We start from the raw sequence: 62,925 nt of genomic DNA on the forward strand, positions 1-62,925 counted from the left end.
GCTTCGGAGGGTTGACAATGGAGTGTGTGTGGACAAACTGGGTAACTCTGTGATTGTAGAGCTTTTACTGATCTTTCCACTCAGTTCAAAATATGGGAGGATATTTTGATAAATGTATATAGGGGTTCACATTTTTCCTTTTGCCTCAGGACTTCCCATGGCCTTGGTCTCTGCCGTGGATTCCTCTCATAGCTTGGAAAACGTGCATCTGTAAGGCATCCTCAAGGGGAAACAAAATTTCGGACCCTCCCTGCCAGCTCTGCAATCTCGTTGAACATTTCTGCCATACATGAATGCCCATTACATGAGCAGTCAGCAGTCTCGGGAAATTCTGAAACCAGATTATGGTAGGCTCGTGCTCTTTACCATAAATGAGTCGTTTATCTTGTTATTTGATTCTTAAGTCATTCGCTACATCTCTCAAGAAGTCGGCTTGTGAAAGATCACCAAAGAAATTAGAAGAGAGAGAACACACACACACACACCCAGAAAAACTAAAAGGTGTTTTCCCTCCTTTTTTTTTTTTTTAAATTAAAATCCAGTTGGCCTGCACAGTAAAAATGAGTCAGTGAGTTTCACGGTCTACAACTTTCACTAATACAATAGAAGTTCCTCTTTACCTTCTCTCCAAAAAAGAGGATATGGAAGGGAGTGGTGGTAACTGAAGAGGGGTCCCAAGCCTCAGCTCAGGGGCACATACCAAGCCTCTAGGCCAGGACCTCTGATTGCACATTAGTCTCAAGAAAGGAGGGTTGACCCTACTTCACTCTAAATGGCCTCCTCTGCTCTTCTCCCTGTCTCTCTCCCGGGTTTCTGCCTCTTCGGGACCAGCCCCTTGGTTGACACCACTCCCAGGCGGCAGCCCCAAGCCTGAAGAGCGGAGCCTCCTTTTCATTCCCCAGGGCCTGACGGCCTGATTAGGTGGGCTCAGGGGTTCCCGGAAGGGGTGAATTTCCAGAGGCCTAACATGTTCCCCAGTGTATCTTCACAAGCCTTGCTCTGCACAGAAGGATGCTTTCCAGGGAGATGCCAGGGCCAGCTGGGCTGTGGCAAACGAGGGGCAGGTCGCAGGGGCGGGACCCGGGACACCTCACGGAGCAGACAAGCCTGAGCCCTGAGCCACCTCGCGCCGTTCTGCCCTCAGGTCCCCTAAGCAGCCACCTTCTACCAGTCCTCCGTCCCCTCCACTCCCTTCGCCTCTCCGGCACAGCGGCGCCCCGCGCTCCGGGAGGGACCCGTTCGTGGGCCCGGGGTCAGACCGGGCTGGAGCTGACGGGGCCCTGGCTCCGGAGCGGGGGGCGCCGACGGGCCGGGGCGGCAGCGCGGAGCTGTCCAGCACCGAGGCGGGGCGCGCGCCCCCGGCCCGCCCCGCCGCCTCCCCCGCCCAGCCAGCGCCACTGCGGCTCGGCGGGCGCGTCACGTGGCTGGCGCGGCGCGGCCTCCGGGCTCCGGGCGGGCGCGGGGATCCACAGACCCACGGACGCACCAGCGACGGCACCCGGCCGCGCGGGCCAGGGGCGCCGGGGCCGGGCGGGCTGCGCGCCGCGGGGCATGGGCGCGCCGGGGGCCCCGGGGCACAGGCCGGCGGCGGCGAGGCGCCCGGGGCGCGGGGGCAGCGGCGGGCGGGGGTCCTCCCTGGCGGCCGCCGCTGAGCCCCCGCGGGGCCCGTGACGCCGCGGCCGATGTGGCCCCGCGCGCGCTGCGGGCCTGCACCGCCGCCTCACAAAGCCGCCGCCGGAGCCCGAGCGGGAGCCGGAGCCGGACCCCGAGCCGCAGCCGCTGCCGCAGCCGGGGGGACAGGAGGCGGCGCCCGCGGGCGGCCGGCCCCGGCATGGAGAAGCGGGCGGCCGCGGGGCCGGAGGGGGCGCCGGGCGCCCGGGCGCAGCTCGCCGTCGTCTGCCTCGGTAAGTGGGCCGCGCAGGCCGGGCGGGTCCGGGCCACCGCCTCGCAGCTCTGCGCCGCGCCCGGGGCGACCCCGGTCCGCCCCGCTCCCCCGGGTTCCGGCCGGGGCTTTCCAGAGCGGGCCCTGCGCGAGAGGGCGGCCCCCAGCACCTCTCCCCCTTCCCGCCCCGGCCTGCTGCGCTCTCGGGCCTGGGAGGCGACTCTGGCCGCCGAGCCCCGGCTCCCGTCCGGCTCGCGTCCGGCTCGGAACAGCGCGTGGAGCCCGGGGCAGCGGGGCGGCCGGGCGGCGCGGGCGGCTGGGGTGGGCAGGCAGTGGCTTTCCTCCGGGCCTGGCGGGTTGGGGCCTCCGGAGCTGCGGACAAAGCCGAGGCGGGCGGGTGTGCGGACGGCTGTCCCCTGAGGGAACTGTTTCCTGCCGGGACCTGGGGTGGGGGCGGGTGCCAGGGAGAGCCGCGGTCAGGACGCCGGGGCCGGAGGCAGCTGCGAGTGTGACTCCTGTCTTCCCTTTGTGTCTCTTAGACCCAGAGGGGCAGGCCCGTTCAGCCCAGAGCGGTGTGTCTGGTGGGGGGGGGGGGGCGGCTGGGACCTGTCTGGGCCTGGCACCTGGGTGGGAAGGACTCCCGCCCTACCCAGGAGTTTTTCTGCCCACCCTTCCACGGCTGTGAGGGAGAGGGGAAGAAAGGAGTTAAATCCTCAACCCACATGGCTCCTTTATTTACCATAATGAAGGAGGGAGGCCATTATCCGAGCTTGGGGTCATTAGGGGACACCCTACCATGCCACTAGCGAAGATTCTGTAAGCCCCATAGGTTTGCTTGAAGCTACTGAAATAACACAGTGAAAAAGAAACCTGTCCGTTTTAAGCCGCACCCTCTTCTTGGAGGCCAGGATCAGGGAACTCTTGAGTCTTGTGGAAGGCCCCTTGGTTCAGGTGTGGGAAAGTCTAGAAAGGGCTGGGACCCCTCGCGGAGTGCCCACTGCCCAGTCTGTTAGCGTCATGTGCTCTGGACTCTGAGCTGCCCAGTGCTGGGCTTCCCAGGTGAGCAGGGGAGGAGGGCAGGCCCTTTGGCTTCCCCAAGGCCCTCCCTGCCCTGATGCGGCCCTGGCTCTGGTAGCAGAGCCCGGGGTTTTCAGAGAGGCCATGTGCCCCTGCATCCTCACCAGGTGGAGGCTGACCCTGCAGAGATGCTCTCTGCCTCCCTTGGCATCCTTGATGTTGGGGGAAGGGGGCACCCTGAACCCCGGGAAGGTGAGTTTGCCCATATCCTCCTCCTGGTCCTGGAAACCGCTGGAGGAAAGCAGTAGGTGAAAGCAAGGACAAACCCCATGGCGGTGGATACTTGAGGGGTGGGTGGCAGGGAGTTCTTTGCCTCTCTTCTCAAGGTCAGCATGGCATAGTGAGGTGGACCTTGAATCCCGCTGTCGGTGCGTCCCTGTAAAATGGGGTAGTCAGAATTGCTTCCTCCCTCCCTGGCTGGCGGTAGACCAGGTGGCTGGCGGGGTCCCTCAGAGGGATTCCTCCAAGGGGTCGGGGCCCCTTGAAGGCAGAGCCCGTATCCAGGCTGAACCAGCGTGGTCCACACACGAGTTTCCAAGCTGGAGAGGGAAGACAGAAACACACCGCTTCCCACGTGAGTTAGAATCCGCAGGCATGGGGAGCAGCAGGAGTGGTCTGCTCAGCCAGACTTGTGCCCAGAGGATGGGGGTTCCTGAGACCCACGAGGGCCCACCCCTCCGCGCATCCCAGCAGGACCAGGTGGGAGGGGAAGTCTCTGGCAGCACTCTGGGCCTTGCCCTGTGAGACGAAGAGATGCAGCCTGGAGTTTGGCTGTGTTGTCCTGTGCCCATCCAGGGCTGCTGTTGGCCGAGGGCAGATGTCTGGACCCCAAGAGCCACTGCCCCCCACTGACTCCTCTTTGTGTTTCCCACAGTAAACATCGTTCTCACCGGGCGGCTCAGCAGTGCAGTTCCTGCCTTAGGTGAGTAAGATGCTTCTCTCTGCTCCCTTCCTGCCTGCCCTTCTGGTTTACTGACCTCTGAGTACAGGCCTTTGGGGCCCATCCACCCCTGAGGTCAGCCGGCCTCTTCCAGCTAAAGCCCTTGTGCATTTTTTCTGCATCACAAAGGAGTCATCTGGTCTTGGGCAAGCTTACACCTCCCTGAGTCTCAGTTTCCTCTTCTGTCAAATGGGTGCAGTAACAGGACCTACCTCAAAGCCTGGTTATTAGGGTCAAATGGGCAAATGAGGCAAGGTGCTCAGCGTGGCCATGACACATGGTGGCTTAAGGCCACTAGCAAACTGTCACGGGTCCAGCGTACTTGACAGGTTGTGCTTCCTGTAGGCTGTGGGGTTCCCCGAGGCCACGAGGCACCATGAGATAGAGGCGTGCGTGTTTTCAAGTTCTGCCTGGGATTTAGCTTATCAAGGTATGACTGAGTGATGACACAGAGAGGCCAATGCCACTGACAGAAGAATTTGCTACTTATGCGTCTTGAGAGGAAGGGACGTGCCACACCCCACGGGGCCACAGGGGGAATGCCAGCCTTGGTCTGGCAGATGCTGGAGTTGGGGGAGGGCCCAGGCCAGAGCCTTTGTTGGAGTTTCTGTGGGAAAGGCAAGGCAGGGCCGGGGAAACAGCTCAGGCTTGGTGAGTTTGAAGAATTCTGGCTGGCCTGGGGCTCCAGGGGTGGTCTCTCGTTGCCTGGTACCTGGCCCTGGGATGACCCAGGGCATGGGAAATACCGGCTTGGTATGCAAGTTAGAAAAGCAGGTGGCTCCGCCTGGGTTCAGCTGGTCTGTCTGAGCAAGACCAGCCCTAGGCAAGCTGGTGTGCAGGAGAGAGATTCACACTTTGGCCGATGTTTTGGCCCTGGGATTAGTGGTGGCCTATGGGATCTAAGAAACACGGGCTAGAACTCCGCCCCTTCCCGCTGCCTGTCACAGTGGGGCCAACCATCCACAGGCCATCTTTGTGCTTGGGCCCCGTGCCAGGCACCTCGAAGACTGTCAGGAGTGGGAGGGGCGACCGAGGCCATCAAGGGTATTTGCTCTTTCCTGAGGGGACTGCCACGGGAAAGCCCCAGCCCTCATGGCCCTTGGGGCCACCAGGAGACATCTGAGAAGGGCCTTAGGGAGCTGGGGGGAATGTGCGATCTCTGCTGTGGGGGGCTTGTGACTTGTTTGCTGTCTGCTGTGCTGCCTTGTGGGCCGGAGGCACCTGGGGTTTCTAATTCTGCTCAGGACCTTGTAGCCGAAAGCCACTGAGGCTGGCTCCGGGACAGGGATCTCTGCGGGCCGCGGTCACTGGGATGGAAAGGCCCAGCGCCCACTGAAGCTGCTTTTGCACGCCCATCTCTCAGTTGTGGCCCCTTGGGCTCCCTCCTGATTTCCCCTGCACGTCGGCTCCTGCTCCCTGCAGTCTGGCCTCCTCTGCTGACGCAGCTGGCCTGGGGCCCTGACTTCTTCAGCACCAAGCCGCCCCAGCGCCGCCTGCCGTCCTGGCCCCCGCAGCGAACTGCCCAGTCTCCCCATCCCAATTTCCTGGAGGACATTGACTGGTTCCACTGAGTCAGGGGTCTGTGGCCATGGTGGGGGGAAGTCAGGTCTTGCAGATGTGAGCCCAGGCGAGCCCTCCTGCCGGTGTGGGGGGTGGCCGTGTGGCCTTGAACACATCTGCCACGTGCCTGTGTCCCCGGTTTAGAAAGTGATGTTCCTGGGTCAAGGTTCGCTCATAGAGCCAGGGAGAGAAAGACAGCCATGCACGTCTGCACGTTCGGTAGGTTTCAGCCAGCATCCGCTTTGTTCTTGGCAGGGCCCATGTCACCCAACTTCGGGAGCTGCTGTTCACGTCATGGTGCCTGTGCATGGCGTCCTGGAGGCCTGAGCTGCATGCATGGCCTGCGAGGCCACAGGCGGTGGGGGCCCTAGCTCTCCCGGAGTCTAGCTCTGTCCCTCCAGCATTGCCCAGAGGGGTGGACACCAGCTTCTGGCTGCCTGAGGTGACCGCTCAGACACTCCCGAGGGTCTGGCTGGACTGCCTGGAGACCTGCCAGGTGTCTGCCCCAGGTTGGCGGGCACCGACTGGGTCCGATGACCCACCTCCCGCGCCTGGACTCAGGGTTGGGGGGGGCTGTGACGCCAGGGCCGTGAGCCCAGACAGTCTTCAGGCTGTTTTCCACTCACCTGGCAGCCCCCCCAGAGTGCTGGTTCGGGGGCTCCCAGCTCCCTGTCGTGTGGTTCTAGCAGCCAGGTTGTCTAGAGCACCGATTGCCTCTGGAAACCAGACCTGCAAATTGTGCTCCATCAGGCCTTGCTCACGCTTCCTCGGGAGTATTTCGTGAGTTTTTGGACCATGAAAGAAGGGCACTCGCTGGTCTGAAAGTGCTCGGTCATCCCTCGCCCCCTTGAGCAGGCCACCTTGGCCCGAGGGCTGAGCAGTCTTCTGCTGGAGTGAACGCAGGTCACCTGCAGTCAAAGCCCCCACACCCCCCCGAACCCTATCCTGCAAACACACAGTCCTCCCAGCACCCTTCACTGCCCACCCATCATCACACATCCTGTCAGATCCTCACCTCCACAGGGTGTCCCCCCACTCACCCCATCACATGAATGTCTGCCTAGAGACCGCCACTTTCCTTGAGTTTCCCAACCACCCTCTGAGATGCGCCGCACCCACGGCCTCCATTTCACTGATGGACAAGTTGAGGCCTAGGGCAAAATGGCGTGCCCAGCACTGTGGACCCTGGGAGTGGGCTCGTGAGGCCTCTCCCCCACCTGTGCCTGGATCCTGGGGTGGGAGGGAGGCTGCCATCACGGAGACGCCTCGGGCCTGTTGTCTGAGCTGGTCCCTGCCTCCAGGCTCAAGGCCAAGCAGCGTCCAGTCAGGAGGCCCTGACCAGGGCTCCCAGCGCCCTGCATGGACTCTGGCCTCTCTCCTGCTCCACGTGCACTCCGCGTGGGCCAGGCTGACAGCTGCAGAGAACATGATCTCTTGCCGCCCCCTATGTGGGAATTTCTGGGCAGGGGGCAAGGCTGTTTGGGCGGACATGCTGTCAGGGGCTTTGCTGAGAGGCAGAGCTGGGCTGGTAGCTGCTAGTTGTCTGCTCCTGACTTGGCCGCTGGTCCGAGACACCTGGAAAGTAGGGTCAGACGTAGGTCTAGGAAGTGTATTCTGGCTGAGGCAGGTGATGCCCATAGGATTCGGGGGTGAGGAACCTGGCCTTTCTGAGTGTTTTGTCCCTGAGGAAGGTGGGCCTCCCTTCCAGGGTAAGTGTGACCTGTTTTGTGGGGACGGGGCAACAAAGGGTGCCTCCTGCCCTGGCTGACGGCGTCTCCTGACTTCGGGTTTACCATGTGAATTTGACGTGGGGGGGAGATGCACCCCAGCCATGCTAGGCTCTCCCTGCCTGTGAACCTCTTGCCCGGCGCCGTCCAGGAGGAGAAGCCTCTTCTGGCTTTCCTAACCTCACACCTCCCAGGTTCCCGGGGCAGCACCCACGGTCTCTGTGAGGTCCACAAAGCTGGTGCCTTACCTGTCAGAGGGAACGGGCCCTTGTCCTTCCCCTGCTGTGTGCTCTCATCGCTCCTGTTTGACAGGTGAGAAAGCTGCGGGTCGGGGAGGCTGGCCCTCCAGGCATCGGGGGAGTGCCAAGCAGAGAAGCCGGGCTGGTGCCTTGCTGACCAGGGACTACTGGGGCTCCGATGGCAACCTATGGGTGGCCAGCCTTGTTTTAGGGTCAAGTGTGGGTGTTTCTCTTCTAGTCCTTTGATGCTTTTGTGAGCTGTTGGCAGGGGTTTCCACTTCCCTGTTAGTCACGGTATTGGAACACCTGGACCACCATGGTCACGGTCCTAAGAGCACGGGAGGCACCTGGAGTCTTGTTGAGAGCCGACAGAGAGACCCTGGCCTGCAGGGCAACAGTGGAAGGGGCCAGGCAGTGCAAGAGCGAGGAGGGGGTGTCACTGGCCTCAGTCTCTCCATCTGTATAATGGAACATGCCTTTGCCGCAGGCTTTGTGAGGCTCAGACGAGGTGGTGTGGTGAAGGGCTGCAGGGGCTGGAAGGGGTAGGTGCGGTCAAGTGCAGAGGCCTTGTCTGGTCCTGGGAGGGCCAGGGCACACCAGTGTGGGCTCTGGAGTCTTCAGACTGGGCCGCCTGAGCTGGAAGCAAAGGCATGAGTAATGAAGTGGGTAAGGCGAGGCCTGCAGGGCTGGGCTTGGTGGCATTCCTTGATCGCTGGGATGATAGCCTGCCCTGGTGCCTGAGGCAGCAGATGGTCAACACTTCATAAATGCATTGGTTCAAGGCCGGCAGTGAGATGCTGATCCCACCAGGGGACCAGGGGCGATCCTGACTCTGTCACTTACTGCTGTGTGGCCATGGGCAGGTCACTTACCCTCTCTGAGCCTGTTTCCTTGTCTGGTTATGACATCTACCTCCAGTGGCTTCCCACTGATGCTCAGGATGAAACCCCAGGGCCACACAAGGTGTGATCAGACCCAGCCTGCGTTTCCAGCCCCATCTGGATGTCTGCCTCCCTGCAGGCCTGTGTTATGATCTCCACGGAGTGGGGCTTTTGACTGTGTAACTCAGCATGCCTAGTGCTTGTGCCTGCTACTAGTAGGTACTCAGTAAATCCGTGCTGGGTGAGCAGAGCCCCTCCCCTGCCGGGGCTAAGGACTGTATTTGTCCCTGGTAGGGCAGGCAGGGAACCACGGCGGGTTGCCCATGCAGGCCCGAGAGGCCTAGGGGTGCAGACTTCTCCACTGAGCTGAGGCCAAGAGGCTGCACCTTGGAGGTGCCAAGGGGGCTGTGGGTGGGCTCATTACCAGCCCTGCCGGCAATGGGCGATAGCATCTACGCTCCAGTGCACAGGGTGGGGTTGGGGGCCAAGGCTGCCCTGAGCCCTTGTGGGTCCTTGGCCCCCCATATGCACTTCCATGAAGTCTTGAGTTTGGCCTTGCCCTGGCCGTGGCCACCCTTGTCTGGCCTTGATCCCACCCTGGGGAAGGCCTGTGCTCAAGCCAGGGGGGGCTCGCGTGCACCCGCACCTCACTTCCCACCCAGAGGGGAGACCGGCACTTCTCAGCCTCTTCTCCCAACAGCCGCCTGTAGTGGGAAGCTGGAGCAGCACACGGAAAGGCGCGGCGTCATCTACAGCCCGGCCTGGCCCCTCAACTACCCGCCGGGCACCAACTGCAGCTGGTACATCCAGGGTGACCGCGGGGACATGATCACCATCAGGTAGGGGGACCCGGGGCGTAAGAAGGGAACTCCGTGGGCCTGCACCTGCTGAGTAAGCATGTGTGTGTGTGCATAATGGTGCATGTGCGTGAGCAGATGTGAATGCATACATGTGTGTGTGCACATGTGTGTGCACGAGCACATGTATGAGCAGGTACAGAGGGCAGGTGTGTGTGTAAGTACAGGTGTGTGTGAGTGTGTGCGTGTGCACAAGCACATGTATGAGCAGGTACAGAGGGCAGGTGTGTGTGTAAATACAGGTGTGTGTGAGTGTGCGTGCACAAGCACAGTGTATGGACAGGTGCAGAGGGCAGGTGTGTGTGTAAGTACAGGTGTGTGCGAGTGTGTGCGTGTGCACAAGCACATGTATAAACAGGTGCAGAGGGCAGGTGTGTGTGTAAGTACGAGTGTGTGCGAGTGTCTGCGTGTGCATGAGCACAGTGTATGGACAGGTGCAGAGGGCAGGTGTGTGTGTAAGTACAGGTGTGTGTGAGTGTCTGCGTGTGCATGAGCACATGTATGAGCAGGTGCAGAGGACAGGTGTGTGTGTAAGTACAGGGGTGTGCGAGTGCGTGTGCACGAGCACAGTGTATGGACAGGTACAGAGGGCAGGTGTGTGTGTAAGTACAGGTGTGTGCGAGTGTCTGCGTGTGCACGAGCACATGTATGAGCAGGTACAGAGGGCAGGCGTGTGTGGCAGGTGTGTGTGTAAGTACAGGTGTGTGTGAGTGTCTGTGTGTGCACGAGCACATGTATGAGCAGGTGCAGAGGGCAGGTGTGTGTGTAAGTACAGGTGTGTGCGAGTGTCTGCATGCGCACGAGCACATGTATGGACTGGTACAGAGGGCAGGTGTGTGCATAAGTACAGGTGTGTGTGAGTGTCTGCGTGTGCATGAGCACATGTATGAGCAGGTGCAGAGGGCAGGTGTGTGCGTAAGTACAGCGGTGTGTCAGTGTCTGAGTGTGCACGAGCACATGTATGAGCAGGTGCAGAGGGCAGGTGTGTGTGTAAATACAGGTGTGTGTGAGTGCGTGTGCATGAGCACATGTATGAGCAGGTGCAGAGGGCAGGTGTGTGCGTAAGTACAGGTGTGTGTGAGTGTCTGCGTGTGCATGAGCACATGTATGAGCAGGTGCAGAGGGCAGGTGTGTGCGTAAGTACAGGTGTGTGTGAGTGTCTGCGTGTGCACGAGCACATGTATGAGCAGGTGCAGAGGGCAGGTGTGTGTAAGTACAGGTGCGTGTGAGCATCTGCGTGTGCACATGTGTGACCATGTGAGTGTGCCCAGCTCCCCGGGTGTCTGTGGGCCCCTGCAGCGGGCCGCCTCTCCTGCAGGACCTCTGCCACGTGAGCCTCTCTCATGGGCCGCGGGGCTGTGGATCCCCTCAGCGTGGCCAGTGAGAGGAGCCCGGGGCACTGGGGCCGTGGCCCAGCTGGCTCTGAGGTGGCGGAAGTGTTTTCTCCGTCCTGCAGGGGGCTTGAGGCCAGGCTGGCATGGAGCCCGGAGCAGGGTTTCTCCAGGGGCCTCGGGGCAGTCTGGGCAGGAGAGGGAGCCAGGCAGGAGCCCAGGCGCTCCAGCTGCAGGGTCGTGCAGAGGGGGCTGGGATGAGGTGGCGAGATAGTGGAACTGAGTCTGGAACCCTGGCCTGGGTGGCCGTGGGGAATCTGGTCAGGGTGCCACTTTCCTGCGTGCCAAAGCCCAGAAGGCCCAGGTACTCCCTGGCTCCAAAGCACAGGGGCGTGATGGGCACCAGCAGGGGCTGTCCTGGGGTCTGTGCCTGTTTGCCCGTGCCACAGGGCCATGGCTCTCAGGCGCTCTCCTCCAAGCCTCCACCCTTACCGGCCACTTGTAGAGTCTTCCCTTCTCCTGTGGCCTGCTTGCCCCACAGCCTGGGCCGGGGGGGCCGGCACTAGTGTTCTGCCCAGGTGACACGCTATCACCCAGGGGCAGGCTAGGCCAGCCCCATGTGCATCTACTCCCTCTATCCCCGCAGACCCGGCATGGGAGGGATCTGGACCCTTCAAGGCAGCGTGTCGGCGGAAGGAATTGCCCCTGATGGGGCATGGTGTATGTGACGGAGGGCAGAAAGGGACGAGGGGAGGCCTTCACAGAGTGGGGCTGTCCACATCGTGCTGCTGCTTCTTGGAGCCACCCTCAGGCCCCCGGGTGGTGGCAGGGGTCCCACCGAGAGGCCTGGAGTGGAGGAGTGCAGGGACCCGTGGGGCTGGCTACCCTTGCCCTGAGCTCAGGTCTGCAGGCTCCCTGCCTGCCCGCCCACGCCTTCGGTCCTCATTCCCCTCTGCGTCTGCAGCTTCCGCAATTTCGATGTGGAGGAGTCCCACCAGTGCTCCCTGGACTGGCTCATGCTGGGCCCAGCAGCCCCGCCCCGCCAGGAGGCCTTCCGGCTCTGCGGCTCTGCCATCCCACCTGCCTTCATCTCGGCCAGGGACCACGTCTGGATCTTCTTCCACTCCGATGCCTCCAGCTCCGGCCAGGCCCAGGGCTTCCGTCTGTCATACATCCGAGGTGAGGCTGGCAGCAGGGTGGGGCTGGGCACCAGGGGCACGCGGGCTCCCACGGCCCTTGCAGCACCCTCTCCTGGCCCACTCCCTGCTGGGTCTCCCCCAGCAGCCCCATCCATCCGGGGACTGGGCCTCAGGGTGCCTTGAAGCCCCTCGAGCTTACTGACCCCACTTCACAGACTTGGCTAGAATGGGTGGCTCACCCCTCACCCTTGGCTCAAGTCAGGGCTGAGCCCACCCGGGCATTTGAAGAGTCTCCACCCCTCGGCTGGGCACGGAGAGGCCCTGCAGAGGCCCGGCTGGGACAGGGGAGCCACCCTGCCTGCTCCTGGCCCTGGTCACCCGCCGGAGGGAGGCTCTGCTCTCCCCTGACCGTCCCCCACGCTCTCCGCTCCACAGGGAAGCTGGGCCAGGCGTCCTGCCAGGCCGACGAGTTCCGCTGCGACAACGGCAAGTGCCTGCCGGGCCCATGGCAGTGCAACACGGTGGATGAGTGCGGCGACGGCTCGGATGAGGGCAACTGCTCGGCGCCTGCCTCTGAGCCACCGGGCAGCCTGTGCCCCGGAGGCACCTTCCCCTGCAGCGGGGCGCGCTCCACGCGCTGCCTGCCCGCGGAGCGGCGCTGCGACGGCACACAGGACTGCGGGGACGGCTCCGACGAGGCCGGCTGTCCCGACCTAGCGTGCGGCCGGCGGCTGGGCAGCTTCTACGGCTCCTTCGCCTCCCCGGACCTGTTCGGCGCGGCGCGCGGGCCCTCGGACCTGCACTGCACGTGGCTGGTGGACACGCAGGACCCGCGGCGTGTGCTGCTGCAGCTGGAGCTGCGTCTGGGCTACGACGACTACGTGCAGGTGTATGAGGGCCTGGGGGAGCGCGGCGACCGCCTGCTGCAGACGCTGTCCTACCGCAGCAACCACCGGCCCGTGAGCCTCGAGGCCGCCCAGGGCCGCCTCACCGTGGCCTACCACGCTCGCGCCCGCAGCGCCGGCCACGGCTTCAACGCCACCTATCAGGTGAAGGGCTACTGCCTCCCGTGGGAGCAGCCGTGTGGGAGCGGCGGCGAGGGGGCTGCGGGCGACGCGGGCGAGCAGGGCTGCTTCTCCGAGCCCCAGCGCTGCGACGGCTGGTGGCACTGCGCCAGCGGCCGCGACGAACAGGGCTGCCCTGCCTGCCCACCGGACCAGTACCCCTGCGAGGGTGGCAGCGGCCTGTGCTACTCGCCCGCCGACCGCTGCAACAACCAGAAGAGCTGCCCGGACGGTGCCGACGAGAAGAACTGCTTCTCCTGCCAGCCCGGCACCTTCCACTGCGGCACCAACCTGTGCATTTTCGAGACGTGGCGCTGCGACGGCCAGGAGGACTGCCAGGACGGCAGCGACGAGCACGGCTGCCTGGCGGCCGTGCCCCGCAAGGTCATCACGGCGGCGCTCATCGGCAGCCTGGTGTGCGGCCTGCTGCTGGTCATCGCGCTGGGCTGCGCCTTCAAGCTCTACTCGCTGCGCACACAGGAGTACAGGTGGGTGGGCGGGCGGCTCGCGGGCATCCCGGGGGGTCGCGGTGGAGGGCCAGTGGGGTGCGGTCCCGGCCAGCCCCGCCATGCCGCCCTCCTGCCCGCTGCCTTCAGGGCCTTCGAGACCCAGATGACGCGCCTGGAGGCCGAGTTTGTGCGGCGGGAGGCACCCCCGTCCTACGGGCAGCTCATCGCACAGGGCCTCATTCCGCCCGTGGAGGACTTCCCCGTCTACAGTGCGTCCCAGGTGAGTGCCAGAGCATGAGACTCCTGGGACGCAGGCGCCCGCTTGGACCTCAGAGAATGGCCAGCTGGGAGACCGAGGGGCCAGGCGGACAGCACATGGCCCAAGGGTCGAGGGAGGCGGGAGGTGAGGCCCCGGCAGGGAGTGCTGTGGGGGGCCCACGGTCAGGTGGAGGGAACACGTTGGTCTCCTGGGGTCGTGCTGACCTCTGCCCCTCGGCCACCACCCCGTCCTCCAGGCCTCGGTGCTACAGAACCTTCGTACAGCCATGCGGCGACAGATGCGCCGCCATGCCTCCCGCCGAGGGCCGTCCCGCCGCCGCCTTGGCCGACTCTGGAACCGGCTCTTTCACCGGCCGCGGGCGCCGCGGGGACAGATCCCACTGCTGACGGCCGCACGCACCTCACAGACGGTGCTAGGCGACGGGCTCCTCCAGCCTGCATCAGGGAGCACCCCGGACCCCCCGGCACCCCTCACGGACACAGGCAGCCCCGTGGCAGCTGGGGACGGGCCCCCCAGTGCCCCAGGCCACGCGCCAGAAGTGGGATCTGCCGTGCCGCCCCCCTCTGGCCTGCGGGACCCGGAGTGCAGGCTGGTGGACAAGGACAGAAAAGCCGGCAGGGACCCTCTGGTGGACAGCCCGGCGTCCGTGGACATGCCTCGGGAGCCCTGCTCGGCCCAGGACCCTCACCCCCCGGCTCCCACTGCCAGCAGCACCCTAGGCCCCCACCCACCAGAGCCACTGGGTGTCTGCAGGAGTCCCCCACCGCCCTGCTCCCCAATGTTGGAGGCCAGTGACGATGAGGCCCTGCTGGTCTGCTGACCCGTCGGACATGCTGGTGACCGCCACAGCCCCGCTTTGTAACCAGGGAATACACAGTCATTTCTACCCTGCCTCCGCGTCCTTCTTTCTTACAGAGAGGCTGCCCGGAAGCCCAGCCACCAGCTTGCTGCCTCTGCACCCCCAGCCCTGGTGGGCACGGCGGGCGGGGGGCTGTGGGGGCCAGAATGAGGAGGCAGGTGGAGTCAGGAGCCCCGCTGCACACACCCTGGGGTCTCCCTCTCCCTCCGCCATTCTGGGACTCCATCTCTGGGCAGCAGGAGGGCTAGGGCAGGGCTTTCTGGAGTCTTCCATGGCTTCTCGCTTCGTTCACCCTCTGGGGCGCCAGAGCTGTGCTGGGCCGAACAGGATCGTGGGTATGAGGGACCCCATCCACAGAGGGCCCTGTGTTGGTGCTCAGCCCTCCCCCCCGTCCTCCCAGCCAGCCCAGAGGAGGGGCAAGGAGGCTTCTGCCCCCATCCTCATGCCTGTGGTGTCAGCATGGGCCTGGCCAGGCAGGTGCCCTTTGCCCTGTGGCTGAGGGGTTAATCTCCTGGGCACGAAGGCAGGGCTGGGAAGGTGGGCACAGGGTAGAGGAAGCCCATGGTCTCATGCAGGCCCTGAGACCTCTGGGAGATGCTGCTGGATGCTTTCTCGGGGGACAGTGGTCGAGCACCAAATGACATTGGCCAAATCCATCCCATCCTGTCTCAGGCTTTCAGTTTCCCCTGTAAACTAGGGTGAGGCCACGGGCTCCCAAGTCCTGACACTCACTCCACAGAGATTTATAGGAAAAAAAAAAAAAAAGGCAGTTCCCGCAGAAACGCCTGGGCCCTCCTGGGCGGCTGAGCCTTGGGCTGGCATTGTGGGTCCTAGGGAGGTGTCTCCCGATCCCGGTGTCCCTTTGGGGCAGGGCTGGCTCTGGACCCCACAAGGGAGAGAAGGAGTTCCCGGCTCGAGTGGCAGAGCCCCCAAACGCCAAAGGCCTCCTCCAGTGCCTGCGGGGGCACCTTCCGCAGCCAGCACCACGCGAGCCCCGCCGAGTGATGCCCACCAGGGACTCACCTGAGACAAGCACACCACCCACCAGCCCTGTTTTATTCATAGACCTTTTCAGGAAAAGCCAGGGGGCAGTGCTGACGGGGAGCCCAGTCCACATCTGCAGGGCTCCCTCAGCCTCGGCCTCAAAGAGTCAGATCTCTCTTTTTTTTTTTTTTTTTCCAGGACAAAATGAAACAAAACAAAACAAACAAAAAAACCTTATTTTGCAAAAACACCTCCTCAATAAACAACATGTAAACAGAAACAGCTGCTTCCACGAATGTCTCACTGTGTCTTCAAGGCCTTGTCCGTGGCGGGCAGCAGGGAGGGCTGGCAGGGGCCATTTTCCTCCTCCTCGGGGGCACCCTGGGGGTAGACCACGAAACACAGCTCCTGGCCCCAGCGTGTCACGGACTCTGAGGACAGACGGACAAACAGATAGACCTTGGGTCTGACCCTGTGGGGCAGGGGCTCCCTTCGGGTGGATCCTGGACACTGGGCCACCTCTTGGAGAGACTTGTGGTGGTGGCAGGACCCTGTGGGACCCCGCTCCAGGGTGAGCCCCTAAGAGGGTGGCATTCCCAGGCCCACCGCCATGGGGAGGCTGCCCGGCTCACCTGTGAGTCTGTGCACACACTTTGGTTTGCTTCTCCAGAACACCCCCAGGAAGAAAACAGGCACCCCTGTGAGGACGATGGTCACGCCAACCCCACACACCACGGGCTCCGAGATGAAGCTGAAGACCAGCAGGAAGGCCCAGAAAACCAAGTATGCGACAGGGACCAGGAGGTTCACCTGGGGAGAGCCGGAGGGAGTGCCGATGGTACCCCACCCTGGGGGGTCCGAGCTGCTTCCCACCCACTCCTGGGAGTTGAGGCGTGAGGGCTCCCTCCTCTAGCCCAACATGCTAGAAGCCAGCTCATGGGACGGCTTGAGGATTTGTAAAGTTTCAGGGGCTCTGAGCTGCACACAGCAACGATGGCTCACTGGCTGTTTGCCTTTGGCTGGGGTCTCTCTTTCTCTCTCTTTTTTGGTGTTTTGCATTTTTTCAGGCACTGAGCCCTTCTCCGGCTCCAGGATTTATACGCACACCGAGTATTTGCATTTAGCCCCGGTTAGGCTCTTCTGTCCTTGTGCACACTCCTCCAGGAGTGACCAGGAGCAAAGCATCTGAGCCTCACTTTCCCGTTTGTAAACTGGGAGTATTCACAGCACCCACCTCGTGGGGCTGGATTCGTCAGTGCACATACAGCCCCGAGCAGCGCCCAGCACGCGGCCAAAGCTGGAATCCCGGTCGCTGTCATCACCTGCCTCCGGTGCCCACACGACAGAAGGGGTGGCTCAGACAGCGTGGGCCAGCCCGTGCGCCCCCGGGCCTCACCTTGATGGGCCTGTGAAGCGCCGGCCGCCTCCAGCGCAGCACGAGCAGGCCCAGGACGGTGACGCCGTAGCAAAGATAGTTGATGAAGGACACGTAGTTGATGAGCGTGTACGTGTCTCCCACAAGCATGATGACCGCTGTGGCCCCGCACTGGGAGAGGACCGGGCTGAGGGTGGTCTCCCACCTGCCTCCATCAGCCCAGGCCAGGAGGTCGGTAGCCCCAGCCCTCCCCGCTCCCTCTGTGGGCTGCCCGCCAGGGCCAGGACAAATCCCTGCCGTTCCCCACGTTGCTGGGTGGCCCCGGCTCCCCTCCCGGCCAGCCTTGGCCCCACAACTTACACAGACGAGGAGGGCAGGGATGGGGGTGCAGCGTCTGACATGGATCATGGCCAGCAGGCTGGGCAGGTGCCCCTCTCGGGCCCCAGAGAAGCACAGTCTGGGACAGAGATGGGTGGGGGCCATGAGCCTGGCCGCGGGCCTCCTACCCACCAGGTCCCAGACCTCAGCTCCAGACCCGACGTCCCTCTTGAGCTGTCACCTCTGACCCCTGCTCTGGGCCCCAGCAGCCCCCTGGGGCAGTTCTTCCCTGTCTCACCCTGCCTCCCTTTAGCTTTCTGGACCTTAGAGTTGGGGTCTGACTCCTGTTACTGGGGAGTTCACTATCTCAGCTTCAAGTGGGTCCCACCGGGCAGGATTCGGCTTCCTCCGGCCCCTGGCGCTGATCGCACGCACGGGCCTTGCCTCACCTTGACCAACCCCTTCCCCAATCCAGTCACCTGGAGGAGGTGAACAGGTAGCCGTTGATCCCTCCAAAAGTGGAAAGTGCCACGGAGACGGGCATGACCCAAGAAAAGTAGCCCAGCAGCTTCTCCCCGAAGGTCTGAGTGGGCACAGAAGAGAGGTGACGCGTGAGGCAGGGTGGGGTGGTCAGGAGCCAGGCACAGGTGGGACCCCACTCACCACGGCCACTGCGTTAGAGGCCAGCAGCTCCTGGGGGGACATGGCAGTGAAGTAGGCGATGTTGGTGAAGGTGTACACAGAGGTCACCAGCGGGATGGAGATGACGATGGCACGAGGTAGGTTCCTGGGGGCAGGGGTGGAGTGTGTCAGCGTCAGCCCCCCGGGGGGGTGGGGGAAGGTGCTGGGAGGTGGGGTCCAGGGGACCCAGCCAGGGAGTACTTTGAGTCTCCATCTCCCGGGTCCGGGTCCGTTGGGGGTCTTGGGACAGGGAAGGGGCAGCACTGCTGTCCCCCTGCCACCCCCCAGCCCCAGTCTGGGCGCAGGCTGGTGGGAGGAGGGGCGATGGGGAAAGGGCCACAACAGATCCCGAGGGATGTCGGTACACAAAGAGAAAAGTGCATATAGCTAAAATCAGCCTTGAAAATCCTCTAAAATCTTTGAAAAGTGCCTCCGAAGCCCAGTGCATAGACCTAGGGTCCCCCAGAACGCCCTATCGGCCCCAGCCCCAGCCGCCAACTGTTCGCTGTTGGGACCCTTGGCTGAGCATCAGACGGAGACATCGGCTTCATCCATAGGGCGTGTCATGCGCACACGGATCAATTTTGGCCAAATGCAAATAGCTGGATCCGTGGACAGCTGGACAACGCTACTCGGTGTTTCTGTGGCCCGGCGGGGTGCCACGATCCGCCCACAGCCACGCAGTGCTGGGCCAGGCAGGAGCGCTGGCGTCCCAGCAGCAGCACGCACGGTCAGGCAGATGACCAGACCGAGCCCCAGGAGGCAGCGGGGGTGTACAGGGAGGCGGCCTCTCCCTCCGCTGCACCCCTCCCCTTCCCAAGGCCTGGCTGGGCATCCCACTCACTTTCGAGGGTCGACCAGCTCCTCAGTGACGTAGTTGAGGAAGTTCCAGCCGCTGAAGGCAAAGGAGCCCTGCAGGAAGGCCAGGGCCAGGTGACCCACAGAGGGTGTCATCCAGAAGTCAAAGGCATTGCTGGGCCTCAGCTCCTCGAAGTGTCCTGGGGGTCCAGAGGTCAAGGGTCAGTGTTGCCGTCGCAGCCCTGTGCACGGCCCCACCCCGGCCCTACCTTGGAAGATCTGGACAAAGCCCACGCCAATGATGAGGGACAGGGCCAGCAGCTTCCCGCCGGTGAAGATGTCCTGGATGCGCGTGGCCCAGCGCACGCTGGAGCTGTTCACCCACGTCAGGAGCACTGGGGAGGAAAGGAGAATGGGCGGGGGGCCGCAGCCAAACCCACCCCAGGCTGCCGGAGGGCGACATCCCCCTCCCCCCTCCCCGCAGCCAGAGTGCAAGCAGCCCACCCCCTGAGACTGAGCTCACATGGGGCCGGCAGCTGGAGGGACCCCCCCCCCACCCACTCAGTCCTCCCGCACAGGGGCTTCTTGCAGGGTGCAGGCCTAAGGTGGGCGCTCACTCAGGCAGGCCATGGAGAGTGCGCGGGAGGCGGTGGCTGGGGGGATGCAGTTGGGGAACACGGGCTGCAGCACGTAGTTCGAGAAGGTCATGGAGATGACTGCCAGACTGGTTGGGTACATGATGAGGACCGCACTCCAGAGCAGGAGGAAGCTGGAACAAGGGAGAACCCAACTGGCACGGCACCCCGCGCCCTCCAGGCCAAGCCGGCCCAGGTGTGGGAACGGGGTTGCTCCCTGGGCTGCGGCACCCGGGGCGCCAGGAAGGCAGGGCTGGTGCTGTTGGGGTCTCTGTTCTAATAATGGACTTTTGCAACAGAGACAGCATTCGGCATGGTTAAACAGCTCCAGGCTGCTCCTGGGCAGGTGTCGAAAAGGACTGGGGACCCAGCCACCTTCCTAACAGCCATCTAGCTCTGCCACGGGCTGTTCCCGAGCGGGGGCCGGCTGTCCCCAGACCTTCGGTTCTGGCTCCAGCTGGAGCTCTCAGCAGAGCGTGGCTGCAGGTAGCTGGCTCTGAACTGTGACCCCTGAGGGACAGGACCTTTCGAGGAGCTCTGGCCGGGGTTAGGGAGGGATTTACGTCCGTTCTGCCTGAGTATCGTCACTGCGCGGTGCCCCCATGGGAGCAGGGGCTCTGCTCAAGGTTGTGAGGCCCAACCTCTTCCCAGGGACTCTGCCTGCACCCTGGGGAGGGCTTGTCTGTGGTGATGCTCCTAGACCTTGAAGATGGGGACAGCCGCATCCAGTGACACCAGTGACCTCGGGACCACCATGTTTGGTAGATTCCTCTTGGTCCTCTCCCTTACTCGGTGGCCTACCCCTTGCTCCCTTCTGCCAACCTTAGAAGTTAGGCGCCCTTGGGGTCGAGCCTTGGGTCCACCCCTCCCTCTCACTTTCTTCTCGAGTCTTCTCTTAACCACACAGCACAATTTTTCTGCTTTCTCTGGTCCCAGGCCCCTTTGAGGACCTTCTCCCCAGAGCAGAGCATCTGTGGACACACCCGCAGGAATGTGTCTGCCCTGGCGGGGCCCCACCCACTACTACTCCATTAAAGTCCTTACAACACATCCTTCAGAACCAAATTTTGGACACTTTAGCCTAGACTTTTCCTCTGAGCTCCAGACACCCTCCCACCTAGACCGGACTAGACCATCTCCTCAGATATGCCACAGACCCCACCAACATGGCAACCCTCCCCCCAAACCTCCCCACGGAGCCTACCTGACGGGAAGGGGGGTGTCACCTCTTTCGCTCCCACCTCTCCTTCATGCCACATTGGCTATCACATCCCCTGGATGATTCTGGGATCTTCCTACACCTTTATTCAGGCCCTCAGCATGGCTCCGCTGTATAATTGCAATAGCTCCGATCCCCCATCGTGCCCCCAGGCAGCCCTGGTGTCTCCAAGCCCTGGCACCCACCATGGATGTGACCTGCCCCTAGCCACACCAGAGAGATCGGGTTTGCCCTTCAAGCCTTGGTGCAAACGTGGTTTTTCCTGGAAGCCTTCCCTAGGTGGTGGCACCCCATTCTCTTGGCTGCTGGGCCATTGCCTCCACACGCACCCTCAAAGCAAGGGTCGTCTAGGTCTTCGTCAAGGGCAGAGGGGCTCGCTCCCTTCTGCACTGTGAACAATTTGAGGACAGGGATGGATCTTTTTATCTGGTCCTCAGCACACAGTAGGTGCTCAGCTAATGTTTATTGGTGAATAAAACAATGTGGGGGGGCTATTTAAAAGGGCTCTCTTGCAGCACCCTGGTAGGAATTTTATGCACTCCCCACACACATGTGGGTTTGCTAAAATCAAGGCTGCCCTTGCCTTGTTGCTAGCATCACCCGGGTGGGGAGCAGGCTTAAAGAACATTCAGAAGGAAGCACAGGGAGGTCAAGGGGCCAGCTGGAGTGTCCTGTCCACCCTGGCCTTGGAAGATTGCCCAACTCCCCCACCCCCTTTCCTCCATCCACCCCATGACCTCCCTGAGATGTGAGAAACAGAGGAAATTGAAGTCCAGGGCCCAAGTGACCCTCCATTCCGGATTGACGTCCCCTCCCCCACCGACCCCACTGGTGCCCCACACTCACCCAGCCAGGCCCCCGAAGATCTCGGTGACATAGGCATAGTCCCCGCCAGACTTGGGGATGGCGACTCCCAGCTCCGCGTAGCAGAGGGAGCCCAGGGCAGTGACGCCTCCACCCAGGACCCAGACGAAGAGGGCCAGACCCACAGAGCCTGAGTGCTCCAGGACCCCCTTGGGGGAAATGAAGATGCCCGAGCCGATGATGTTTCCTGGGGTCGGGAGAGATGGGGAGGCATCAGGTCTGGGGTCCCCTTAGCAGCCCAGCATTCTCCTCAGGCTCCCAGATGCTACAGTGGGGAAAGGAACCCGGGCTGTTCCCTGGAGGAGGAAGAGGACAGGGGAGGTGGGCCTGCAGGCCTGTGGGTGCCACTAGGGGCCTTGGACCCTGCAAAGCCCACTCGTGGCCCATTCTCTGGGCTCTCCCAGGCTCTGGCATGGGAAGTGACACCTTGTCCACCCAGTTCAGGAGATGAGTCCTGCTCTGAGTTCCTCGTCCCCCGCTCGCTCCCACCAGGCCGGCGAGCACGAGGGAGGGGACTCAGCCGCTCAGGAACCTACTTCCCGGGCTCCTCCCTGACCCAGGACCCAGACTGCAGACACAGATTCTGAAGGGACCTTGTTTCCTGGCCCCATTGAAATATTTCAGGTCCTGGGCGAGGGCCGATGGGGTGAGGGAGAGGAACTGGTGCATTTTTGGGGCTGGGGGTAGGGCAGCAGGCATCATGAAGGAATGGGGTGGGCAATGGCAGGCTGGCAGAGACTCGGCCAGCCCGGGGTCTGGATAAGACCACCTCTCTCCTTGAGACAGCCCGCTGGAGGCAAAGACGAGTCACTGCTCTAATCCCAGGACCAGAGTGGGAAACCCCAGCTGGGGCTCAGGTCACCTCTCAAGACCTGCCAGTACAAGAGGTTTCATGAGGCTTCAGCTAGATACCACATAGGAAGCCTTCTGCTCATCCATAGCTGTAGCCAGATGTTCTTGGCATCTTTGCGTGATTCTACTGTCTGCAACCGCACCTGCTCTTGCTCACCTCCACCCCCCAGCACATAGTAGGGGCTCAATACACATCTGTCGAGTAAACTGAATGGGTTAATGAATGGCCCGATGCCCCAAGCGGCACCGATGTCCTGACATGAAAGACCGATTTCCTCGTCTGTGAAGTGGGGGCAGCCGTATCTACCCTGCTCTCCTGGAGAGGCACTGTGAGGAAGAGGAGGCGGGTGGCCAGCCTCTGAGACTCAGATGTAAGGGAATCCGCCATGGTCACCAAAGACCTGCCCTGTCCTCGGGCTGACTCGGAGTCTTGCGGAGTGTGGCGTGTGTTTGGGGGTGCTCGGTTGACTCACAGCATCTGGGGATACTCAATCCGAATGCTCAGAGGGCCAAGCGGTGGTCTATAGAGTAGGTTCTCAGGATAAGCAAGACTCTGAGGGCCCACTGAGCTGTGAGCTCCCTGGCAGTTAGGGCGAAAAGGGCAACGTTCTGGGTGACCTGGGTCTCACCATCTGTGCACACAAATTAGGTCGCCATCATTGGTGGTTTGCACAAGGACCTGCCCAAGACGAAATCATCCCCAAATGCCCAGGCCTCATGAATAAAAAAGTAACACCGCTAGGAGCTGGCTCTCAGTGCCTCCGCAGGATGGCCCCACCTGGGAGGTCCTGCAGGAGAGAGCACACCCATCAGGGCAAGGCCTGCCTGCTCCACCTGCCAGGCCGACAGGCAGGTCTGGCCAAGGACACAGCTGTGGCCACCAATCTGCATGCATTCCTTGTCCACGGTGCTACCCCCCACCCCGCCCCCGGCCGACACAGATTTCCAGTCTGGACGGCCACGGTGCCCCACTTGGTTTTCCAGTCACATCCCAGGAGCCCTAAATACATCCAGATAAGGACGAAAGAATGCCTGTCCCCCAGCCCCCAGAGGTAAGCTGAGCCCTCAGCCTGCTTCCAGGGGGCGAGGGGCCACCTCCCTTATCTATCCTGGGGGCCTGGGGCCTGGCTCGGCTTTCTAAAGGGTCTTTGAGTTCGCTCTATCCGGCAGCAGAGCCTCTGTTCTCAGGGCTTGGTGGAGTGGGATTTGCCAAAAGCCAGTGAGGTTGGAAGCCAGCGGGGGCTGGGTGGCCTTGGAAGGAGCTGGGTGCATTCAGGCTGGGGGCATCCAGGGACCCGAGCAACCCAGCCCATGGGGACCCCAGCACTCTATACAGTTCAGCATGGCCTCGGGGGCATAGCCCTTGGGGAAGCCATGCCCAGCAGCTTGTCCTCCCAGGTTGGGGTCTGAAAGGGACGTGCCACTAGCCTGTGCCCAGGAACTGGAGACTCTGATGCTGGCACTGGGGGATGGGCCAGGGGATCACGATTGTGTGGACACATGGCCTCGGCCTACAGTGCAGTGCTTCTCCCCACGTGGCTGAAAGGAATACATGTGCCAGCTGGTGTCTCTGGGGTCCTCACGGGCCTCTCCTTCTGCATCTGGACAACCTCTAACATCTGCCCCAGGTTTGTGCCGGAAGGTGGCAGAAAACCCCATTGAGGTCCACTGGCTGCGCTGGGGACCATGTGGGCTGGGTGGGGCTCTGCAAGGAGCCCCAGGGGCCGTGGGCTTGGGTGAGCGGCAGAGGGCAGGAGGGGGACCCGGGGAACAGGGGTGAGGGCCTCCAGCGTCTGAATGATTACAGGGGATCTGGAGCAGGGACCACGGAGCTGTAAGGGGTATGGCAGGGGGGACTGCCCACTCTCCTGGTGGTGGTGGGCTCAGGCATGCCTTCCCAGCCCTCAAGCGCAGGTCCAGGGGAACCAGCCTGCTGGATTCAGGACACAGCCGTGCACAAGCCCGGCCCTTGGGGGAAGCTGCTCTGGACGAGGAGGAGGAGGGGCAGAACTAGGGAAGATGGGCTGGGCTGGGAGATACCACTGAGCGCCGCGTCGGGCGTCTGACGACAGCGGGCTGGAGGAATGCAGGTTCCGAGGCCTTCGCAGTCCCATGCACCCAGGGGCACGGCTGCTCTGTGGTCCTTGCAGGCAGAGCTCGGGCACAGGTGGGTGAGGATGTGAATCCCCCACCAGGAGGCCCCCCCTTCCGTCTCGGCCTGCCCCTCTTCCCTCGGCCCACACTGGGTGGTTCTTTATCACATTAAGATGTTTGGCCTGATGGGGCTTACTCGGCTCCGCAGAGGGACGAAGAAAGGGCCATTGTTCTTCTGGCTGTTGCGGTGTGCACTGACCTATTTCTGGGAAGCATTGGCTGACCATGGAGGTCGCAAGGGTGGATGGTGGAGGTCATGTTGGTGGAAGGAGCTAGCTGCCCTTGGTGAGTACAGGGGGAATGTGCAGTCTGATTGGGGGGGGTTTGGGGTGCAGGGAGGGCCTGTCAGGCCCGGCTGCTGGCACCACCCCTCATCACTAGAAAAGCTCTCAGGAGTCAGCTGTGTGACCTCAGGCCAGTGCTGCCCTTCTGGGCCTCAGTTTCCCCTTTTGCGAGGTAGGGCCGCTGAGCTAGGGGGCAGCAGAGGGCTGGTTCAACTCTGACTTTGGCAGAGGCCCTGCTGGGCAGGACAGACACATTCCGCACATCGCCCAAGGCCTAAGGAAACACAGTCTGCTCACTGGCCCCCACGGTGGCAGGTCTCTTCTCAGCTCACTAGATTCCCAGAAGCTGCATCACCTCCAGGAAGCCCTCCCTGACCTCCCACCTTGGCCCACTCCCTTGGTAGCTAGAGGATGGCCGGGAGGGATCCTTTTTTTGCCACCCTGCATGGGTCCTGCATTCGCAGAAGGCAGGGTCTGTGTCCTGGCCTGCTGTGATGAGGAGCCTGAGTCCCCCGAAGGACAGAGAACCCACAGGGCCTAAGTCATCTACATACTCCCGGCCTATCTGTGCCTCTTTTAGCCAGCAGGCCCACAATGGGGATTCTTCCTGTCGCACTGGCCTGCTGGCCTAAGAGAGAACAGCTCTGAGGCTGTCCGGTCTGATCAGGGGCTGGACATCGGCCAGGCCTCCTTCCTCTGCTCTGGGCAACGAGTCCCAGCACCTCCCTGTTAGGATATGACCCATGGGGCCTCTGGGAAAGAGCTCCAAATTCCCATCGGTAGGTCCCTGAGGCCAGCGGGGCTGGTTGAGAATCCCCGGATCTGGGTTCATATTCCGGAGGCCTCAGGGTGGGGTTAGGGGCAGGGTGCTGTGGACAAGATACTTTGCCTCTCGGAGACTTCTTATCTGTGAAGAGGGGAGATGAGGCAGTGACGCGGGTGTCCTCCCACCCTGCCTCGTACATCCGAGGCCCCAGGACGTACTCATGGATCTCGCTGTTGTCACCTACCTTGGAGATACCCCAGGCCACCCAATCTGGCCTTTGGAGACCTGACCCCCATGAGACCTCAACATGCTGGAGTCAGTGGCCAGAGCTCTGCTTTGGGGGCCCTGCTGTCCCCCGGGGTGAAGCCCGTGCCTCCAAATACACGAGAGTCCTTCAGGACCATGTGTCGGGCACCCCTCTGAAGAGACACAAGTGCCCATTGAGGTTGTTGGCAGAACTCCAGGGAGGTGAGTGGGGATGCCTCCAGGACACGTCTGGAATTGCCACTTGGCCCGCGGGCACCTCCGGCCTAACCCACTTTCCTTTCAAGAGAGGGATGAGCAGAAGCGTGGAGCTCCCTCTGCCTGGCTCAGGCCGGCCCGCCTAGCAAACTCCGCCGGTGCCCAGTCTCCAGGCTGAGTCAAGGTCATGGATGAGCTCCACTCCGCTAGATCCAATCGTCCCCCTCAGACTGCATCTTCCCTGCCTCGTGAGTGGCATTTGGCAGGTTAAGCCCTTCCTCCACGCTCAGCCTCCTGGCCCTCCTCCCACCTTGCTGGCTGCTCCTTCTGGACGCCTCTGCTGGTCCATCTCTTGCCTGACTTCCAGATGTTGAGTGCCTGTGGTGCCCTCCTGGGTCCTCTGCTCCTTTCCTCCCACACTCCCTCCCTTGAAGACCTTGCATCCAGTCCCCCAGCTTCTGTTGGCAACTCCCAAATCTACATGCCTAGCATGGGCCTCTTCCCTAAACTAAACCTGGATTACCAACCAATTACTCAACAAACAGGCATCTCAAAGTTCACCTGTTCAAAATGAGATCCCTGGCTTTCATCCCCTTGCCCCCCAGACCTACCTCAGTCTTTCTGGATCAATAAACAGCAAACCGGGCTCCAAGAGGCTCAGGCCCAAACCTGGGGTCATCTCTGACTCTTCTCTTTCTCCCACACCTCACACCCAGTTCATCACAAGTCCTTTGGTTCCATCTTCCACACAGCCAGAACTAAACCTCCCCTCAGCACCTCACCGCCACCACTGTGCTCTGAGCCATCATCGTCCCTTACGCAAGTGATCAGGGACCCTCCTGACCAGGCTTTCTGCCTCTACCCCTGCTGCCCACAGCTTCTTCTCCACAGTGAGCCCCATCCCATCCCATCCCATCCCATGCCATCCCATATGCTATCCCATATCCTATCCCATGCCATTCCATATCCTACCCCATCTATCCCATTCCATCCGTCTCGTCCCATCCCATCCACCCTATTCTATCCCATCCTATACTCTGTCTTATCCTATCCATTCCAACCCACCCCATATCCCATCCCATCCCATCCATCCTATTCCATCTAATCCATCCCATCCCATCTCACCCATCCCATCCCACACCATGCCATCCCATCCTATCCCATGCCATCCCATATCCTATCCTATCCATCCCATCCCATCATGTCCCATCTCATCCCATCCCATCCAATATCCTATCCTATCCATCCCATCCCACCCCATGCCATCCCATCTCATCCTCTCCCATCCCATCCTTTCTCATCCAATTCTGTTCCTACCCATCCCATCCTATATCCCATTCCATCCTATTCCATCCCATATCCTATTCCATCCCCTCCCACCCATCCTCTCCCATCCCGTTCCATCCATCTCACCTCGCCTCATGCCCTCCTGTCCCATCCCAACCCTCTGCTGCTCAAAGCCCTCTTCCATTTTGCAGAGAGAAAAAGGCAAAGTTCTCACTGCAGCCGGCAAGGCCCACACAATCTTGGCCCCATCCCACTTCTGACTCATCCTACCATCCTCCCCACCCCCCCATCTTAATTTTTTCACCTTAGCACTTATCATTATCCACTGGCTAAACATTTAGCTGTTTATCATTTGCTCTTGACTCCCATGCTGGAATTCCATGCCGGAATGTCAGCTCCATGAGGACAGGGCTTTTGTCTGTCCTCTTCCCTGTTGTGTCCCCAGCACCTAGAACAGTGCCTGGCACGGTTCTGTACCTAATTGTTGAATTGATGAATGAGTGTGTCCAGTGCAGGCAGGCCCCCACCCTTGTAGCCAGAGTCGCCTCGGCACCCATCACCAAGGGCCTTGGCCTCTGGGTTGACTGCAGCCTCCGTCTGTCTCCTCAACTGCAGATCAGGGCTATGAGACACAGAAAAGGTATTTTGGGTTTTATGTCTCCTTAGGGTCTCGAGCTTGTGGACAGAGCCATCCTCTGAGCAGCCCAGCCCCCGCTGGCTCTGGAGACCACAGAGAGGGGCCTGCCCACCCTCGATGAGCAGGGACTGGCTCCTAAGGAGATGGGGTTCATGAAGCAGACCTCTGAGTCCCTGAACATGCTTGAGCCTGACTCACACACACCAGTGTAGGTGGGATACCCGAGTCGAAGGGAGAGAATGGAGGACAGGACAGCCTGGTCAGCAGATCCAGGCTGATTCCCACTCTCCTGGACCTGGGCATGCCCATTCCTTGGGTTCGGATTGGGAGAGGGAGCTGGCGGGGGCCTTGAGTCAGGAGGAGAGATTCTGTACATGCAGCCCTGGGTGGGGGTGTGGAGTCAGGGGAGAGTCCTTTGTCCCTTTGTTTGTTCATCCATCCATGGTTGAGTGGGGAGCTTGGTCAGTCCCAACTCTCCCCCATCGAGGGCTCTGAATCTGGCTCCAAGTTTGCCCAGCACCAGAACAGAACAGAATGCAGGGCACTGAATTGGAAGACTGGGTCCAAATCTGTTTCCAAATCCTAAGTCTACTGCTTCCAGAAGTGTCATTTAACTTCCAACCTCAGTTTCTTATGTCTGTAGAATGGGTATAAACACTCTCATCTTGCTAGGTGGGCATGAGAATCAAATGAGATAAAGGGAGAACATGATTTCATAATGTAATAAGAGGTGCTTTTCCGAAGAGATATTAGATGCAGCAAGTGTCTTACAGAGCTCCTGCCCAGCCGGCTCCCTTCCCCCCAGGCCGGACTAGTCCCCTCCAGGTGTGCTGGCTGGGGCTTGCAGGTGCTATCCTAAACACACGGCAGGTGGAGTCTTCCTCTAGCCCAAAGCCCTTCCATATCGTTCCATTCTGGAAAGCCCCACTCCTTGGCCTAGGCCAGGGCAGAGGGTACAAGGAAAGAGAATGATAGGATCTTCTGGGAGGGGCTATTTGAAGTTTTGGAGATAGCAAGTGCTGGAGCTGGTAACAAACAAGAAAGATGGTGGCGTCGAATATAAAGTCCTCAAGGCTTTTAAAGCTAAAACATGACACTTTGGAGACTTTTTTTTTTTTTTTTTTACTTTGGCCAGATTCCCTAGGGCAGGAAGGTGGGACAAGATGTGGGAGATGAACTCTGCAGGACAGAGTGAGGGGAGGGGGCGAGGCCTCCAGGGCATCAGGTGGGAAGGGCAGTGCAGACCCTGACCCAGCCCACAGAGGCCCCCTCCCTCATCTCCTGTCCCCTCTGGTCCCCATCCATTCTCCCCTTGTCCGTCTTCTGCCTGCTGAAATCCTTCAAAGTTCCCTAAGCAGGGTCGTTGGGCCACCACTGAGAGTCCCGTGCTGGGGTCAGATCTTCTGGGTTCCCTTCCTGAGTCTGCCCCCCTTGGCCAAGCCACCTCTTACCCCTGATCAGCCTTCAAGAGCTGGAGGCCAAGGGAGCAGTGGACCAGGAATGGGCTGAAGAGTAGGGGTGCGGCAAGGGCAGAGCTGGGATGCATGGGACTGTTCTTATAGAGTCCATCCTGCAGACCGCACGTGAGGGTGGAGCTAGCCTCCTCCATTCCCACCGCCACCACCGGGCTCTCTTTTGAGGAGAGAGGAGCCAGCAGCCTCCACCTGACCTGAAGTAAATGGGATGTGGGAGGAGGCAGAGTAGGAATACAGCTCAAGCACAGCCCCTTAGCCGTGGCAGCCCAGGAAGAGCGGTGTCTCTCCCTGCACCTTGCTGGCCCTGTCGCTGGCTCCAGACACAGCCAGCCTCTTGACTCCATGGTCCGTGCACCACGTGTGGGCTTCCCCTTCCTGGGAGCATGGATCCTGGAGAAGGTGTGGGCCAGGGCAAGACTGTAACAAGCATCCTGGCCAAATCCTTGGAACCAGCCCTTCCTCCCTGCAGACAGTGGAGCAGGGATGTCCTAGGCCAAGAAGGTCGCAGGAGCTGCTCCTGGAAGACTTCACTCCAGGGGCAAGTGGGTGAGACGGGGGAGTTACCTGCACAGGGTTAGTGTTCTGGGGCAATTCTCAGTGTGCGTGTGGGGATGGCCAAGAGCCAGAAGCCGGCCCCAGCTCAGGAGCTCCCAGTGCGGGGACAGGAGGAGAAGCTGAAGACTCCAGTCTGCTCTCCTGAGCCTCCAGCTTTCTCCATCTCCAGGGGTCTGCGGATGGGTGGGCAGTGGGTGCACAAGGAGATCCCACTGGCTGGGGAGGGGAAGACCTGGCAGGCAGTAGAATAAAGCAGTCCAGACCCCTGGCATTCGTCTGCCCAGTCTGTGTCCCCTGGGACACAGGGGATGGAACGGACCACTCCCAAGAGGGTCTCTGAGGCAGTTGGTGTGGACGCAGGTCTGGGTTACCTAGTTCCTGAGGAGTCAGCACTCATGACTTGGGCCTTGTCCCCTGAGCCCTCTGCCTACCCAGAAGTCCCCATATGGGAACAAGACACATGGCCCCATTCTCAGGTGAGGAAGATGGGGCAGAGGATGTGAGCGCCTGTTGGGATCCCAGCCCAGGAAGCAGGTGGCTTTTCTGCAAGCTTGGCATGTGCGCACCCCATGGCTGGCTTTCCCAGTCACTGATGGCTCCACCCTCTCCCCAGGCGCCTGCCGCCAAACTCTGCAATAATTACATACTCTGAACCTATTTCCCCTCTGGGCTGGCTCTACCTGTCCAGTGTACCCACAGGGTCTCCTGCTTTGGAAGTAGATCACCCACGCTGCCTGGCACCTGGACCCTAAACACAGTAGAGACTGGAGCCACAGTCCAGAACTTGGAGCCTTAACCTGGGTCCTCCTATCCAGTCCCCATACTTAACAGGGCTCCTGCACCCAAGGCAGGATTATAGTCACCTCCCTTTCATAGATGAGAAAACTGAGCGCAATTTGCCTCGCTGAGACCCGCACCAAAGTAAAGGCAGCAGGGGGATCCCAGCGGTGGATGGGACCTGCACCTGTCAGGTGCAGAACTTCCGGCTGCTTGGGGAGGTGGGAACAAGAAGCCCTACTGCCGCTCTGTGAGGGGAGACACCCGCAGGTGCTCTGGGCATCCCTCACGTGTCCCACAGTCACAGATGGTAGGAGCGCCCGGAGCGGGGTGCCCCTTGTTTCGGGCAGCAGTGCACCCCAAGCCTTTGTCCCTGCCACCCCAGACACCCGCGCTCCGCGGCCCCTCTCACCGATGATGATGGTGCAGGCGCTCACCAGCCCGATCTCCTTCTTGAGCGCCACCCGCTCCGAGGCGCCGGGGCCGGGGCCCGGGCCGGGGGAGGGCGAGGGTGCAGGGCCGGGGTTCCTGCGCCCGCTCGGCTGCTGCGTGTGGCCGGCCATGTCGCTGTCCCGCCGCGTCCCCGCTCCCGGCGCTGCCCACTCTGTCCGAGCGGCCGCCGGTCCGTCCGTCTGTCGGAGCGCTAGCCGCCTTCGCAGCCCGGACAGCGCCCACAGGCGGGCGCATGCGCTGGCGCGGGGCCCGGGCCCTGGGCCCCTGGCTGCGGGGCCAGGGAGGGGCGGAAGGAGGACCTGCTGGCAGCCCCCCTCCCCCGCCTTCCTTAAAGGGAACTGCCCCCCACCCCCCACCCCCCCGCCTGGGAAGGAAGGAGAGGACTTGAGGCAGACCTAGGAAGAACTTTCTAGCTGAACTAAGGATGAGGCCCTCCCACTGCCTGAGTTACATCTAGTCGTGGGGTGGGGGTGGGGGAGCAGAGCTCAAAGGCAAGACTGTCCCTGCCCTCAAGGAGATTGAGGGAGCTGGCAAGAATAATAGCTGTCTGTGTACCGAGACCCTCTGCGCGCCAGCTTCCATACTCCTTAAATCCTGGCACGGACCCCGAGTGCGCGCCTGCGGACAGAAGGGTGGAGGTTGGGTCCATTCTACACGTGCAAGTTGAGCCCAGAGGTACGTAAGGAGGATCACAGAGCAAGTGGCAGGGCCCAGACGCAAACACTTTCTGACGCCTCCTTGGCTTCCAGACGGTGATGGCGGGGTGTGAGAATTCGCTCTAGGAGGGGTGCGTACAGGAACCCCTCGGAGGGGTCAGGAGACCCTAAGCACCCACCATCAGAAGTCCGGCCTCTAACCCTCATCCAGAGCCCTTAAGGGAGGCCTGGAAGAAAGTTTGCCCAGCCCTTCCCCCACCTACCCCCCCCCCCCGCCCCGCCCCGCCAGGCTGCGCTCTGAGCTGCGTCTGGCAGGTTCCATCTGCAGATGCCTGTTCACAGGTGAGAGTGGGGGCTCGGTGGACTAGAACTCGGGTCTTTGGCGAAGGCCCCGCGCAGTCCAGCCCGGCTCAAGGAGACAGGGCCACCTCAACTGGCCAGGAGACACGGAGAAGGGGGCTGTGGCTCCTGAGTTCGCGGAGGATGTCGGGCGTGCAGGGTCCCAAGGAAGCCGCCTCCTCCCGGACGCCGTCCGGACTGTGCAGCCCCGGCCGGCGGAGCAGACGCAAGGGGGGCGGCGTCGGGGGCCACCGGGGCGGCGGGCGGGGCGAGCCTGGCACGGTGCGGCCGGCGGCGGAACAGCCTTTGTCCTTTCCTGGCGGCCGCCGCGCCGCGCCGTCCCCTGCATGTGGATGAGGCCGCGCCGGGGGCCCCGTCCTTCCCCCCGCCCGCGGCCTAGGGCCTGGCGGGGGCCCCGCCCGGGTCCGACGGCCTCCGGGCAGCCCCGGGATGGGGCGGGGGCTGAGGTCTGGCCCTGGGCTGCGGGCGGAGCCTCCAGGTGCGAGCCCGGCGGTGCAGGGAGTTTGGCGGCGGGGGAGGGACCTTCGAAGTTGGACGCGGGGATCTGGGGGTAGGGAGCAGGACGACCCCGGGTGGAGGGCTGGGGGACGCGGCGGGGGAGGCCACCGGCGAAGCTTCAGCCTTCCCGCTCCCGTCGGAGTCCGGCATTCTTGGCGCCCTCTGCCTCCCGCCCCAGAGACGCGTTCAGCAGCGGGCTTTCTTAAAGGAGCCTTGCGCAGGGGGCGGGGTGGGAGCGGCGGCACGGCTCCAGAGACTCCTGATGTCTCTGGGTGGGGTGGGGGGCTGTTGATTTGATTTTCCCCACCCAGTTGCCTTTGCAACGCTAGGGTCTGCTGGGAGAGGGTCCAGCCAGGGCTAGTGTGTTCAGGGGTTGACGCGAGCCTCACACACCCGCCAGGAGCCTGGGGGTTTTGAGCATGGGTCCTGAAAAGTGGAATGTGTGTTTGAAGAGACGGAGTGACTCTGGGGCACTGGGAGGATGGAATTTGCATGTTATTGTCCAGACCCACAGTTCAAGAGGACATTTTAGTGGAATTGAACTAGAATCTGCAAACCCCAATGGGAATAAAAAGTTGGCAAGATTGGTTTACATCCCAAACTCAATCAGTACAATTCCCCACATTAACAGAAAAAAGCAAGGAAAACCATACCATCTTCTCAATAGATTCAGAAAACAGTCATCCATAATTTAAACAAACAAAAACTCTTAGCAAATTAGAAACAGAAGAGAATTTCCTCAGTCTGATAAAGGTTTCTACCCAAACTCCAAGCCCTCCAAGAAACAAACAAAAACCCCCAAACCTTACAGCTAACACCATGTTTGATGCTGAAATGTTGAATGCTTTTCCACTGAGACTGGAAATGAGGAAGAACGTTAGTGCTCATCAACACTGTGCTGGAGGTCCTAGCCAGTGCAATAAGGCAAGAAAAAGAAGTAAAAGGGCTCACCTTTTAGTCGCCGGAATTTAGGACAATGACCACGCCCAATGCTTGTGAGGAAGTGGAGCAGGAGGAATGCTTATTCATTGCTTGTGGGAGTGGAAAATGGCATAACCACTTTGGAAGACAGTTTGGCAGTTTTTTTTACAAACCATATTCTTAGCATACAACCCAGCAGTCCTACTCCTCGATATTTACCCAAAGGAATTGAAAACTTACATCCACACAAAAACCTCTGCAGGAATGTTTATAACAACTATATTCAAAAGTGCCAAAACTTGAAAGTAACCAAGACGCCCTTCAGTAGGTGAATGGATAAACTGTGGTATGTCCACACAGTAGAATGATATTCAGTGCTAAAAGAAATGAGCTATTAAGCCATGAAAAGACATAGAGAAAACACAAATGCATGTTATTAAGTGAAAGAAGCTAATCTGAAAAGAAATAGAAAGGTATGAAAATAGGAAAGGAAGACATAAAACTACTGTGGCACAGTTGGTTAGGTGTCCAACTCTTGATTTTGGCTCAGGTCATGATCTCAGGGTTGTGAGATCAAGCCCTGTGTTAGGCTCTGCACTCAGTGGGGAACCTGCCTTAGATTCTCTCTCTCCCTCTGCCCCCCCGCCCCGCCACTCTCTCTCTCTCTCTCTCTGCAAAATAAAAAATAAATCTGAAAGAAAAAAGACATAAAACTGTCTCTTACATTGACACTATTGGGTAAAAAAATTTAAAAAATATATGCAAGTACATTTAAGGTTAATTAGTTAATTTAGCAAAGTCACTGGATACTAGTTCCATATATAAAAACTAATTGCATTTCTTTCTTTTTTTTTTTTTAAGGTTTTATTTATTTATTTATTTGAAAGAGAGAGACAGCATGAGAGAGAGAGAGCGAGCACGAGCAGGGGAGCGGCAGAGTGAGAGGGAGAAAGAGAACCCCAAGCAGACTTCATGCTGAGTGTGGAGCCCAATGCAGGGCTCGATGTGGGGCTCTCTCCCATGACCCATGAGATCACGACCTCAGGCAAAACCAAGAGTCAGTTGCTCAACCGACTGAGCCACCCAGACACCCCACTAATTGTATTTCTATGTACCAGCAACAATTAGAAAATAAAATTCATAACGGCATAAAAATCAAATACCTGAAAACCCATCGAGTGAACTCTGTGGAAAATCTCTATACAGAAAACTACAAAGCATCCCCCAGAGAAGTTGTAAAGCATATAAATTAATTGAGGAGCATACTCTGTTCATGGATTAGGTTATAAGAGGTTGGTTTTCTTCAAGTCGATCTGTAGAATTGATCTAGAGACCCAAAGCACTCCCATGAGTCCCAGAGGGATTTGTTGTTATTTGCTTGGATTTGGTGGAGGGGGAGGGGGGGTGAAATTTGACAGGCTGATTCCAAAATACATATGAAGAAGCACCAAGTTGGAGGACTTAGTACAGCTAACAACTGTGCGGTGACAGTGCAAGGAGCAACAAATTAACCAGTGGAACCTCATTGGAACAAATGCACCCGTCTCCGGGCTCCCGGTATACCACCACAAGCTGACGTCGCAGAGCAGCAGAGAAGGCACACACTTTTCAGTAAATGGTGCCTGATCAATTAAGCATCCATACTGAAAACACATACCCTTCACCTCTACGTTATACCACATCCTAAAACCAAGTCCGAGGCTGTGCAGGTGAAGTGTGCATGTGAGAGATAAAAACAACAAAGCAGCTAGAAGAAGACGTAGTGGAGAGAATAGATCCACTTTCTTAAACAGGACACAGGACACAGAAAGCACTATTGGTGGTTAAAAAAAAAAAGTGATGAATTGGACTCCGTTAGAGTTAGAAACTTCTGTTAATCAAAAGGTATGATTAAGAGAGGGAAAAGTAAGCCACATGTGAGAGAAGTCATTTCAATACGTATATCTGATAAAGAGCTTGTATCTAAAAAATATGAAAGCCACTACAAATCAGTAGGAAGAGGACTTTAAGTAGGTGCTTCATTAAAAAAAAAAAAAAAAAGGATGTCCAGGGGGCTGGTAAACTCCCGAACAGGTGCTCAACCTTATTAGTCATCAGGGAAATGCCACTTAAAACCAGAATGAGATACTACTGCACATTCGCCAGGGTGTTTAAAATTCAGCACCAGAGGCGCCTGGGTGGCTCAGTCATTAAGCGTCTGCCTTCAGCTCGGGTCATGATCCCAGGGTCCTGGGATCGAGCCCCGCAGTGGGCTTCCTGCTCAGCGGGAAGCCTTCTTCTCCCTCTCCCACTCTACCTGCTTGTGTTCCCTCTCTTGCTCTCTCTCTCTCTGTCAAATAAATAAATAAAATCTTAAAATAAAATAAGATAAACTTCAGCACTGGTGGTGGCGAGGGTGAGGACCCCCGTACAGTGCTGAAAGGAGCGTGCGTCTGTGCCCCCCAATGCAGCACACACCCCAGCTGTGTCTCCAAGTGCCCGTGGCCCAACATCTCCATTCTGTATCAGTTGCCTGCTGGGTACCATGTCAGATCCTCTAGCCTCGCCTTGCTACTTTTTCTCCCACTTCAAGTACAACCTCCTGGCTCCTCCCATCATGCCCTGGGGCTTCTCTGCCACCCCTGAGGTGTGAGATAATGAAGGACCACCCCGGCACCCACAAACTTGTAACCAAAGTGCAGGGAAGTTAACACACTTGAGCTTATTGCTTGGTGATGACAGATGGGAGCCAGTGGATAACTTCTTCCCAGTCCTCGTCCCGGATGGATTGTCACAAATCACGTTCATTAGAAGGTCTCTTGTGAGAGGGTCCCGCAGGCCCAGCAGTCAGAGGCTTTTGGTGCCAAGTGGTGGCCAGCTCTGAAACTCATCTCCATATTGGCTCTCTTGCCTTCCTCCCTTCCTTTCCCCTTCCTCTTGAGTCCCTGCAATTGCATTTCTTAATTAAGAAGCATCATCTAAGCTCTTGCCTGAGACTCTGTTTCGGGGGGGTCCAGGCTAAGAGGCACTCCCAGGGATATACCCACCGGAAATACTGTATAAATGCACTAAAAGTCATCTACAATATTATTTATAGCAGTGCTCTTCATAGCAGCCCCTGACTGGAGACCCGCAGAACCGTTATGCATAGAATGGATGAATATGTCAGAGTGCCTTCCAATTCCAAGCGGGAGATGAACACAGGAAATGGGCACCAAGCAAATGGACAGATAAACACATTGCTACCAGGTCACAGCGTCCATAAATATACACATAATTTTGAGCAGAAGAAGTGGAATGTGATATCCTATTCTGGGGTGATTCCTTTTACATGAAGTTCTGAAACAGGCGAAATCAATGTATGCTGCTAAAAGTTAAGATAGAGGTCACCCTCAACTATCGTATGGTTTCACTCATTTGTGGAACATAAGAAATAGCAGGAAGATCGGTAGGAGAAGGAAGGGAAGAATGAAGGGGGGTAAAGAGAGGTGGGAATGAACCACGAGAGACTATGGACTCTGGGAAACAAACTGAGGGCTTCAGAGGGGAGAGGGTGGGGGATTGCGCTAGCCTGGTGATGGGTATTAAGCAGGGCACGTGTTGCGTGGAGCACTGGGTGTTATATGCAAACAATGACTCATGGAACACTGCATCAAACACTAATGATGTACTGTATGGTGACTAACATAACATAATAAAAAATTAAAATTAAAAAAAAAAGATAGAGGTCACCCTTGGAGGTAAGGACTGGGGGAGGGGCATGAGGGGGGCTCTGGAGTGCTGGTCGGCTCTATGTCTTTTTCTGGATGCTGGTTATAAAAGTATGCTCAGGGAAAACTTGTCAAGCAGAACATTTAGGATTTTTGCAGGTTTTGTGTGTGTGTGTGTGTGTGTGTGTGTGTGTGTGTGTAGATAGGTTCCACTCATTTTAGCAAGAATAGGACATTCAATGTGTCCTAGGCAGGGTCTCTGGGTGGACCAGTGTCTGCTTGGTGTGTGTGGGTTGGGCGGGGTTGGGGGGCGTCTCTGAGCCTGCTCTTTCTCCGCCAGCTCCTCATGGGCACCGAAGCCCCCTCAGGGCTCCTACCCCAGTCCCAGCCTCAGCCCCTCTCTGCTTACACGTCTGCCCTCTCAGGCAGTCTCAGCTTCTCCCTGCTTGCCATGCTAGTCCTGATCCCAAACCACTCCCTGTCCCAGCATCAAGAATCTCTTCCATGATGCTTCTTGGGGATCTCTGTCTGCCTCTGTCTCGTGGGTTTTCAGCCCCAGACATTGTCGCTGCCCTTCTTGCCTTCTCTCTCCTCCCTCTGGGCCCTCCCTAGACAGCCCCTACTCATGTCCAACCCTAACAATGGCAGGCCCAGGGCAGCAGTACAAATGATATATATATTAAGATTTATTTATTTTAGAAAGAGAGAGGGAGAAAGCACGAGCGGGAGGGGCAGGGGGAGAGGGAGAAACTCAAGCAGATTCCACGCTTGGCATGGAGTCTAATGCAGGCCTCGATGCAGGGCTTGATCCCAAGACCCATGAGATCACGACCTGAGGGGAAAGTAAGAGTCGGATGCTCAGCGGACTGAGGCACCCAGGCGCCCCTTCACATGGCTAAGTATTTAGAAGTTATAAATGAAACTCTGCCATGGCTCAGCCCTCACTCACACCCCAGGCCAGTCCTGAAGGCCACTGTCAACTGAGGGAGGGGAAGGGTAGGAGCTGGGACAGTGCCCGGGGCTGCTAGGCATGAGCACACACCTGGGATGGGGGCTGGTCTGGTTACCCTTTCCCCCCACCTCATTTTTCCAACCTGGGATTTCCAGACCTTTCTAATTCCCTCTCCAAAAGCGCAGTTATGGGGAAAGTGGTCTGCCCGATCACTCTTCTTGGTGACCAGGGGCAAGCAACTCTGTGAAAGCATCATCTCTTTTTCTGGTTTCCCAGGTGGAGGGTGTACCTGCCCCCTACACACACACACACACACACACACACACACACACACACACACACACACTCACTCACTCACTGCTCTTAGCCCAGTGTCTTCCAGCCTGGGGGGCCCTTGTATTACACCTGTTCCTCTCCCACAAGTCACCTTTGTTCGGGTAGTTATCAAACTCTAAAATGTCCTATGAGACTGAACTTCAAAAAAAATCTTCGTATTTGATGTTGGTGACATTGTGGCTATGGTGTAGGGGTCTATGGTAGGGACCCCCTCATCCGGGATTAAGGGGCCAACTTGCACACTCGGTGCTTCTAGAATGAACAAGGATGGGTGTGTTGCCCCATAGGGTCCTCTTTCTGTCTCCGCTTTCTGAGCTCAGGCTGCCCCCACCTTGGGCCTTCACCACTCTGTACCACGCACCCCAGACATCTGATACTCTCTGCCACCCACCCTTTCCTTGGGGCTGACAGCTGTTTCCTTGCCACCCCAGGATTGCTCCAGAGTGCAAATCTAGTCCCCCTCCCCCATCCTTAACTGTCCTAGCTCAGTGCAGCCATGGGGGGGGGGGCGGTGAGAGCCAACCCTTCACGGGGATATCTCAGCAGGGAGACCATTTAACTTACAATCAACACTGGGATGCTTTTGAAAATGAAAGGGGTTCTATACACCAGAATAGCAGCTATAAACCAGGGAGTCCAGCAAGCTGGAATGTGGGGTCAGTCTCTTGAAAGCCACTGACCCCAGCTGTGCCTGTGAGTCCCCGCTTGCCTGGCCCATGCTATCTTCCAGGCCTGCACCCCCCTCCCACCTGTATGTTCATCTGTCTCTTGTGAGTCAGCCCGGTTGTCACCTTCTTCAGGAAGCCATCCTGGTCCCCAGCCTGGATGTGGGGCCTATTCTGTGCCCACGTGGCCACCTCTGCTCATTGCTTCTCTCCACACTGGGCCAGATCCTCCTCGAAGGCAGAGGCCTGGCCTTACTCCCAGCACACAGTAAGTCTTCCATGATGATTCCCGGGTGTCCGACCTGGGGACCAAGAGATACAGATTCTGGTCCCGCTGTGCCATTGACTTCTAAACTGAATGAGTCATTTAGCGTCTCTGAGGTTAAGGGAGGGGGTGGTGCATGAGCCTTCAGTGCCCACAGCTGTCAAGGGGTGGGGAGTGGGGTGGACAACTTGTCCAGACCCTGGGGTTCCTGGGCCCACTGGTCAGAAGAGGGAGTGGAGGGGACGGGTGACCTTTGGCAGAGCTGTCTTCCTGTGTCTTCCATGTCCTCCCCTGAGGTCCCTACAAGCGTGGCCCTGGGCATCTCCTCTCAGTGGTGGTGGGGCTGTGGGAACAGGGACCAGTTGGAAACATGAAAAGTTGGGGTTTGGGCCTCTGCTGTGTAACTGGGCTCCCTTCTCCCTCCTGGTGGTCCCAGACGTGTCCTGCTGGCTAGCCAGGAAGCGGGGCACCACCCTTGCCCAGGCCTTCACTCAAGGACACCTGCCATTTCAAAAGATGCCACCAGAGGGCAGTTTCCCTATCCCTGGGATGAACCCCGGTGGCCTGCCTTTCTCTGATGTCAAATAATTAATCCACGCCTTTGCTGGACCCTGTCCTGGGGGTGTTGGGCAGGGCAGGATAGGCTTCCTGGGACCAAGACCCAGATTCTCCTGGGACCACTGGTGTCATCTGGGAGACAGGGAAGTCCTCCCAAGGGCTGCCCAGGCTCCCTCCTGCTGCTGCCTGAGTGGGGAAGCTTGCCTCCTGGCCCGAGAGATGCAGGGGAGGCCCCCGGGGCTGTGGGTGCTGGCCTGGGTGAGGAGACTCATAGTGAAACCAGAGACATCTCGTAGTGAAATTCATTCCGTGCTGCACACCTGCCTGGGGCAGGGCTGGGGAGGGACTGGAAGGCAGAGAGCGGCCTGCGGTGGCGGTGGCGGTGGCGTGGGGAGGGCCCAGAGCCTTATCTGATGGGCCCCGGCCTTTCTCACAGCTCAGTGGAGCCGCCCTGACAGGCCGACCATGGCCCGGTGGGCAGGGGCTCTGCAGGCCCCGAGGGCCCAGCCTCCCCACCTGCCCAATAGGCAGGGAGGCAATGAGCCTGGGAAAGGCGCGGGCGGTGGAGTGGGTGCCACTGGAGGGGAGCGGGTGCCCAGGCAGGCCCCTCTGAGGCTCCGGTGTCTCAAAACACCAAGAAAGGTCAAAACAGGTTGCAAAAAATTGAGGCCGTCTAGTGTGTAGTTCGAACAAACTAACACCTTTAAACGTAAAAACGAGACTGCACATCCAGATCCTGTTTGGATCTGAGAACGCATCAGGTCCCGGGATGCTGCAGGACGTCATTCCACGGGCGCGGACTGTCCTTAGTCCTGCGGGTGGCTTGGGGACCACGTGTGGAACATCACTGCGGGACCACACAGAAGGTCTGAGTGTGACACCCTGGACAGGATGGCCCTTTGGCTGCCCCCACCACACACCCACTCCTAGGTCCCCTGCCTGTGGGGGTGCCCCCTGTGCTGACTGATGCCCGGGCTGGCGGGGAGGGGGGGGGGAGTCTGGCTGCCTTAGGTGGTGGGGGTGAGCCACTCTGGAGAAATGGGGTCCTACTTTTCCAAGAATCCCGTCTAGATAGGGTCTGCAGGGTCTTGGGTGCCCCCAGAAGGGTCTGAGGAGGAGCAGTCTCAATGTTAGAAGGGTCGTCCTACCCTCGCCCCTGGCCACCCTCCTGGGACCACCTCTCTGGACACGAGCACCAGCCACTCCGGGTGGGCTGGGCTGAGATCTCTACTAGAGGACGGTTTGAATCTTTCCTTCTGGCCCTGTCCTGACACGAATCGCCAGGGGAACTGGGAGCCTCCGGTCCACCCAGCACCAGCACCAAGGACCCTTACATCTGTTGGAACTCTTTCCCAAACGGAGATGGTGTGTTTTCTTTGGATTCACCTCACGGGGAGAGAGGAGTGTGGAGTGAGGGTTCTCAGGGCCTCATGTGGCTTCCACCTGCCCCGGGGTGGGGTCCCCAGTGAGCTTAGCCAAGGTTGGGTCCGGCCAGGGGATAGGAATGGGGCATTGTCTGGGGGAGGGTCCCCCGGGGAACTTCCAAGCATGGATTGTCACACGGGAGCCTCCCTTCCCTTATCCAGAGGACACCCTCACTCTGTTGCTCAGGCAAGAAGCCCTGGGGGGGTTCCTCCTCCTCCTCTCCCTACCCCCCACCTCCTGTGAGCTCCTAAATCTGGTCAATCCAATCAGACTCATTGCCCCTTCTATAAAGAATCTTACAATGTCTTCTCACCAAAAGAAAATTTGTAGCTAATACAACTTACCTTCATAATTAAAAAAAATCAATATAATGTCCTAATTTTAAAACAAGGGAGAAATAAAAGGAAAGTAATTTATAACTTCGTAACGTGTATTCGATTTTGGAGAACGCTTGGGTCTGACCTCCAGAGGACCCAGCTGCTGGGCACGGAGAGGCTGCCAGGTGGTGGTCGCTGCAGACAGACAGGCTCGTGTGCCTGCCGAGGCCACGGTGTCATCTTAGGGACCTGATTTTTCCAAACCGTGAACGACTCCTGGTAAATTTCCGAATGAAACGAGGTTCCGTCTCCACTAGATGTCCATGTGTGTTGCATCCCTAGGAAATTCTGTGTTGGAAAACGGAAGAAGCTTCCAGACTCTGACGGCTCCTAACCGGGTTTTCACCTACACCGGGATTCCTCCACCAGACGCTAGGGGCTAGGGACGTGCTGCCATGTACTGCGTGGCCTTTGGCAGCTCCCCCGGCTTCCCCCTACAACCTGCTGGTGGCTCCCCTGCCCCGGGTCTGTGATCATCAGCAATGTCTCAGACACCGCTGAAGGTCCCCAGATGGCAAAATCACCCTGCTGGGCAGGATGCCGCTCACATCCCAGGCCCCCACCTGCAATGCCTATAGCACCCCGTTTCCATGGCAACGTTTCCCGCCATTTCTGAAATGCCCATGGGAGCAACAAGCCACTGTGGCAGGCTTCTCACCTACCTGGTTCTCGAATGCAGGGGTGGGGGCAACCACACCTAGAAACCCGTTCCCCGAACACTCTGTAAGACCTGCTGTCTCGATTTGTCCCTCGGGCCCTGTCGCTGCCTCCTCACTGGCCCCTGCAGGGACAGCTGGCCCATGGCTGCCACAGCCCCCATTGTCCCCATGCTCCAGCCTTGCCCTTGCCCGCCTCGCCCCTCCCGCTGCTCCCTAGGTCCTGCCTCCCCCTTCCAGTGGCTTGAGATGGGATCCTGTCTTTTCTCCAGTTCTTTTGCTCTGGGTTACCCTGCAACTCCATCAGAGTCTGGAGGAGATTTCTCTTCCAGAAGGAGGTGTGCTTCTCCGGGAAACCCTCCCTGAGCTGGCCCCTTCCCTGCAATGAGCTGGGCCAGCCTTTCCTTCCAGGTGTCCCAGGCCCCACGGTGGCATCCACCCAAACCACTTTCTCCTCAGTCCCTCGTCCCATCCCCACCGTGCTCATCATGGGACATCGAGAAGGTGGCATATGACTGAGGCTGTGGTTCAGTTCACTTCTGTTTTCATTTGCTGCGGACTCCCATGCCCCCCACTCAATCGGAAGGGGGTTCATGCTGAGGGGCAGGTCTGGGAGGGCAATCGGTTGCCACACTGGAGGGGAGCAGCTCAGGAAGGACCTAGAATCTTGTCTCCCTGCCCCGAGCTTCAGCCCCTTCTCCTATGGAGATGGGGGGAGCAGCTTTAGGGGGACACTGGAATTTCTCCAGCCGAAAGTGCCCGCCGGGGGAAGATGTGCTCCAATCCAAGTAGGAGCTGGGACTGAGGGAAAGCACTTCCCTCAGGGAGTGGGAGGCGGAGGGGCTCCCAGATTCCAACCCGGGGGACCCCTTAGGAGGCTGGCCTCCAGTCCAGCCCCTGGCACCTATCTCTTGTGGAGCCTGAACTCCCAGCAGCTAAGGTATCCCTGGGGCACAGAGCACTGGGGCGAGGCAGTGACTTGAGGTCCCTGGGCTGGCTTTCACCTCCTTCGTCATCCGCCCACCAGCCTGCGCGTCCCCAACCCAGGTTCATGCCACTCCTTGGCCCCGGGCTGAGACTCCATCCTGTCCGGTGGGTACCTGGCTGCTGGACCAGCCCCTCAGTGCGGTGCAGGGACTGGAGGCCGGGAGGGGTGCACTGGTGGCCAAGGCCATCTCCAAGCTGGCAGGGCTGGGTGCATGGTGGTGAGGGACCTCTGGGTCCTGGGAGGACATAGGAGGTGGAGACCCTGATACCCAGTAGCCTGGGAAGTGAGTCCTGTCTCTGTCGGCATCTGCCAGGCCCCAGTGCCTCCAACTGGGAAATGGGGAAAGTGACCTTGGTCCTCCTTTCCTGGTGGTCAGTGGAGAAGGCTGGGGGCATACCCGCAATTGGTCTTTGTAGGCCCGTGAAGTCTGGGGTCCCGGGCTCCCGGCACTGTCCTGTGCTGTGGGTCAGGCGTGCCCCCTGCTCAGTTGGTTGGGTCCAGGCACCCCGCCCACCACGCCTTTCCCCCAGTTCCTCAGGCTCCTCTTGGTGACGCAGGCAGCCCAGGGCTGGCTCAGCTGGGGTTGTTCTTGGCTGACGTGGACATGCCCGTTTCTGGGCCAGGCCTGGCTCCCAGACCCCTTTCCCCTGCCTGCTGTCCTCAAGGGTCCCCTCCCTCGTTCACGTGGGCTTTGCCTGCGAGCTGGTTCTCCCTATGCTTCTAGTCAGGGTGCCAGCCTCCTGGATTCGTGCTGGTTCTTGACCTTGGTCTCTGTGCCTCTGCTCCAGGTTTGTTATTACTGTCTGTGAGGCCCAGCGGGAGGAGATGGGCAGAGAATCCAGGGGTGTTATTGTGCTCTGCCCTCCAAGCCTCCCCCCCGAGGGTGGTCTGGCTGATCAGGGTGCCCCTGGGGATGGGGTGGGGCTGCAGGGCAGGAGTTGGTCCTGGCAGGCACTGGAAAAAGACCTCCCGCCTAGAGGTCCTCAGGGACCCCCTCCCCCTGCCGTGGGCCCCACATAGCTTTGTCACGGTGCGTGGGAGGGATGAGCCTTGAAAGGGTGTGAGAGTGAATGTGTGGGTGGGAGCCCCGGAGAGCCCGCATTGGAGATGGGGACAGTGAGAATGTGAGTAGGCGGAGACCCAGGGCAGGAGTGTCCTTGCTTCTGGGGGGACAGATCCAGGGAAGGAGTTTGGGGATCGGGAAAGGGTGCATTGGGAATACTGGCCACTAGGTGTCACCAGGAGCTCACGGGAGAGAAGAAGGGCTCCAGGTGAGCGGCCCGAGCCCCTTGTCCTCCCAGGTATGTCCACTCCAAAGGGCGGGGGTGCTTCCTGGTCTGTCCGAGCATCCACTAGCAGCATCGAGCTGGGGGGTTGGCAAAGGCCCATCCAGGAGGAGACGTTTTCCACGGAGGCTGCCCTGTCTCTGACTCCTGCCCACACAGACCCAGGCTGAGGACAGAGCTCAGGGGGTGGAAAGTAGCTCCAGGCTACCTTGCCTGCACCTGGCCACCTCACCCACACTTGGCCCTCCCAAGGAGAGGCTGCGTTCTGCTGCCACATCTAGGTGAGCTCTTTGACCTGCACCCTGCGCCTGCCTGCCTGGGGAAGGAGGTGGGTAGAGTCCCGCTTGCACCTGCCCACCCCTGCCCCCACCCCAGGTCTGGCTCGGCAACTAGATTTCCCAAGCCCCACTCAGCCTTCTTCAGCCTTCCTGAGCCCTCTCAGACCCAGGCCCCACACTCCCGCCATGCATTCACCAATGCATTCACCCATTCACCGGCACATTCATGCCATGCTCAGCAAGGGCCTACTGTGTGACAGACAAAGGGGATCCAGCTGCAGACAAGACAGGTGGACTCCACCCCATGGAGCTTGGGAGCTACAGAATGCTAAAGTCACCAAATACACTAACCAGAGAATTTGTTATGGAGACATTGTCACATAGGACATAAAATCATGAAGTAACTGGAAGGGCTGTGGGGATGGCTACTATGGTGGGGGGTTACGAGCAGGTAAAGAGGAGGCTCAGGCATGTAAACACCAGATGGAAGAACATTCAGGGCAGCTGGAACGATATGTACAAAGGCCCTGAGGCAGGAAGAAGCCAAACCTGTTATTAGTGAAACATGGAGGCCTGTGTGGATAGGGTGCAGGGATAGAGGTTGGAGGGTGGGAGGAAACAGACCAGAAAGGACCCCAAGCCACATTGCCTTCTTCTCCCCAAGGACACTCAGTGGGGAGAGACGCCCAGGGGCCACCCCCTCTGTAGCGTGGTGGAGCCTTCCTGCTGGGGTGTGGCTGAAGGGCCTGTTCCATCTGGAGCTGCGTATGGCTGGTGAAGAACAGGTGTTACAGCCCATGGGGGATCTAACAGGACCCGGCCCTCATATCCCGGCTGGCTGCAGAGCAGGTAAAACCCCAAGAGAGTCTTTCCCCACAGATCGAGGGCTCCCCAGAACAGATGAGGGCAGGGCTGGTCTGTCTCAGTTCCTGGGCTCCTGGATAGTCTTTTTGGCTGGGAGCACAGGGATGGGGTAGGTAGAGCGGAGGGAAAGGGACAGAGTTCCTGTCCTGAGTCTCTCCACTGCTCAAAACCCTGCTGTGTCTCTGCACCCTTCAGAGTAAATCCAAAGACCCTACCATGGCAATGACCTTGGATGCAGCCCCCTAACCTTGCTCACCCTGTACACGGTTCTCCTTGCCACCTGCTTGGCTCCAGACACACTCTGCCTTAAGCAGGCACACTCCTGCCTCAGGGCCCCTGTACTTGCGGTTCCCTCTGCTTAGAATGCTCTTCCCAGATATCCATAGGGCCCATTTCCTCACCTCTCTCAGAGCTGCTCAAATACCTCCTTCTCGGGGAGATTTCTCTGTCCCTTCCTTTGCAAATCACATCCCCTACCTCGGTGTCCTGCTTTTCTCCCTGACCGCCCTCTGAAAGTGTGCATATTGGGCTTACTTAGTTTGATGGCGGCCTCTCCGCTGCCTGCATGAGACCAGAAGCCAAATGATCTGTTTTGTTCGCTGGAGCCACACCACCTGGCACGTACTGAAAAATCCTTGCGGAATGAATGAATGAAAGAGAGCATGGACATGAGTGGGGACAAACCTATCCCTATCCCTCCAGACCCCATCTGGCCACCGCGGGACATCCCCCCACCTTGAGCAGAGCCCCGCCGGTCCCCAGGCTTCATCACATTCTGCCAGGTCTGCTGTGGGTCCTGCCACAATCTCTGGAGGGAATTATAGGGGAGGGGGAGGTGCCCCCCCCCACCCGTGGAGCTTCCTAGGACCCATCTCAGCTGGCAGTGGTGGGCCAGATGGGGGCCAGGATGGCCGAGCCGAGAGCCACCGACCCCAGCGCATCTGTCCCGGTTTTATGTTTCTGTGAAACGCAAATTGCATTTGATGGCTTCGGGCACCCCTGCAAGGTGTGGAATGTGGGCATCGTGATTTGCCCAACCTGTTACATGAGGCATGGGAGGTGAGGGGGAGGATGCAGGAAACCCACATGGCAGAGACAGGCCATAACTGTCCTGCCCCCTCTGGCGGTGGGCTGTCTGGGGGAGAAGCCCTGGTATCGGGGTCTCTCCAGGTCAAGGCTTGAGTGGTGAGGCAGCAGCTCCCCTGGGAGACCCTCATATACATGCCCTTTTATTGGAGGGTGTGAAGTCAGCCCCCGCCACAGGGCACCCCAAGGCTGCTCAGCTCGGAGAGGGACCCTGCCTCTCCTTAGTGCCTCTTCGGGTTTCCAAGAGGTATTTGAATCAGAACCGCCCCCCTCCCTGCCAACACACACCTCAAGGTAATATTGAACACCTGGCAGGAGGTGATGGGATAAAGCTCAATTAATTAATTGTTTAAAAGAAGATCTGTTACCTGTACCCTCATAAACAGACTCCTAGAGCTGAAAGGGCAAAACTTGGCCTAGGGATTTAAAAATATTTTGGGGGAAATGTCTTCAAAAGCCCAATGCTTAAAAACAATGCTCTTTGGAGGAGGAAGATGAGGTGGCGTCAACTTCTGGGAGTCCTTGGATGGACCCCAGGGGTTCCTGGGAGCATGGTTTGAAAACCATAGATAACAACTTACCGCTCATCGCAGGGGCGGGGGACAGCCCTGCAGTGAAGGGGGCCCTTTTTCCTGACAGTGTCTGCACTACCTGAAGTTCCCAGGAAGGGTCACTGCTAGGAGGTGGCCCCTGGTGACATCAAGGACAGCTCCAGACCCCAGGGGGTCATGTGCCTCTGCCGCGGTGCCAGTGACCTCTAGCCCAGGTCTGCTCTGCGCCAGGGGCCACCGCATGCCTTCCCAGTGGACAGAGCTGCCCTCTGGCCATGCAGCCAGCTTGGCCAGGGCTGATTAGGAGCCCTCAGCTCTAGGACAGCGGCCAGGCCTGGGGCCACGGGGACGGGTAAGGGTTCCTGGCGAAGCGCAGATCCAGCCGTTCCAAGGGACAGCTGGAGCGTCTCTCCAGTCAGCACCTGGAAGGGGGCCAGCCCAGCCTCGGGTTCGGGCCAAGCACATCTGAGTGTGCGCACACACACATACACACACACACACACACACACACACACAGAGTGTGCACACGTGTGTGCATAACCACACACTTCAAACGTGCACACAACTGCATGTTCATGCGTGTACTTGGTGCACAGAAACACACACACACACACACACGTGGAACACACACTAGCCAGAGCGTGGGTGGACCCACATGCAGACACACACACACCAGTGCCCGGGCACCCTCTCCCCACTCTCCCTCCACAGGCGGGGGTGGAGGAACACACCTTTGGGGTGAGTTCCGCTGGGGGAGGTGGCCTTTCTGCCTCTAAGTCGCGGCAGCTCCTCCCCTCCAGGCCGGCTGTGTCCCGGCCTGGCCCCGTGGGTGGATGTGTGTGGGAGGAGTGAGGGGCAGCTGGGGCGTCTGGCCACCTCTGGGCCCTCTCTCTGGGGTGAAGGGAGCTGGAATTGTGTCTCCCCTGAAAGTGAGCTGGGCACGGGGCCTGAGGCGGGGGTGCTGCCGGACTCTGGAGGTGCTATGGTCACTGCTGTGTTGGAGCCATCCAGGCCCATTCCCTGGGGCAGGTACCAGGGAGGAGGCTTTGGGGTTCACTGCAGCTGTAACCCTCTCCCTCAGGAAGTCAGCCCAGCCCTCGGGCTGCTGTCCTGTCCAGGGGAGGCTGTGCTTTTTGACCGTCATCTCAAACCGCTGAGGGCTTTGGGGGCTGGGGCACAAGACCTCCTGGTCCCTTTTGTCCCCTGGCCACACAGGCCCAGGCACGCTGGGCCATGAGCCCAAGAATGAAAACTGACGTCACCAGTGCTGTAACAACTGGGCCCCTGCCTGTCGAGGGACCTGGAGCCATGAGAGGGGTGCTCTGCAGGCCCCGGGCTCTCATCCCAAGGAGGCTGCTCTGGGGTGGGCTCTGCTGAGTCCAGCTTGCGGACACCAGCCCAGGCCCACAGCCCCCGGTAGCACTTCCCCCACTGGATCGATACCTCGGAGCCTGCTGTCAGCAAATCTTTGACCTCTGACCCGGCCGCACACTGTGACCCCTGAACCGATCTGTCTTTCCACCAATCCTTGCCCTGTTCTCTGGGGTGGCTGAGGCGAGGTGACCCCCAGCGGCAGCACAGGCTGTGAGGAGAAGGGAGTGTGGCTGTCAGCCTCCATGGCCCAGCCTCTTCTCTTCACTCCACACTCAGGGCCGGAGTCAGCGGCCGCCCCTGGGGCCTCCCTGGCAGGACCTCCCTGGCAGGGGAACAGGCTGGGCCCTGGAGCCGAATATGCCAAACAGCCGAGGGCTGTGCATGAAAGAACTGGGGTCCCTTCTGGGGCCTTTCTGAGGCCCCGGGGACTTGGGAGGTCAGGGAAGCATCTCTGGGGGCCCTATTGCCTATCTGAGGCTGACAAAGGTGTCCCTCCCTACCCCCCACAAACTGCTCTGCACCAGGCCAGGGACCCAAGGCTCAGAGCCCCCGTCCCCCATTAACATGGTCCTGGCTGAGACAAACCCCCAGGCCAGGGAGCGTGCAGCCAGGAATGGCATGTAGTCCCCGATGGCCACACAGCCAGGGCACAAGCCCATAAGCCTCTGGGGGACTGGAGGCACCCCCGTCCTCCTCTCTCACAGGCTCCCTCCCTGCAGCCAGTCCCCCTGACCAATCATGGTCTCAGCAGCCCTGACCCGAGAATGAGGAAGAGGTGACCCAGAGGCCCCCAAAGTGCTCCCTAGCCCCATCCCCTGCACCTCAGCCAGGAGGTCACTGCTCTGGCCTCCCTGGCCTGTCCTTCCAGCCTGTCCCACTGAAATCCCCTGAACCACCCTAGAACGCAATGTGGGGGGTCCTGGGCTCCTAAGCAGACACCAGTGTCCCGAGACTCCGGTCGCAGAGGTTCTGGCCAGGACAATAAGACCTCCCGGTCACGCACCATGTCATCCTTACCTGGGGGCCTTTCCTGGAGTGTCTCCCCTCGGGCTCCTGCTTCTCAGAGGAGACCCCTCCCCTACACAGGTGTTCTGAGAGCCAAGGGGCCCAGCAGCCCTCTGTCCTGGGTCTGTCTGTCCGGATCTGTAGTGGGGGGAGAGTCAATGGCCCAGAAACTCCAGTGATGAGACACCCGCCCCCAACCCCCCACATACAACCAGCCAGGTGAGAAAGAAGGTGGGTGAGGGGAGAAGAACAGAGAAGCAGGATGGATAGGGGCTGCCCACTAAGATGGAAAGGCAGCCGAGGAGCACTTGGAGGTGTGGGAACACATGCCAGGCAGGAAACTGAGGCTCAGAGAGGCACGTAAGGGGAGTAGCCAGGACGTAGGCTCAGGTGTGCCTGACCCCAGGGTTGTGGGGTCCTCACTTCTCCCCTGACTCCATCGGCCTCCTTAGATCTCCAGCAGATGCCCCTGGGGGGAATTCTGAGCCCCTGCAGGGACTCTGGGCCATGCTCAGGAGCCAGGAAGGACGGCCAGGCCTGAGGCAGAAGACCGGTCCAGCTGGCCCAGGCCGGGTGGGTGTGTGGGCAGCAAGCCCACAGTGGGTGGGGTTGGGGCATCCAGAAGGCCCCAGCACAGCATTCTGAGGCCCTTGGCCACCCTGCTGCCGCCCCCCACCCCAGGCAGTTTTCTGGGCTGTCTTGGGGGCCTCACTTCTTCCGTACTTGGGATCTGGGCCAAGCAGGTGGGAACAGCCGGGGGTGCAGGGCTCAGGTTGGGAAAAACAAGAGTAGAGGTCCCCCGTGCTGAGCAACCCCTCCTTGCCTGCCTTGGGCTAAGCCTGGTGCCTGGTGACCCCACCCAGGCCCAGGGAACGAAGCCTCAGAGGATGGAGGGATGGATCTCCTGGGAGATGGAGCTGGACTCGAACCCAAGGCTGGGAGTTGCAGCCCCTGAGTAGGAAATCCTGCCGAAAGAGCAGACGGAGCCATGAGGGTGGAGGGTCATGGGCTGGGGCGTGGGTGTGAGCTGTACTCTTCTCCCTGCTCTGCACCCCAGACCCTGCCTGGCCTGCAGAGAGGGGACATGTGTGGCTCGCCGGGCCCCTGGGGCTTTGGACAACGTGTGGACAGAAGAAGAGTGGGGTGTGGACAGTGCCAGAGCCCCGGCCCCTGAGGTGTGCCCGGCCTGCCCTGCCCCCCCCCCGGCCTCCCGCAGTGAGGACGTAAGGACAGGGGACTCAGGGGTGCATAGGGGGAGCCTATGCTCTTGCTCCTTCTAACGAGCACCCCTGGGGCCCCTGGTGCTCCCTGCGGAGTCCTGCTGTTGGCACAAGACACCCAGCCCAGATGGTCCACCCCACGCTCTGCCGCGCGCACACAGCCCCGCATCGCGCATGCGTGCTCACACACCACACACCCCCTACATACCACACATAGCACACTGGCAGGGCCCAGAGACACCACACAGGCACACACCACACAGACCCACACAACACACTGACATAGTCTGCAGACACATGCAACCCACAGACCCCACACCCCACACTGACACAGTCATTGCACATAGACACCACACACTGACACACACACCACACACACACCACACACTGACACCACACACCACACACACCACACACAGACACACACACCACACACACACACCACACACCACACACACACACCACACGCCACACATTGACACACACATCACACACTGAAAGACACCACACACTGACACACACACCACACAGTGACACACTCGCCGACACACACCACACACTGACACATACACCACACACAGACACCACACACCACACACAGACACCACACACTGACATACACACCACACACTGACACACACCACACACTGACATACCCACTGCACAAGGACCACACACAGACACCACACACTGACACATATACCACACACTGACACCACAGACTGACACACACACCACGCACAGACACCACACACTGACATACCCACTGCACGCAGACCCCCACACTTCACACTCAGACATGCACATCACACACTGACAGACGTGCTCCACTGATGCACACATCACTGACAGGCATGTTCCACAGATGCCACACAGAGCCCACATCACACACACCACGTTGACACAGACCACAGACACACATACCACACATACCAACATACACACCACACACAGACACACACACACACCGCCATGACACGATCCCCAGACACCACCCATGTCCCATCACACACACACTGACACACCACAAACAGACACACTCAGACCAAGCTCTCACTGCCCGCGTCTGTTGCGCCCATCCAGCCTCACCACTCACACACACTCAGAGCCAGCCAGTCACCCTCAGGAGCCCTGGGGCCACACAGGTCTTCCCCATCCCAGAGGTTCCTCAGCCTCTGCTTGGCAGAACCTGGAGCTCAGGGAGGACAGGGTGTCCTGAGCCGAATGCCCGACAGGAGAAATTCAGAGGGGCAGTGGGTGCTTCTGGGAGGGATGTTCTGTGGTGTGGGGAGGGGGGTTGTCATGGGCTTCAGAGGCCCTGCGGGGGGTAGAGAGCTAGGTGCTGAGGCCTGGGGTGAGGCAATGTCCCTGTAGACAGCTGGATGGGGGCTGTCTCCTCCTTGGGACTGCCAAACACCTCTCTCCACCCCGCCGGGGGACAGGTGGGCCCTGTCTTTGATTCCCCACATACTTTTTCATGGCTGATCTGAGGTGGTCTCCAGGGCCACCACCCTGCTGACCTGGCTTGGACATAGGAGTTCAGATGGAGGAGTCCCCACGTCTTGTGCCCAGAGCAAGGGGCCTGGGCAAAGACCCACCATCTGCTCCAGGACATGAGGAGGGCCTTTCCCAGACCCCGTGACCAGCCCAGACTTGGGTCCCCGAGCCTGAGTTGGTGGAGACAGAGGTCCCTCTTGGAGAGCAGGGCCCCAGAGACCTCTGACCCATTGCCTGACATTCCACCACTGGAACAGGATTCTTCTGCTGCAGATTACCCGAGGCTCCATGACAGTGTAAACGCCTCAAGGGCCATATGTGAATGACCCGAAGGGGCCGGGGCGCTGAAGGCAAGTGGGGCCAGGTGTGGGCTGGTTTCCAGGAGGAGCTGGTTTTCATTAGTCCCGTGGGGGTCTTCCCAGAGGTTGGGCCTGGTGGGCAGTGGGATTCTGAAGCATCAAGCCTACTATTCCCTCCTTGTCTGGGGCCCAGATTTGCGAAAGGTGGAACAGATGCTGGGCTTCAGCTAATGTAGTGTTTTTCGGGGTGGCCTCCCTGCCTCCTGGCAGAGCAGGGGGTCAGCAATCGCAGTGGTAACAGCCACTAGGTATTTGGAGTAAGGAGCTGGACACACGAAGATAGAAAGGCCTTCAGGGTTCCTGAGGGGAGCCCCCTGCCAGGTATAGGGTCCAGGAGGGGATGCAGCCCCAAGGGGGTGCTGAAGGCGAGGGGTCCCTTCTCTTAGGAAGCCCCCATGCCTGGGTCTGATGGGCCCCTGGCCCCCCTCCTAGTCAGCTGCAGACCCCAAGCTCTGGCCCTTGTGGAGGCCGGCCCGTCTGCACGGGCGTTACGTTCACAGCCAGGATGGGATGAAAATAGGAAGTGGTCTCCAGTGCCAGGCGGGTGCCGCCTGCCATTCTTCCCGGGTGTGAGGGTGGCTGCTCCTGAAGGGCCTGAGTCACCCGCCAACGGCTGCTGGGAACCCTGTGTCCAGCCTCTGGGTAACACTGTGGGCTCTCTGGCTGGACCCCCAAAACCCACTCAAAGGTCTGCCCTCCAGCCTGGGGACCCATCAGTCTGCAGCTGCCTCCTGACCCTCCCCTCTTACGGGGCACCCTTAGAACCTAACTCTGCTGAGGGCACCTACCCTTTGTTCCGGTTAATCTCCCCAGGATCCCTGCTAGGCAGGCCTAGACTACAGATGTGGAAGCCAAGGCCCAGAGACCTGCTCAGGGTCCCACAGCCAATCACTGGCAGTGCCAGGACTTGAACTTAGGACTGTTTCAGCCAAGGATCCAATTGTAAGGAGGGTGAGGCCCAGCCCTGAGAGGTGATACTTGAGCCAAGACTCAAATGACAGGAAGTTGCCGACCATGTCCATATAAGGGGGAAGTGCGTACCGGGAGAGGGGATAGCCCATGCAAAGACCCTGTGGCAGGGAGAGGTTTGGAGTGTCTGAGGAACAGACAGGAGCCAAGTAACAGTGGTTCCAAGAGGTAGGCCATAACAACCAGACGATCTGAGTCATCTGAGTCCCCAGATCTAAGTGGGGTGGGTGTCTGTCCTTAAGCCTATGTTGCCACTTCCAGCTCCAGTCAGGAAAGGTGTGCCGGACCCACCAAAAAGGGTAGCAACTAAGTGGAGTCTGAAGAAAGGGTTACGTGGAGATGAGGGAAGGCGTGGCTATCCCCAGAAGCAGCATGGCTCCAGGGTGAAAAAGTCACTCCATAGCTTTTGATCCTACCCTCCTGATCTTTCCAGATCCTGGGCTTCTCTCGCCACTTTATGTTGTTCTTCTCTGGACTATATCTCAGTCTCTGACCTGTCTAAGGAAAGTGAAGCCACCCTCCAAAAAACCACACTGGCCCACCTTTCCCACTCTGCATCGTCACCCATGACCTGGTTTGAAGACCATCAGTCCTACTCCTGATCCAAGGGACGCAACCTTCTCACCACCGATCCTGCCTCAAGCCCACTTCTTTGTACCCGATTCTTTATGCCATTCTAGTTTAGTGGAGTATTGGGTTCTTGGTGGAAAGTTACTTCGCTGAGCACCTGGAAGACATTGCTCTCTAGTTTGCTGGCATCCATTGCTGTGGACGAGAAGTCTGTCGTCAGTCTAAATGTCATTCTTTTGGCATAATCCCTTGTTTCTTCCTCATCCAAAAGCATAACTCATTTTATTGTGCTTCACTTTACTGTGCTTTGGAGATACCGTGTGTTTTATAAATAAATTGAAGGTTTGAGGCAACCCTGCATTGAGTGAGCCTGTCGGTGCCACTTTTCCAACAGCATTTGCTCACTTTGTATCTTTGGGTCACACTTTGGTGATTTTCGCAATGTTTCAAACTTTTCCATTGTTATGTTTGTTACAGTGATCAATGTTTACAACTTGCTGAAAGCTCAGATGACAGTACACATTTTTTTAGCAATAAAGTATTATCTTAATTAAGATATGTACATTTTTAAAGACATAATACTATTGCATGCTTTACAGGTTGTAGCATAGTGTAAACATATTTTCATGTACATTAGGAACCCAAAAAAAGTCATTTGACTTGCTTTATTGCAATATAGTGCAATATCTCCAAGGTATGGCCTGTACTTTTAAGACGGTCTTCTTGTTTTTAGTGTTCTGTAGTTTTACTCTGGTGTGAATTTATTTTTACTTCTTCTTAGGGTCCAATTTGAAGACTCGTTCCTTAGTTCTGGAAATTTCTGTGTGATTACATCTTGAATTTTTCCTGTTTTCACCCTCTGGAATTCCTGTTATATGCATGTTGAACTTTTTTGGAGCATTTGACTTTTTCCTCCAAGAGCCTTAGAGTGTCATTTTCCTTTGTTTTTATGTCTTTGTGCTGCATTTCATGAAATTTCCCCAGATCTATTGTCCAGTTTTTCAGTCCCCTTGCCCACCACAACTAGTTTGTGATGAATCCATCCACTGAGTTATTTTACACTTTGATGACTATTTAATTTCCTTAGAACTAGCTGCCCTTTATTTTTAGATAATATTTTTATGTTTCCTACTCCTCTTCTATCTCCTTGATAATTTAAAATATGTGTATTATGTAGTCTTTTTCAAATTGTACTAATATCTCTAGATCTAAGATCGCCTGCTGGTATAGTGATTTGCTTTTTTGGGTCATTCATGACTTCTTTTTATTGTGAGCTCATCTTCATCGGGAATCATTTCCCCCCCACCCCCTGTGGTCATTGTCCTGGGCTGTGCAAGTGTCCATACAAAGTCAGTGGAAGAAAGTTTCTTTCATGGTCCTATATCAGTTTTTATGTTATTTTCTAGATTTGGGGTTCTAGAAGGCCTGGGTTGCATCATTTGAATCCCATGTTTATTCATGGCTCTGGCCAGGGTTTTGGTTTCTCAAAGGTGATGACTTTTTCCTACCTCAGAGGACGGAAAGCTTCATTGCAACTTTCTTGGGTCAGTTTTGTAAGTCCCCTTTGCATGGGACAGTCTTTTCAGCCCTGGGCTTGATGGAAGGGGGTCAGCTCCAGCTCACCACCTCAGGGAGTCCAGGACACATAGTCTATCTTCGTCTCCTGCCCTGAATCTGAAGTCTTTCCCAGTCTTTCTGTCCTATACCCTAAATGATCGCCTCTCTGGCCCTGAGTTATTACCCCCCCCCCAGTAGTACATCTTGACCTCTTCTTCAATGAAACCTCCCAACTTCACCATCCCCCTTCCAGTCCTGGGACTCCCCTTTCTGGCCCTCGTTTCTGTGGCACAGTTATGCCCAGAACCCCAGAGGGACCCCTGAAGCACAGATTGATCAGACACACCCTCTGGCTTCCAAGAACCCCAGACTCTGACCAGTTACTGTCCCTTCAGTCCACGACACTTTCAAGCCACAGCAGCCCGGGCCTTCTATTGTACCTAGATCAGTGGTCCTTGATGTGGGGCGATTTTGTCCTCCCAGGGAATATTTGGCAACGTCTAAAGACAATTTTGATTGTTGTGACTGGTGATGGTGGTGGTGTCAAGGGAATGTTGCTGCCATTTAGTGAATAGAAGCCAGGATTTCTGCTAAAGATTCTTTAATGCCTAAAATAGCCCTAACCACACCAAATCAGTTATCCAGCCCAGAACATCAACAGTACTGCTGTTGAGGAAACTTGAAAGCTTCTTCTGCCCTTTCTTGCAAGTGGGTCCTGAATCCTCAGGGGATGAGCCCTATGTTCGTTACGGGAAGAAGGGGCAGGGGAGCAGCCTGAGACCTGGGCCCCAAGGTAGTCCCAGGTGTGTGTGTGGTGGGGGGACAGAGGAGCCCTAGGACCTGCCACAGGCCGAGAGCACATCTGTGGAGGGGTGAGTCTTATGGGACCTGAAGGGCACCAGAGGCCCAGACTGCTCCCAGCTCACAAACAGAGCCCTTCGGGGCCTGGAGCTAGGGTCCTTCACACACTCTGCCCTACCTGCCCACGAGGCCTCCTGCTTGCCTTCCTCCCCAATGCAGCCTGCACGCGCTGGTCACACTTCCCCGTGTGATGTGGGAGCAGGCCCCGTGTGATGTGGGGAGCAGGCGTGCGGTCGTTGGAGCAGGCCAGGCCCTCCTGGGGTGGGTAAGGGTATATCTCTGGTGCCATCTTTCCTGTTCTGATAAATAACTGATCTGTGGTTGAGGCAAGAAGGTCACCTCTGCCCAGGGAAGCTCAGGAGCAAACCACTTGTGACTGGTGGGAAGAGCGCAGGGGTGGGGGCAGCGGGAAGTCTGCCTTCCCTGGCCACCAGGCTGCTGGGGGCAGATTTCAGAAAAGGGAAGTGCTGAGCTGGGGCAGCACTTCCTGTGGTCGCTGGCAGCCAGGGCATCAGGGCGGGCACGGCAAATCAGAGGGGCGGCTGCCCTACCCCGGGAGGAGGCGAGGTGAGCCCTCCCTGGTCCTCAGGCCCCGGGGCGAGGAGGACCCGGGCGGTGCACAGTCGGGTGCTGGCCTTCACCAGTCTGGGCTGGGGGTCCCAGGGATGGAGGGACCTCCTGAAACACCATGGCACCGTGTGTGCCCTGTTGGGGAGCCTCCCGGAGCTCCTTTCTGCCCACCAGGGCTTGGCGATTTGCTCCCTGCCTCTCATTATCTCTGTTCATGCACCTATTCTTTCTACCTGCCCCTAGATGCTGAGGGGAAGCCCACTGCCCCTTCTGTTCTGGGAAGCCCTTTGCCCCTGGCATGGTAGCTCTGGGGGACCCCATCCTTCCCAGAAGAAAAGCCTGAGCCCCGTAGCCTGCTCTGTGCCCCTCGTGCCCCTCAAGTGGACAACTGTCTGTACCTTCTGTCCCTTGTCAGGGAGGGGACTAGAGCAGGGGCTGAGTTGCGAGGGAGGTGGCCAGGACACCACAGTCCCTGAAGGCCACCTTCCTTCCTCTGAGCATCGCAGAGCATGAGCCCAGGTGCTGAGCCCAGAGGAGTGCCTGGTCTGGGAGGGAACAGAGGGGTGACTGACTCCCCGCCAGGTTCAGTAAGGAGCCCCCGGCTTGCTAGTCTCTGCCACCTTCCTCTGGGTTGAGTCCCGTCCACCCCACCTTGACTTTCCAGCCTCACTCAGGCCCCACCAGACCCCATCGGGATACAAATAAACGCCGGGCTTGGGGGCTACCCTGTCCCTTTTGTTCTGGCTGAGCCCCATGGACGGGAGTGTGGTTCCATCAAGTCCCCCGCTGTGTAGCTTGCAGCCACGGCCTGCTCCTCCCCCCTCCTGAGAGTCTCAGGGGACGGGGCTCCCTGGCAGGTGAGGGTGGGGGTGTGGTGGGGTGTAAGCAATGGAGCTGCTGCTCCTGCCTCCCAGCTCCCAGCCGGGGCCTGTGTCTGGAAGAGACCAGCACCCTGCCCTGCCCCACCGTGCTCAGGCCTGGGCTGTGCTAGGGGAGGGCCAGCTCCCCCCAGCCCCCCCAGCCCCCCACGTTCTCATTCTACCTTTGCCCCCTCCTTTTACTCTCCCATCTCTCTTGACCTTGGGTCACCTCTTCTATCTTTCTCTCTGTCTTTCACACTGTCTCTTCTGTTTTTCTTTCTCTTCACTAAGTTCCTCCCGCCCCGGGACCCCCAGCTCCTCTCTGTCTATATTTATACATCTGTCTGTCTGGCTGTTGCTGTCCGTGTTTCTCTCCTTCCTGATCTCTCTTCCTCACCACCCTACTCTGACCCCGGCTCTTCTGTCTGTCTCTGTCTCCCTGTCTCTCTGGCTCTCCTGTCCCCCGCCCTGTCCCCCCCACGCTCACCCCGTCCCTGATCTTCCTGTCTCTGTTATCCAGAGACCCTGCAGGCCGCTCGGCTCCACGCTTCGCAGGACCTGCTGGGGCATTTCTTAGCTGCCCATGGGCCCTCATCCTGTTATCAGTTGGAAATGAATCAGAGATTAGGAAACGGGGGAGTGGGGGTGTTATCGGCCGGTGCACACGGGGCTCTCGGCTAATCTCTGGCGGCCCTGGGTTCGAGAGGAAATGCAGTTGCAACACCGGGCCCTTCTTACCGTCACTGTCATGTCCGCTGCAAGGCTGTGGGGACACAGGCACGAGGCTGGAGAGGGCCTGGCCCTCAGCCCTCTGCAGGCGTGTGCACACTCACGCTTGTGCACACACACTTACAGGCATGCACACGCAGGGGAGCCTCTCGGACCCTCACATACCTCACCGACACCAAGCCCTGCACCTCATCCTTGCCTTGCCTTTGCAAGCCCATCCCTGGGCGCTGGCTGCTGTCACTCCTCACCAGGTGGCAGCTCTGCTCGGGACCCGTCCCCGGTGCCCCGCAGCCCCGTTCTCTGAGCACACAGAGGGGCCCCGTTACACAGCCCCAGGACTGGCCATTTCCTAACCAAGCCCTCCGGTGGTTCTCAGGATCAGCCCACTGTTGTCACTGTGGACGTCGGGCCTGTGTGTCTAGTTCCTGCCCCCACTCTGTCCCCTCCACCACCGCCACTGCCCCCCCTCCCCTCAGCTGTTATGGTCCTGGGACCGCGGTCTCCTTACGACTCCTTAGTGCTCCAGCTTCTTCCAGGCTGTTTCCTCTGCCTGGAAAACTTTTTTCCGCTGCCCACCTGGCTGACATGCACACATCCCCACTCACCCAGCTTTCCTGTTACCTTCTCAGAGCATCGAGGGTCCCCTTCGGGTCCCTTGTCTCCCATGCCCTGGACCCCCGTGCTCTGCCCTCACGGCACGGGTTTTCCTGTCCCCACAGAGACTGCTCTCTCCTGGCAGGGACTCCTTACTCACTGGCCACCTCCCTCCAGACTGTGGGCAACGAGGCTGAGGCCATGGCCTCCCCCACCTGTCCAAGTATCTGGGCTGGACCTGGCCACACTAGACGGGTGTGGACAGATGTATAAACAGACTCAGGGACATGGACACCTAGGTGCACACACAGAAACACACGAACTCATCCACAGACCATGCACAGAAACTCCCACATAGACGCCAGGCTGACTCACAGACAGGAAGACAACACATTCACATGCACACGCACACACGCACACACGCACGCCTGCGGTCTTCCGGGGGCTCCATGCACCTCACCAGCTGGTGGGCGCCCACCCTTGCCCTTCAGGTAGGATCCGCTGTCAGTGCCAGCCTCCCGGACTCGGTTGCCCTTGGCCTCGGAGAACTACTCCCAGGTCCCAGGCTCCCCAGGCAGGACTCTGTAGCCGTGCAGCAGAATCTCGTCCTACGCCCAGCGCAGCGGCAGCCGAGCATCTTACATGGCATTTGAAAGACACGTTATAGCTCCCGGGGAAGGATCGCTGAGCACGCACCCTGCTCAATCTCAGCGTTTTTCCCAGCAACCTCTTGCTTTTGGAATCAGCCCTCAAGTGAATGTCAGTCAGGGTTTCTGTCCCAGCCGCGAGGACATGTCCCACCCAGCCATGGGGCAGACGCGGGTGAGGAACCGGGCCTGGGAGAGGGACCGCGGGCTCTGGAGAGGACAGGCCCTCAGGCAGACTGGCTGGTGAGGACCGAAGGCAGGAGCGTGCGGGGGGGGGGGGGGGGAGGTTGGGCAGGGCCCACAGGCGACACGTGGAGGGGCCTCACCTGGCTCCGTCTGCGGGCAGGTGGACGGGCGTCCAGCCAGAGAAGCCAGACGAGGTGGCCTGCGTTTCTGGCAGTGGGAATGGGGCTCGGAAGCTTTCAGGCAGCTTGTCATCCCAAGCACCTACCAACAGCTTCTCTTTTTCTAAGATGGTTTCGACCGTCATCACCACCCAGCTGAGAAAGTGGTGAGTCCTTCCCCATGTGCTGTTCATCTCTGAGGGTCCCCTGGTCAGTGCTCGCTAGGCGAGAGCCTGCTTTTCTGCTCTCACTGGCCCCTGAACGAGGAGAACCGGGGCCGGTGAGGCCCGCTGTCTGCCGGGTGTGGGGGAAGACACGAGGGGACGCCTGTGCGACCTTTTATGAAACTGAAGAGCATTTGCCCGGTTCCCTGGCTTCTGACCCTCTGCCAGCCAGGCACCGTCTCCCCCTGTGCTCTCGAATATTCCTTCCAAGGCGGAGCTAGCAGCTTCTAAGGTCCCTCTATCCTGATTTCCAGTGTCTGTGATCAGGCCCACACCTTGTCCTTTTCCCAGACCCCACGTTTACAGACACACTGGTGAGCGCCGTGTGCTTCCCGTGAACGCGGGAGGAGTTTCTACGGCACTCAAGTCTCCTTGCACCATTTTCTTGTCCCCCCACAGGGGGCTGGCGGCTGGCCTGGCGTCTCTTGGATGGAAATGCTGAAGAGTCCTTGGCTGATCTGAGAAACGTGAGAACAGGGCTGGGAAAATCGGCCGTTTTTGTGGTTTGGGGGTTTGAAGCAAGTTTCACAACTGATCTCCCAAGAACATGGTCCAGTCAGATGCGCTCCCCGCCCGGGGGCCCATTTCCCTGCTGGCTCTGGTGCTGACCGCCCGCCTGGCCAGGTCCAGAGGGGAGGGCCGAGGCCGAGGCGAGGGGCTTCACCCGCCTGCCCCACCTGCTCCCCACTTTCCTTCTCTGGGGGATGAGTTCAAGGAGCTTGAAGATGAGCCATTTTGAGGGGTTCTTGTGGTTTCTGCCTTGGGCTTTGGCGTCCAATGAGGTATCCACTTGGCCCCTCTCATGCCCTTTCTGGAAATGTTGCTCTGATGTCCCTGGGGCAGCGGCACCCTTAAAGCCTTCCTTTGTGGGGACAAAAAGGCCAAGAAATTCTTCTGCTGCCATGCTTTTAGAGTGGAGTTGACTAGCAGCAGTACTTTCGGGGTTCAGGGAGAGAGGAGGGACCCAAGGGGGGCATACCCCGCCTACCACGGGTCCCTAGAACTTCCGATGTCTCCCCCCAGATAGCATCCAGCTGGGCCTGGGAAAGGGTCCTCCAAGCCCCGCCCTGCCTCCAAGTGGCCTGGCCCCCCGGCTTGTCCTTCCCCCCCTGGGAAGTCCCAAGCACCCTCAGGCCAGCCGGGACAGAACTGAAATTGGTGACATCTGCCTCTCTGGCCCCTTGGCTCCGGCCCCCGCCCACTCACCCCAGAGTCTTCCTGCAGGAGCCTCCAGACCTGGGAGGAACAGCATGCCGTGTCCTCCTGGAGCGAGCCCTGCTTTCTTGCCTTCCACCTCCCCGCCCCCCCAGCCCCTAGCCGCGGCCCTGTGTGGGCAGGACACTCCCCACGTCTGGTGGTTGTTGTGATTGCACAGCCCGCTGTCTCTCTGCTGGGGGGTACAGTGCGTGTTTCTCAGACACGCCATTTCCCCCCCCACGTAGCAGAGAGGAGACACTCCTGCTCCAGGAGGGACAGAGCCCCAGCTTCCTGCCTCTGCTGAGGGGGCTGGGACAGTCCTGCGTGCAGTTACCAAGTGAGGGTGGGGCTGGGGGCAGGGCAGCTGGGAAAACAGAGCCAGGGCTAGCAGTCACCAGACTCGTGGAGACAGACGGTCGCGTGCTCAGTCAGGGGAGTGGTCCGGTGGTCACACGGACATGGTGGGCGGAGGAGAGTCGGGCCGGCCCTGCAGGGAGTCCTACAGGCCACATTCAGGGGCCAGGGAGAGGTGCATGGCCAGATACAAATGCTGGGATGGACAGGAAGCTTCCAGGGGATGGATGGAACCCTCTCATCAGAGCCAGATCCGTGCAGACAACTGGACACAGCCAGGTGGACAGTTAGCCAGCATCTGAGAAAGCTCAGTGAGTCTGTCCTTCGGGTGGGCCTAGCTATGCACAGACCAGGCGGAGCTCCCCAGACACAGCTGCGGGCCGGGCCCAGGAAGGCTGGGGTGCTCCGCGTACATCTGCTGGGTGCCTGTGTCCCCCTTCCCGTTCCCTATCCATATCCCCCCTCCCAGCTTCCTGTTTCTGTTTTGGGGCCACAGAAACTTCCTCTTCTCATCATGGTTCAAAATGGCATGCTGGTCTCAGTTGGAGGCCCGGAGGAGGACTGGTCAGCCCAGCCCAGCCCAGCCCAAGAGATAGCTAGAGAGGGAGGGTGACAGGGCCTCTGCACCCCTGGATGTGGTAGGGCCACTGAGGTGTGAGCTGGCCCTTCCCACAGTTCTCCCTGACCCAACTTCTCCAGCTCGTTGCATGCAGCCTCCGGTG

At 59.1% G+C, this 62,925-nt stretch overlaps 2 protein-coding genes and 2 long non-coding RNA genes across 5 annotated transcripts; 2 read left to right on the forward strand and 2 right to left on the reverse strand.

Moving 5' to 3' along the window:
• Nucleotides 1-1,445: 1,445 nt before the first annotated feature.
• Nucleotides 1,446-14,312, forward strand: LRP3 (LDL receptor related protein 3). Of its 2 annotated transcripts, XM_045796173.2 has the most exons (7): nucleotides 1,446-1,904; nucleotides 3,834-3,881; nucleotides 9,007-9,145; nucleotides 11,459-11,673; nucleotides 12,069-13,185; nucleotides 13,294-13,426; nucleotides 13,662-14,312. In XM_045796173.2, the coding sequence occupies exons 1-7, from the start codon at nucleotides 1,832-1,834 to the stop codon at nucleotides 14,244-14,246; spliced, it is 2,310 nt and encodes a 769-aa protein (XP_045652129.2). In that variant the 5' UTR covers nucleotides 1,446-1,831; the 3' UTR covers nucleotides 14,247-14,312. The 2 variants fall into 2 exon arrangements, with proteins under 2 accessions (XP_045652129.2, XP_045652130.2); XM_045796174.2 differs by lacking the exons at nucleotides 1,446-1,904; nucleotides 3,834-3,881 and adding an exon at nucleotides 11,141-11,214 and having other exon boundaries at nucleotides 9,093-9,145.
• A 1,195-nt stretch (nucleotides 14,313-15,507) lies between these two features.
• On the reverse strand, nucleotides 15,508-31,020 carry SLC7A10 (solute carrier family 7 member 10). The gene is made up of 11 exons (XM_045796175.2): nucleotides 30,821-31,020; nucleotides 21,142-21,346; nucleotides 19,059-19,210; nucleotides 18,711-18,836; nucleotides 18,488-18,641; nucleotides 17,626-17,749; nucleotides 17,442-17,545; nucleotides 17,005-17,101; nucleotides 16,666-16,815; nucleotides 15,902-16,079; nucleotides 15,508-15,700 (listed from the first exon to the last, which is right to left on the reverse strand). Exons 1-11 carry the CDS (start codon nucleotides 30,969-30,971, stop codon nucleotides 15,570-15,572), a joined length of 1,572 nt encoding a protein of 523 aa, XP_045652131.1. The 5' UTR covers nucleotides 30,972-31,020; the 3' UTR covers nucleotides 15,508-15,569.
• A 6,673-nt stretch (nucleotides 31,021-37,693) lies between these two features.
• Nucleotides 37,694-43,709, reverse strand: LOC123791434 (uncharacterized). The gene is made up of 3 exons (XR_006779374.1): nucleotides 43,605-43,709; nucleotides 39,065-39,240; nucleotides 37,694-37,817 (listed from the first exon to the last, which is right to left on the reverse strand). It is a non-coding gene; the product is annotated as an uncharacterized LOC123791434 (long non-coding RNA).
• A 152-nt stretch (nucleotides 43,710-43,861) lies between these two features.
• Nucleotides 43,862-54,259, forward strand: LOC123791395 (uncharacterized). The gene is made up of 3 exons (XR_006779371.2): nucleotides 43,862-43,995; nucleotides 45,436-45,620; nucleotides 54,130-54,259. It is a non-coding gene; the product is annotated as an uncharacterized LOC123791395 (long non-coding RNA).
• Nucleotides 54,260-62,925: the final 8,666 nt, after the last annotated feature.

The sequence above is a fragment of the Ursus americanus genome, chromosome 21, assembly GCF_024610735.1.
Source record: "Ursus americanus isolate L20-20 chromosome 21, mUrsAme1.1.p, whole genome shotgun sequence".
In the NCBI taxonomy this organism is placed as follows: domain Eukaryota; kingdom Metazoa; phylum Chordata; class Mammalia; order Carnivora; family Ursidae; genus Ursus; species Ursus americanus.

What these genes read in the sequence shown, in the direction of transcription:
- LRP3 (XM_045796173.2), top strand. Translation starts at nt 1,832, where the DNA reads ATGGAGAAGCGGGCGGCCGCGGGGCCGGAGGGGGCGCCGGGCGCCCGG. An exon ending in CAGTGCAGTTCCTGCCTTAG is followed by an intron (nt 3,882 to 9,006) that starts GTGAGTAAGATG and finishes TTCTCCCAACAG; the next exon opens with CCGCCTGTAGTGGGAAGCTG. An exon ending in CTGCGCACACAGGAGTACAG is followed by an intron (nt 13,186 to 13,293) that starts GTGGGTGGGCGG and finishes CGCTGCCTTCAG; the next exon opens with GGCCTTCGAGACCCAGATGA.
- SLC7A10 (XM_045796175.2), bottom strand. Translation starts at nt 30,971, where the DNA reads ATGGCCGGCCACACGCAGCAGCCGAGCGGGCGCAGGAACCCCGGCCCT. An exon ending in ATCTTCGGGGGCCTGGCTGG is followed by an intron (nt 19,211 to 21,141) that starts GTGAGTGTGGGG and finishes CCCTTGTTCCAG; the next exon opens with CTTCCTCCTGCTCTGGAGTG. An exon ending in CGCTTCACAGGCCCATCAAG is followed by an intron (nt 16,080 to 16,665) that starts GTGAGGCCCGGG and finishes GGCTCTCCCCAG; the next exon opens with GTGAACCTCCTGGTCCCTGT.